Source organism: Staurois parvus, unplaced genomic scaffold (assembly GCF_062004578.1).
Source record: "Staurois parvus isolate SC_StPar_1 unplaced genomic scaffold, SC_StPar_1.0 ptg002433l, whole genome shotgun sequence".
Taxonomy (NCBI): Eukaryota; Metazoa; Chordata; class Amphibia; order Anura; family Ranidae; genus Staurois; species Staurois parvus.
This window is the reverse complement of record NW_028320229.1, coordinates 1-63,517: the sequence shown is the minus strand read 5'-3', so window position 1 is coordinate 63,517 and position 63,517 is coordinate 1. Positions and strand designations below refer to the sequence as shown.

Here is a 63,517-nt window from a genome sequence, read left to right as displayed (position 1 = left end):
AAGAGAGATAAAAAGGGGTCATTTGGGGGGGGGGGGGGGTAGGTGCTATCCTGGCATTTCAGGGACTCCGAAACTGTGATAGGTAGTCTGGAAGTGTAATGATGAACTAAAGCCCTTTAAAAGCCTGAAGATGATTATTGGATTTTGGGGTCCTGTACTTGGCTAGACTGCCAAAACGTCTCTCACATGTGGTATCCCCATACTCAGGAGAAGTAGCAGAATGTATTTTGGGGAGTAATTCCACATATATCCATGGCATGTGTGAGCAGTAAATCATTTAAGTGACAATTTTGTGTAAAAAAAAAAACAATTTTTTTTTGTCATTTTCCAAAAACTTGTGGTAAAAAAATAAATTCTTCTATTGATTCAACATTCCTCTCAGCAAATAGTTTGGGGTGTCTACTTTCCAAAAAGGGGTCATTTTGGGGGGTGGGGGTGTTTTATGTCCAGCATTAGAAGTTTATGCCACACATCACTCACTCTTCTAACCACCTGAAGACCAAGCCTTTTCTGACACTTTTTGTTCACATTATTATTATTATTATTACTACGAGTTTATATAGCGCCAAAGGGTTTGCTCAGCGCTGTACAATAGGGGGGACAATACATGGCACATGAAAAAAATCAGTATTTTTTGCTAGGAAATTAATTTAAACCCCCAAACATTATATATATTTTTAAAGCAGACACCCTAGTGAATAAAATGGTGGGTACTACAATTTCTTATGGCACATAGTACTCGTGCAGCGATTTTTCAAATGCAAATTTAAAAAAAAAATACACTTTTTTTTACTTTTAATGCACAAAAACACAATATAGTGGCCAATTATTTCATAAAATATAAAAGATAATGGTATGCCGAGTAAATAGACACCAAACATGACATGCTTTAAAACTGTGCATGCCCCGTGCAATGGCGACAAACTGCAAACATTTTTAATATCCATAGGCAATGCTTTAAAAGCCTTTAAAAGCTACCATTTTAGATTTACAGAGGAGATCTACTGTTAGAATTACTGCCCTTAATCTGACGTTCACGGCAATACCTCACATGCATGGTGCAACCGCTGTTTACATACCGACACAGGGTCAAGGCTTGTGCACACAGGTGTGCGCGCATGGGAGGGGAAATGTTTTTTTTTTTACTTATTTTGATTCTTTTTTTATTATTTTTACATTTGTACCTTTCATTTTTTTTTGATCACTTATAATGCTATAACAGGGAATACAAATATCCACTATAACTTCAATGGGCATTGTCATATATTCTTTTTTGAGAAATCTAGGGTCTATCAGGCTCTAGATTTCTCCTCTGCCCTTACATTATCTATTCAAACCAAAATCGGTGTGATCAGATGCTTTCCCAATTTACAAATGGTGCTGTTTATATCCTGCAAAACTGAAGTGATAAAATGCTTGTAGCTTCCGAATTCTTAGGCTATAGAGATGATTGGCACTACTCTGGTCTCCAATCAGCTCTATGGTCAGCTGGCAGAAACACCGGCTGCATTCTCAGGTTCCCCCGATGGCACGAGACTGCCCGAGAAGGCCGTGGAAGGCAGCGGGGGAGGGGGGCATAATCTTCCGCTGCTTGTAAAAGCAATCCTGCAGCTAATTAGCCACTAGGATTGCTTTTACATGAAAGCCGGTCGCCGGCTGAAGAAAACAATACCAGGATGATGCCTGCAGCCGTAGGCATCATCCTGGTATAACCATTCAAAGTCCAGTGATGTACCAGTACGTCGCTGGTCCTTGTTGGGTATATATACTATGTTCTTTTTTTTTTGTATGCAGCCTGTGGACTGAATGACAAAAATGAGAAGAAATCTCTGCCAGAAAAAGTGTGTGGTACGCCCATCATTAGAATATACCGCCCTGCATCCACGCACGTCTAATGGTGGGCTCACATTAGGTCTCACTTTGCCACAAGCGCCAGTTCCAAGATTGAACAAATGTCTAAATAGTGGCACGCTTGAATAAAAATTGTCCACATATAAGTCATACCCCTTATGGAAAAAGGATGACACCAAGTCCCACACTATCTTGCCACTGCTCCCCATGTAGTCTGGGCATCCAGGGGGATCCACGTGACTATCTTTTCCCTCGTAAATCCGAAACTTATAAGTATAGCTTGTTGCTCTCTCACAGGTCTTCTACATCTTGACCCCATATCTGGCACACTTGCAGGGGAGAAATTGTTTGAATGCAAGGCGGCCAGAAAAATTAATGAGGGACTCATCAACGCAGATGTTTTGCTGGGGAGTATAGACATCTGCAAATTTTTGGTTAAAGTGATTTGCGAGGGGCTGAATTTTGTGGAGCCGGTCAAATTCAGGGTCACCCCAAGGATGACAGTGTATTGTCGTTGAAATGCATAAAACACATTATACTCTTATATCTATGCCTGGCCATGGCAGCAGAGAACACGGGCATATGATGAATCGGGTCTGCGGACCAATACAACCACAATTCATTTTTTTCAGTAATGCCCATGTTGAGGGTTAGGCCCCAAAAATATTTAATTCGAAAACCGTAATAAGTTTCCATGCGACTGGTCTGGCAAGGTTTGAATTTGGGTTGGCGGCTATAAATTGTTGAGCATATAAATTGCTTTGATCCACAATCAACGCATACAGATATTCCGTGAAAAACAGCTCCAAAAATCAAGGAGGTATGTGAAAGACCAAGATGTACTAGACCGCTGGTACTCGACAGTTCACCAAAGGCACTAGTACTGGCACTCTGCTGCATATGAGAGTCATCAAAATTTACCGGCAAGTGCTAAGAGAGATCAGGCCTGATTCTGCGAACACTGCAGTTTTGTATGCAATGTATCAAGTGACAGGGACCTACTGACACTGTACTTTCTGGGCAAGGGGGGTAAGCGTAGGGGCTAAACTCAGGTGCTGGCAGGTGCTGATCCCACTAACGCTGCGTTTTTGGGAACACTATACTAATGTGAAAGCTGGTATAGTGCTGATGTGATCAAAGATATTGACCCGTTCAGACACTATACTAGCAATGGAGGTTTATTGTACATGAGCGTGCTCCTGGCAATCAAGGGGTTAAATGTGATGACTGGTGTACTGACGGCAATCTGATTGGAGGGGTGTGACAACCATGGGAGCGCAAATCATATATATATATATATATATATATATATATATATATATGATTTTGCGTACCAATGCCACCCTGTAGCAGTATTTCTGCTATAGGGTGGTCAGGAAGCGGTTACAGATGTTTGTGTTAACTGCGCAGTCATGCAACACTACACCCAAATTAAATTTACGACCTTTTTTTCCCACAAATTGAGCTTTCTTTAGGTGGTATTTGATCACCTGTGCGTTTTTTATTTTTTGTGCTATAAAAAAAAAGGCTGACAATTTTGAGAAAAAAAACAATATTTTGGACTTTTTGCTATAAAACATGTCCAGTAAAAAAATGTAAAAATCTAATTTTATCATAAATTTCAGCCAAAATGCATTCTGCAACATGTCTTTGCTAAAAAAAACCCCAATGCGTGTAAATTAATTGGTTTACGAGAAAGTTATAGCGTTTACAAATGGCGGGAAAGATACTGGGATGTTTAATTTTTTTTTATACTAATAACGGCGGCAATCAGCTACTTATGGCAGGACTGCGGGACTGCAGCGGACATTCTAACACTGGGGGGGGAACTGACTTGGGGTCACTGACATCCCCAGTGACACCAATACAGTGATCAGCTCTCTCAGTGATTGCCACTAATCACTGGGACACGGCAGGTAATGACAGGTCGTGACCTGGCGACTGACACCCGCGGCCCTGATTGGCGGTGCAGATAGGGCTGTGGCGCGCCTCGCATGTGCCCCCTACCTGTTTTGCAAAAGCACGTTTTAAAACGTGGTTTTGCGCAGCCGTGCCACCCTGCCACCATATTTCTACAGTGGCTGGTCGGCAAGATGTTAAGCTTTCATTTCATTCCATGTCTCCAAAAATTCCAAACAGTATCATTTTACTTCTACTTTCAGCGCCACTAAAACCAATCAAACATTTCAAATGGAAGATGCTGTTTCATCAGCTCAATCTTTTTAAGGGCATTCAGGCATTTTTTTCAAGTGTTTTTTTCAGGCTTCAGAGCATTTTTTTAGCAGATATGCAAAATTTTATAATTAATATTTCAGGCGTTTTCATTTAGGATGTTGCCAATAGAGGTCCTCATTTTAAGATAGGTACTCATTTTAAGCCTCAGTTCTTCTATGAACTGCATTCCTGCCAATTCACATGTCCAATTCACTGAATTCAATGTGGCGTGAATTCAGCCCATTCAAAATGAAATTAGTGCATGCGCTAATTATGGAACCAAACCGCAACCAGACAGCATTTTGCACCTAGTGTTTACCTATACTAACTATTTGAACTAACTGTTTCTCCTTATTGAGAACTGGTCTATTCTTTGTAACAAAGGATGAGCTGTAAGACTTCATTCACACATTTGAGGTTCTACAAGGTTTAAACAGGCTACTTAGTGCAGACTTGCAGATATGATAAATTAAAAAGGTTACTGCAACTTTTTTACAATTCCCTAAGTTACTGCAAATTCCTGCAAATTCGCTGCATCTGGTATCTAAATGGCATGGAAAAGCCATAATTAAGAGTTAGTAAGAGAATTTTGAGGGCGAAAGGTTGCAGGTGCACATTTTTTTTGCCAACGCTATAAGTTCACATCTACACGTGTTTTCCTGCATCTGCAACCTTTTGCCGCAAAAATTCTTTTAAAATTCATTAAAATGCAGTGAATACCAAGAATGTGCAAGAATACCAAATGCAGTGAATTTGCAAGAATGTGTAAAAACTTCCCTACCACCGAATTGTAAAAAAAGTTGCAGGTTAGTTTTCTTTTGGAGGTGGAGGTCAATGGAGAAGGTTAAATTATTTCCTAGGTAAGGAAGTGTAATTGCAATCAAACCTTTGTCTTTCCAATTTTCGTAGTGGCTGCATAACTGTTGTTCCAGAAGAATGGGTTTACTTTAAGTAAGCTGACGGCCGTACGGCCCTTCCTTTCTTCAATCTTTCCTTCCTCCCTCCCCTCCCATCCTTTCTTTCTTCTTTCCTTGTTTCCTCCTTCCTTCCCTCCCTTCCATTCTTCCTCCCCTCCCTTTCTATCTTTTTCCCTTCCTCCCTTCCTTCCCCTTCCTTTCCTATCTTTTCTTCCTTCCTTCCTTTCTTCATTTCCTCCCTCCTTCCCTTTCCTTCCCCACGTTCCTTTCTCCTTCCTTCCTTTCATGCTTCCCTTCCTCCCCTCTTTTCCTTCCTTCCTTTCTTTTTTTCTTCCTTCCTTCTCGTCCTTCCTTCAAATTTTCCGTCCTTCTTTCTTTCTTTCCTTCATAACTTTTTTCCTTCATCTCTGCCCTTCCTACCTACTTCCTTTAATCCTTCCCCTTCCTTTCTTTCTTTTTTCCGTTCTTCAATCTTTTCCTTCCCCCTTTCCTATTTTTTTAATTCCCTCCCTCCACCTCTTTCCGTACTCCTTTCCTTGCCTTCCTTCTTTCCATCCCTCATGGCTTTGCTTTTTTTTTTATATTTAATATTTTATTTTCCTTCAAACACTTCCTTCATTCCTCCCTCCTTTTTTTGTTCTTTCCTTCCCCCCTCTTTCCTTCTCTTCCTAGCCTACCTTTCTTCCTTACTGTCCTATCCTCCATCTTTCCTTTTCTTTCTTCCTTCTTTTCCTCCCTCCCCTTCCGTCCTTTCTTTCTTTCCTTCCTTCCTCCCCTACCTTCCTTTCTTACAGTTCCATCCATCTTCCTTCCCTCCCTTTCCTCTCTCTACCCACGTTCCTTCCTTTCTTTCCTTTCTTCCATCCCAACCTCCACTCCATTCCTTCCTTCCTTCCTTTTTTCCTCCATTCCTTTTTTTCCTTCATTCCTTCCATTCTTTCTTCCGTCCTTTCAATATTCCCTTCCTTCCATCCCCTTCCTTTTTTTTCTTCTCTTCCTACTATTCCTTTCTTCCTCCTTCCCTCTTTTGCTTTCCATTGTGTTTTTTTTCTTCCCATGTTCTTTCCTTTGTTCCTTTCATCCCCTCTCTGTCCTTCCTTTCTTTTTTTCTTCCTTTCCTCACTCCCCATCCTTCTTTCATTCTTTTCTTCCTTATTTCTTTCCTTCCTTCATAACTTCCTTCCTTTCTTCCTTCTTTCCCTCCCCTTCCTCCTTCCTTCATTTCCTCCCCTGCTTTCCTTCATTTCTTCCCTCCCCTTCCTTTCTTCCTTCCTTCCCTATCCTTTTTTTCCATCCTTCATTCCTTATTTTTTTCTCCTTCCTTTTTTCTTTCCTTTCCTTTTTTCCTCAAGTAGCTAAGGAAGGAAGAAAGGAAAGAAAGCAGGAAGAAATGAATGAAGGAAGGATGGGAATGAAGGATGGAAAGGAGAAAGAAAGGAAAGTGGGAAGAGAAAGGAAGGAACAAATGAAGGGGAGGGAAGGGAAGGAAAGGACGGAAGGACGAAAGGAAAAGAAATGAAGAGTAAAGAAGGAAGATGGGTTCCTACAGGGAAGAAAGGAAGTAAAAGAAGGAAATGAAGGAAGGGGAGGGAGGAAGAAAGGAAAGGATGGAAGGGGAGGGATGGGAGGAAGGAAGGAAAGAAAGATGAAGGAAAGTAAAGAAAAGAAAGAAAGCAAGGGGAAGAAGGAAGGAAAGGAAGGATCGAAGGAAGAAAGGATGAGAAGGTAGAAAGTAAAGAAAGGAAAGAAAATGGGAAGAGAAAGGAAGGAACAAAAGGAAAGGACGGAAGGGAAGGAAAAGGACGGAAGGAAATAATAGGAAGGATGAAAGGAAAAGAAGAGTAAAGAAGGGGGATCGATGGAACTGTAGGAAGGGAAGAAAGGAAGGAAGTAAAAGAAGGAAAGGAAGAAAGGGGAGGAAAGAAGGAAGGATGGAAATATGGAAGGAAGGAAAGAAAGGATGGAAGGGGAGGGAGGAAAAGAAGGAAGAAAAGGGTGGAAAGGTAGGGAAAGGTAGGAAAATGGAAGAAAGTAAAGGAAAGATGGAAAATAGGAAAGTAAGGAATGGAGGCTAATAAGGGAAGGATGGAGGGAGAAAGGAAGGAACAAAGAATTGAGGGAGGAATGAAGGAAGGGAGTGAAGGAAAAAAAATATCAAATAAATAATAGAAAGCAAAGCCATGAAGATAGGAGGGATGGAAAGAAGGAAGGTAGGCAAGGCAAAAAAATTAGAAAGGAAGAGGAAGAACAGAAAAAAAGAAGGAAAGCAAGGGGAAGAAGGGAAGGATGGAAGGAGGGAGGAAGGGAAGAGAGGAAGGAAATAAATAAGGATGGAAAGAATGAAGGAAGGATTGGGAAAGGAGGAAAGAAGGAAAAATAAAAGAAAGAAAAAAAAAGAAGAAAATGAAAGAAAGGCTAGAGAATAGATGGAAGGGAAGCATGCAAGGAAGCAAGGAGAAAAGAACGTGGGAAGAAAATAAAAGGAAATGAATAGAGGGAAGGAGGGAGGAAATTAAGAAAGGAAGAAAAGATAGGAAAGGAAGGAAGGGGATGGAAGGAAGGAAGGGAAGAAAGGATGGATGGATGGAAGGAAAGGAAGGAAGAAAAAAAGATAGAAAGGGAGTGGAGGAATGGAAGAAAGGAAGGAATGAAGAGAGGAAGGAAGGAAGGATGGGAAGAAAAGAACGGAATGTAGAAGTAAAGGATAGGAAAGGAGGAAAGGAGAAGAAAAGAGTAAAGAAGGAAGAAGTATGGAATAGAGGAGATATGGATCATAACAATTGGCAAGCATGCATTGCACGCATGCATGCTTGCCAATTGTTTGAAGAAAAGATTTACAAACATTTACCAAATTCCAAATATGCTTTTGGTGTAGTGAATGATTTTTAGCAAAGGAGAGCAGCCTAAGCATACTTCACTTCTTACTACTCCTTTTTCCCTCCCCTCTTTTCGCTTTCCTTTCCTTTTTTCTTCCTTCTTAACCTTTCCTTTCCTTTTTTAACTGCCTTCTTTATTTTTTCAATCCCTCCCCTTCCTTCCTTTCCTTTTCCTTCCTTACTATCCTTTACTACTTCTTTGCCTCCCTTCTTTCCCATTCTCTCTTCTTTAATACCTCTCTTTCCTTACATTTTTCTAACTCTTTTCTTTCTTCTTTTCATACCTTCCCTCTCTCCTTCTTCCCTCCTCTTCCCTCCCTTCTCTTCCTTCCTGTTTTTAATTCCTTCATTCTTTTCTTCTTTCCTTCCTCCATTCCTTCCTTCACTTCTTCCCCCTCTTTTCCTCCTTCCTTCCTCCCTCATTCCTTCCTTCCCTTCCTCCCCTCCTTTCCTTCAATTCTTTCCTATCACGCTGAGCAGGAAGGGGTTAAAATCTAGGGCGCACAAGGGGTTAAATGTGTGCCTAGCAAGTGTTTATGTGTATACTGTGTGCTGCTTTTACTGCTGATTGAGTTGTTTTCACTCACTGCTTACCAGCTAATGAACAAACAATGAGATTTCCTGTCACTGAACACAGCTCTGTGTTTACATTCACAAAGCTGTGTTCATTGAAGCTCAGAGCCAATCACCGGGAGTCGGCGATCAACCATTGGCCAGGACTCTGATGGGCATGTAATGTGCCTAATCACAACACACCTGGGCTGGGGGTGTGCACTCCCTATCTGAGCATACAGATCACTTAGTGGGTATGTGATCCAGTTGCAGGGAGCCCACTTTGCCGCTGTACATCCTTGTGATGTAGCCGGCAAGCGGTTAAATACATACTTTACATTTGTGAATGCATGCAAAATTTGTTCATTACCTTTCAATTTTTTTTTACAATTGCTGACATGTTTGCTATGCTACTCCAGTGTTTCTAAAACTTTTTCCAGTAAAAGCACCCTTCAAAATTCTGCACAATCTTGAGGCACCCAATTCTAAAATGTGAAAAACTAAAACTAATAGTTTTCCATTATGCAGCAACATACACACACATAAGACACCCAACATTTGAGATGATTTAGTCTTTTAAAGCAAACATGGCTTTGCACACTGGTACTGACTAGTATTTCAATGTCTCTCTTCTTCCATAGTTTCCCTCCTCACTCAGCTAATGTGACCCCAGTGTGGACAGAGAGGGTCAGGAGAGGGGCAAACAAGGATGCTGTGCAGGCACTCATGGTCCACCTTATCAACTGATGCTGTCATTGGCTGTTAGAATGTCAGTGCCTAGAATGGTGCAACAATCTAAGCCTGTGGCTGTGTAACTAAAAGGCAGGCTTCACCTGCTGGCCTGTATACAAATGTTAGGCATTTTGCCAATGCACCCTGGTTTTGCCAGGGCACCCTCAATGAAAACTTATTCAACAATGTAATTTTGTTTGTCTTTATATGTTTGTGGCAGGGCAAGGCCTTGCCACTGTGTAAAATGGCAGTCCAGGTGAGGTTTTTCAGAGAACAGGCACAATAATAGCATAGGCATGTACTGAGCTTATGGTAGTGTCCTAGTCAGAGTTCAGGGCTTCATTTCCCAGAAATATGTGTTGCAAAGGAGCAGAAAGGAAAGTGACAATTTGACACTTGACTTGACATTTGAGTTACAGCATCTGTGCACCAGCACTGGGAACTTGTGTTTGATGGTCAGGAAGATCTTGACATGATTCCTAAGCAGCAGAGCTGCAAAAGAGTTTCTGAAGTGGACTGCTCTCACTGTTTGCACTCCCATTGAGGTATGTCACAGCCTGTTTTCTATGTACAGTTGTGTTCAAAATAATAGCAGTCAGACATCAATAACCTGATCAATCACTGTTTTCGGTAGAAATGATGTTTCTACATGGCAAATAATTTACTAGCAGGTGTAGTAGAGTAATAGAAATCCAACAGACCCAACAGTCATAACATGCATGCTGCTGATTCTGTGGAATTGAATCACTAATTGAAAGGGGCATATGTTCAAAATAATAGCAGTGTGGAGTTCTATTAGTGAGGTCATTCATTCTTTGAAAAACAGGTGGCAATTATTACCCTTTTTTAAAGAAGGAAGGCAGCAAATGTTGTACATGCTGGTTACAGTGCATTTCTCTCTGAAATTCTGAGGAAAATGGGTTGTTCCAGACATTGTTCAGAAGAACAGCGTACCTTGATTAAAAAGTTGATTGGAGAGGGGAAAACATATAAAGAAGTGCAGAAAATGATAGGCTGCTCAGCTAAAATGATCGCAAATGCTTTAAAATGGCAACCAAAACCTGAAAGACGTGGAAGAAAGCGAAAAACTATCATTCGAATGGATAGAAGAATAGCTAAAATGGCAAGGACTCAGCCAACAATCAGCTCCAGGAAGATCAAAGGAGGTCTAAAGTTACCTGTGAGTACTGTTACGATTAGAAGACGCCTATGTGAAGCCAAGCTATCTGCAAGAAGCCCCCGCAAAGTCCCACTGTTGACAAAAAGACGTGCTGAAGAGGTTACAATTTGCCAAAGAGCACATTGACTGGCCTAAAGAGAAATGGCGCAACATTTTGTGGACTAATGAAAGTAAGATTGTTCTTTTTGGGTCTAGTGGCAGGAGATAGTTCATGTCAGTATAGATATCCAGCATGTTTTCCCCCATTGTGATCAGATGTGTTTTCAAAGTGTTCCTTTAATTTTTTTGAGCAGTGTATGTTCGATCTATTATTATTATTACTACGAGTTTATATAGCGCCAAAGGGTTTGCTCAGCGCTGTACAATAGAGGGGGGGACAATACATGGCACAGTACAACAATAACAAACAACGTACGAGGGGTAAGAGGGCCCTACTCTTTCGAGCTTACAGATCTAGATTGGCTTTCATGTATGCAATGATGCATACTATATTCTAGACCTGTGCTTTCATACTAACTCCCAGATCATGATCCTTTTCTTAACAGTTAAAACTTCCTTCATATACAGCAAGTAAAGCTGGAGCAGTATTTGATTGGCTGACCAAACACTTTTGATCATAACATGAAAAGGCTTTACTTGCATCTTATTGAAAGCAACAAGTTAGGCCAGCTACAGTGTTTAAGATCCTCCTTACCTATGACAGTAAACAATTGGCCGTTTGGCCAAGTAACGTTTTTCTCATTACAGTTAGCCTGGAATTAGCATACAAATAATCTGCCAACTCTATCAATATTGATGACTTCCCTTTTCATGCTTGCACTTACAATATACAACTACATATTCTCCTACCTGGGTCGGTTCTAACCAGAGCTGATCCAAAAATACTTCTAATAATAATTAGATAAAAATGATAATGATAATATTAATACCTGAATAAATAGATCCAAAAAGGGAATCCTTAAAGTGAAATGTGGACATACAGGGCACTTTATCCAAAGACTGGTAAAAAATGATTGCATAATAGATTTTTACCTCAAAGTAAATGCAGAATCAATATGAAGTGAAGCCAAAACCTAAGATCCTGCAATGATTGGATTGATTTTTTTAATCAATGAATCAATCAATGAAGATTAAGAAAAAATTAATAATAGCGCCTATGGTCAAAATTATATAACTTACTTATAGTGTACCAGCTGCAAAAAAATCACCATATATAAAGTGTAACAATTAATGCAATAAATAATTTGCGCTAGTAAATGTATATAAATATATAAAAAATATAAAAATCATCAAATCATAAGTCCAAAAAAATATATATGCCAATACCACAAAAAAAGTGCAAAAAAAACTTTTAAAGTGCAAAAAACTTTTGTGCAAAAAAATGTCTAAATATGAAAAATTTCACCAAAAAAACCTTGATAATATGATGGCAGATCATCCATAGATATATTTTCAGAAACGAAACTCTGCAACACACTGTTTCTTTCTGTTTCTCTCGAGTGTCTGGCATTTCCCCCCATGGATACGATTGAAGGTGGTCTCTTTCTTCTGGAGAAGTGGATTTCCGATTAATTGCAAAGTTTCTTTCATCCTGTTATTTGATCTATGAGGTTTGGTGTGTTGCAGAGTTTCGTTTCTGAAAATATATCTATGGATGATCTGCCATCATATTATCAAGGTTTTTTTGGTGAAATTTTTCATATTTAGACATTTTTTTGCACAAAAGTTTTTTGCACTTTAAAAGTTTTTTTGCACTTTTTTTGTGGTATTGGCATATATATTTTTTTGGACTTATGATTTGATGATTTTTATATTTTTTATATATTTATATACATTTACTAGCGCAAATTATTTATTGCATTAATCAATGAAGATTCTAGCATTTCTTGTGAAGGATTGTACTGGATAATGTCCTTCTTTTCAAACTGGTATAGTAAGATTTTGGGTAGGATTTTTTGTGAGAGGTCCCTTCAAGAATACCATGGAATTCTCTTGTGGTGTTTTTGTTTTAAAGAAGCTACCCCAAACCACTCATATACCTATGATTAAGACCATTAGGGCAAAAGGCATCAGAGTGGGGTGGTTCCTAGGCAGAGATATGCTGCATGAGGGTCTATAAAGTTTTATTGTCATCGATGCACATCTTCAGTTTTTTGCAGTATTGTGCAACTCTGTGATGAAAGTAGTGAACAGTTTCCTGCATCTTTACAATTGACTAGAAAGCGTTTCCTCCACAATAGTGAGTCCATAGTAAGGTCACAGAAGATAGATAGGGCAGCCTAAAATCTTCAGCCATCTAAGCTGGTCATTGGTGACATCACAGAGCAGTAATAGGTTTTCTTTATAGTGAGAAGACTGTACTTGCATGACACAAAAAGGTATTACACAAACATAATAAAAAGACTACTATTTATTTGAGGGAGAAATAATTCTGCTTTATTGGAAAATTCAACAAAATAGCATAATAACAAACTTTGTAATATTAATTGTAATATAAGTAATGTATATTATCCAGTAAGTTCTTTCCAATAAACATTTAAGTTTGTAAAGAAAAATGCATAAATATGCATTAGGAATTTTCCCCTGTGAATTTCTGGCCCTTTATCCTTGGATCAAACTGAAAAAACACAAAACACAAAAACATAAATATAGTTATTACATAAATATAAATAAACATAAAAATAGATACAGTGTGTGAATATATATATATATATATATATATATGCTAGGTGCCAGCTCTATCGTTCTGTCATTGATACTTACAGATGGGACTACAATTAATCCTTGTTGATTTCTTGTTTACAGTTAATGATCAAATGTCTTATTGTGTATTGAGTAATTAGTACTACATTAGTTTCTACTACATCTTTGGGGACCAAAGAGTTCAAGCAGGGGGAGGATGTAGCCAGGTGTAGGCTATATAACGATATATTATGCCAGCTAAGGACACTTGCAAATGGGACTACAATTAATCCTTTTTCCCCCTAGTGCCCAGTACTGGGACTGCTACATCACTTCCTGTTAGCAAAGTGGCTACAGTTCTTGTACAGCTGAGAATCCTGCCTGTAGTCCTATAGCAAGTACATGCTGTGTTCCTGAGTGCCAATAGGACTACAAAAACCAGAGGGACACTGGGAAAGCATATATATTCTACAGCAAGGGACTGCCACGCTCTCTTGGCCTGGGATTCCTAGCTGAGAATAGGGGTACTGCCGTTCTCTTCCTTCTCTTCCTGGCTACCACTGTTGGTGGGGGGAGGGGGGTTCTGCATACCAGTTCAGCATAGCTGTAATGTCAATCGCCACACTGGAATCACATCAGATTCTGTGCATTGGGACAGTCACTATCTTCAGCCAGTCAACTCTGCTTGCTGTCATGTGGTATCTCCACACTTCTTTGTGAACAACCAAAAAGCCTCCTGTGCAAGAACCCTGTTCCTAAGAGGCCATGCTATCCATAGGATTGGTGAACAGGGAGATGCCCTACAGTTCTGACAACACTGCATGCAGACACCTTTCCACCTCAGTACCAGGTGAATTTTGCTTTGAGCATTTAGCACACTCAAGCTGTTAAGAAATTACCATTTCTTTTATATATATATATATATATATATATATATATATATATATATATATATATACTCTCACTATAGAAGATATACTGTATACAGTATACACACACACAAGCAAAATGAACACATGAAATGTCCATGTAAAAAGGGGTAATGTTTATTTCAAGTCAAGTGGAACAAACGTTCGAAAAGCAACTAAGCTGTCAGATATTGGGTGTACTGTATTTGTAACTTGCTGAATCAGATAAGTATAGTTAATGAAGAAAAAACAAAGGCAGAATAACATGCTATTTGAGGCTAGAGAAGAAAAGTAAGAGCAACAGGCAACAAAAGTAGGTACAAAAGAATATAGTATATGCAATGTTGTACAGCAGTTTTACTGTTCTTTTTTTCATATAGTAAAGTGTATACAAAAGCAAAATCTTGACTTGGTTTTGGTCAGAGTAAGGAATCGTTAAGACCCTTGTCAGATTTTTTTTATTTTCTTCATCACATCGATGACATTTCCTTTTATTTCCTGCTCCAGAAACACAGCAAGTCAAGAAGATCTTTCCAGAGTGAAACAGTTCCCTTAAACAGTTGTAATCAAAAAATAATTCTCCCTTCAGTTGTAATAAAAAAATAATTCCCCTCTTGTAAAAGTTTTCTTGTATTCTTGTCAATGTGACAACAGAGTAATTTGAATTTCTCATCACCTTCTGTACCTGAAGCAATGATGACCAGGACCATTACTGAAAGTGAATTTCCCTAGTGAAGGCATAGACTGCAATAAAATGCAGATATAGGGGTTTATTTACTAAAGCTGGAGTGTTCAAAATCAGGCTCACTTCTGCATAGAAACCAGCTTCCAGGTTTTATTGCCAAAGCTTAATTGAACAAGCTGAGGTTAGAAGCTGGTTGATTTCTGTGCAGAAAATAGGTTGTACAGTAACATTCAATACCACAATATAAGGAAAAGTTATTGTAATAAACAGGGGCGGATTCACAACTCATGGGGCCCCCAGGCAATAGGGGATCATGGGGCCCCTGTGTCCTTGCCCAAACTCAAAAAAGCCTATGAAAAAGGTACCAGGGGCATCTCATGGGGCCCCCTACTGACCCCGGGCCCTCGGGCAGTGCCCGAGTTTCCAAATGGTCAGTCCGCCCCTGGTAATAAAGTAAATTGCAATGGCTAAAAGGGAAAATGGTGCACAGTATTATAATGTTAATGCAATAACATTTTTGTTATTGGTATAACATCATCACAGTAGATGATGGTAAAAAAATAATTAGTTAAGTACAAATAAAAGCTTCCATCATTGTCTGCTCCTGTAATGTGTACATTTTCGTATAGTTGGGATATCTTGGTAAGTTGGGAGTCATTACTTTGGTAATTTTTTTTTTTTTTTTTTTATGAATGTTAGTTTTAAATTGAAGGCAAAATTATGAGGGTTTTTTTTATCCTGCTTAAGAAGAAGAGTAAGTTTTTTTTGTAATTAATTATTTTTCTTTTACCTACTCAGAGAAACTAGGTGCTTTGGTTTGGTTCATTTGTCTTGGCATTAAAGTCCATTAGTGATACTAAATGTATAATTTCTGTTCCAATTTTAAATATATGAAATTAATAATATGAAACTTTCACAAAATATAACATCTCTGGATAGCTGGGAAGATAACTAAAGCACCTGATAAGTTATTTTTTAAAATTTACACACAAAAATAACATTTAACACATGATGAATCACCTTACCAAATACATTTCAGTTCCCATCCTTTGGTCTAATTTACTGAAATGTTGATTTCTGGTCCTTTTTCTTGGTACTTTAGCTCTGACTAGAAAGAAACAGAAGAGGTATTTTGCCAAAACCGACATAGACATATAACTAAAAACTGACACATAAAAAAAATCAATTGTATGTTAGTAGAGTTTCAAGAGACCTAAAACCTAAAATAAAAAAATAAACTATACATACTGTATATATTCTTGAAATGTCTATATCTTCTTGATTTTTACAAAGTATGTTTGTGTGGGTATGCGGGACCCACTTTGTATATACTATTTGGGATGTTGGCACCATGGGTAATGTCTTTACATTGGTGTCTTTCACACCTATGGTCATTTCTATATCTTCTTGGTTTTGAATGTAATTTACTACTTTCAGTTGTTTTACATGAAATCAATTCTTTTAGTTTGCATATAGTATATCAGAAAACTGTTGTCTCCATTGTTCTACCTGCTGGTTGCCTTGTACGGTAGAAAATATCAAGATTTCTATAGAAATGGTAGATGACGCTGAAAATTTGGTAGAATCACTATGGCATCCTGCTATTATTGTCTCCAGTGTTTTGCTTTTTAACTAAACTGACGTGCTTTGTAAGCTTGATTTTGAATTAAGATTTTTCACAATTAATTATATTAGATAGAGTGTAGATGCAGAATGTAGTGAGGGGGGGGAGAGTAGATGATTAGTATTTTATTTGCATGGGTACCTGTAGATATAGCTTCACTTTCTGTGTTGTGTTCTATTCCTTTATTCCATTGATTTACTGAGTTGTTTATCACGTTTGTACACTAGTAAAGATGTGATTGATGATGAGTAGGATACACATTATAAAAGGCTGCTCTCCCAGCAGTTCCTTGCCAGTGTGTTTGAGTTTGGTGAGAGTGAGGGGCATCTGGCAGTGCTTTTGGCTACAGAGCACAGTGCTGCCACAAACAGTACTACATGCAGATGTATACGAACACTGATAAAGTTTGTGGGGCTAGGGAGAGTGGAGTGCAAGCCCACCTGTATTCACTAAGATTTGACCCAACAGTCTTTTTCAGGACTACCATTTGTGTATGTGTGCCAGGAACAAGTTCTTTTGCTGATTCCCCCCCCCCTTTTTTTGCACACACTTTATTTTTTATTAAATGTATTAAAAAAATGGAGGGGGGGATTTTGCTTTTAGTTTTTTAGACTTGGCGTTTGGGGGTTTTCTTAGTTATTTTTATTTTCTTTTTGTCCTTTGAGCTCTTTTTATTGTGTTTCTGTTTAATTGTGTTTGCCTTTTTTTTCTCTCCTTATTCTCCTTCTTTCTTTTTTTTTATTATTGGCTTCATTCTTCACCCTCCCCTTTATACTAATTCCTTACTGCCCTCCTTAAAATCTACAGTACCCCACCTCTACTTCCCACCACTTATTTCCCTTCCATATAAAAAACATACTATACTGTAACTTGTGAAAGGTGCTATGGAACTGTCAATTTGATAAGTACTTCCTTCACCAGGAAACTGTAATTCTTCCAGTGTATAGATTCTTTCAGTGTCTCTGCTAGATCTTATCCAGAAAGGAGGGGTTGGAGTGGCTGACCAAGTCTTCATCATCCTTGCACAAAGCAGACCTTTTTGAAAATTAGTTTATATTGGACCAGTGATAACTACCTAATCCCTGCTGTAGGGGCTACAGATTAAATTTTTTTTGGAATCTGGATCAAAAATATTGTTTAAATTCCTTAGCCTCTCCTTTCACCACTGCAAGCTTGAAATAAATACCACCTCCTGCCACCATTGCAATCTCCTGCCTCCCTTGAGCACACCCCACCATCAACATCTCCTTACACCATTGTTTGCCTGATAAAGTAACCACCTACTGCTACTGCTTCACTGAAGGTACGTTTGTGGCTGGCAGAAAACCTGAGACAAAGTAGAGTAGATAAAAGTAAAGTGAATAAATCCAGAAGTAATCCAGGTGTACTGCAAGTCCTTAGGGAAATTAGCTCAGTTATAGCCAAGCCACTATTTCTCATTTTTAAATCCCCCTTAAAACAAATCCTCCATCCAATACTTTCTACCTATCCAGGGAGTTTATCATAGCAAGTAACTGTGGATATTAACATAGTGCAAGTACCAGTATGTATCAAATTTTATATCCAACAAATACCAAAAATATAATATAAGGACCTCCAGTAAATGAGTGTAATACTATAAAACAAAAGGGTTTTATTCAATATTGAGAAAAGTAAAATCATGCACTTTGGTCCTAAAAATACACATGGAAAATATACATCTGGGGATGCTTGTAGATCACAGACTTAGCCATTACATGCAATGCAAAGCTGCAGTTAAAAAATCTAGCAAAATACTCTAATGTATTCAAAAACACATACAATCAAGAGATAAATCAATTCTTAGAAATGTGCATAGCAGAAAAATCTGTTTAGGATTCGTTTAAGTTAATTTTACTTCGTCATATTCATCATGATTACTTTTCAGAATTTGTTTCTTATATTCAGATTCGTTTCATATATTCATTATTTTTAACATCGATTTGAAATTCACATTTTGGAAGATGGCTATATTCTATTTATACTCAATTCTATTTGAAATGCAAATTTTTTAATTAGAATTTTAGAAGATGGCTATATGCTTTGTTTTGTTCTATTCTATTCAATTCGAATTTCAGAAGATGGCTATATTCTATTTTATTCTATTCTTTTCAAATCTATTCTATTTTATCCTATTTTTTCTATTCTAGTCTTTTCCTATTTTATTTTGTTCTATTCTATTTTTTTTCTTTTCTACTCTATTCTGTTTTATTATTTTCTATTCTATTGTATTCTATCATTTTACATTTTGTTCTGTTTTATTCTATTCTTTTCTATTCAATTCTAATTTATTCTATTATTTTCTATTATATTCCTCTACCGACCGAAGGCACCAGATGAAGGCACATGACTATGGTTATTTCATTCATTGTATTTTTCACTATGGTAGTGAAAAATAAGTTGTGATATAATTGTTTATTTTTGATATGCTGGCAAGGTACATCAGCACGGCACTATATGTATATATAGTGGGGCGGCATCTGGGTTTCTCTATGGGGCCGGGAAGCTGAAAGCTCTTATGGACCAGACATAGACTTATTGCCTTTATGGATAACTGCCAGATCATGGATTTTAGGAACTGCTTGTGACCTCTGTGGAATTATTGCCTAAAATAACTCCTTAAACCAGAGTTCCACTCAAAAGTGGAAGCTCCACTTAATTTGCTTCCTCCCCCCTCCACTACCATATTTGGCAAGTTTTGGGGAAGAGGGGGGAGCGGGTACCTGGTTTTGACAGGTACCTGCTGTAACGGAACTGACCTAGACTGCGCTTGAGTACTACCATTAGAATACCCCTTCCCAGTCCAAACACCGACAACAGACACCACAGTCGACCATACAAGACCAGACAACTTTATTTGAACATAGATACAAGATATATACACTCAGGGGACAATCCTGCATAATGAAACAGGGTGAGGCAATCTACATTTAGTAACAAGAGACACACAGGTATTCAAAGCAGACAGTCCAATCAGGAGGGAGGGCTGCTGGAGACACCCTTCCACTAAGCTAATATACATAAACACATACATCCCATAATAGTTTTCTCCCAAGCCAGACAAACAATAGAACAATGGGATGCAGCCACATAACATTAAACAATCAACAACCCACACTGCACCTATCTCCTAAACATGTCTACACAGTCTGAGACAAAGCCCACTCAATATTAGGACAGATCACCCTGTACCCCTAACAGGCACAGGGTGATTTACACATAAGAGGGATATGGGGAGCTGAGACAGGGGTCTCCCCACCTCTCCAAAGTGAGCTGGGTTCCATGGGCCCCCCACCCAAAGTGACTCTCATCACACCCACTTCCGTCTCAGTTCGCCATAGTGAAGTGAGCCAGAAGTTCGGTCCTTTCCTCCCTCTGCAGTCTCCTGGGAACTTGCTGGACCAATTGGGAAGCGCTCTATGATTTGCGCATGTGCAGTGGGCACCAGGCAGTGAAGCCGCAAGCTATAAGCCTGATGCCCACAGTTGAGATGCTGGTGCCGTGGAAGGGACCACGCAGGTGAGAACATCGCTGGACAGGTAAGTGTGTTTTTATTAAAAGTCAGTATTTGTAGCTGCTGATTTACATAAAAATGGCTGGAACTCCTTTTTAATTAATTAATTGCATTAAAGGATTGCTTTATGAATCGGCCATCTGCCTAAGGTACAGTCACTTTATGGACCACAGAAAACTCTATACGTGAAGTTGCTTTTGAGGAACTGTTCCTGTAGGCTGGTGTACTATTTCAGTAAAGCCTTTTTTGCTCCATTTAATGCCTGGTCTGAAGTATCTCTTGCTAAAGGCAGGAAACGGATGCCTGGCAGGGGTGATGGTTACTCTGGTAGTGAAGGGGAGTTGCGCTTGACCCCTTCACTAGCAACCGGTTCCCCACATACTGGAACCAACAGAGTGCCTAGGGACCTAGTCTGGAAGTCAAGGTAGAAAGCAAGCATGTAGTTAGTAAAAATGTGTTTCCGGTATCCGGTAACAGTTGTCAGACATGTCACTGGGAGTGGGGTACAGGAATTGATGAGTTGATGGTACAGTACTGAGACAGTAATGGCAGAGTTCCCATTTAATATGGACCAATGTGGTAGCTCCCAGCTAATGCAGAGTTCCCCTTAAATTTGTAAGGTTTTAGTTTGCAGAGTTTAGCTAAGCTCTAACTTCTACCCCCATATTTCCTGTAACAAGGGCCTGTCCTAATGTCCTAATTTAGAGCAGAAACCGCAAATATCCTGTATATTGCTTTTTAGTTACAAGAAATGTCAAGAGGAAAATATATGCTTTGTGACGTAATCACTAGTATATACGCTTGTAAGAAGGGTATACAATTCACTTAGCAGATGAGGGCACGAGCCATCTGTTGAGTCAAAACAGCACTGTTTTTAATAAATCATTTGTATTCCTCAAGTCCATGTCTGGAGTTTCCCATGGTTTGCCAAAATTGCTACTACATTTTTGGTGCATTGGTCAAGAAACCAGGTGTAACTGCCGAGAAAGCTGGTTTTCCCACCCTGACCCACAGGGCTCGGTCCAGAACTGGCCCCTGGGATCTCTGTGTTGTTTCAGGCACCACTGGACATTTGTCTGGGAAATCGCACAATATTTTAGTAGCCTGCTCCGAGGATCGACCTGCTGGAGTCCAAAGAACCTGGACTGGGGAACCAACTGCTAAAATAGTGAAGCTTCACACATCGGGAACAGGTGAGATCTTTGCCTTTTGAGTTATAACAGTCAGTCAGGACCTCTCAACGGTATTTGAGAGAAGGGGAGCTTGATCACCTCCCGAAGTGCCCTTGAATTGGATGATTGTGCATCCTTGGGCCATACCTCCAGGTAGTCAGTAATTTTGGGTTGGAAAGTCTGGTGTGTATATGAGTGAATGAGACATTGCTCAGCAGAGAAGCCAGAGTTGACCCTGTGTAGGTGCAGTTCTTGGTACCAGTGCTGATTATCGTTCTGTACCGAGTCACCCATAAGGGGAAGCATTTGTCTTTTAACCCTGTTGTGTCGAAGGTCCTTGACCCCTTACCAGACCTTCAATCCAATTCCTTACCTCTCTGTGTCTGTCTTGGTGTCTCTGAGGAAACAATATGGGTGGCAATCAGTCAGTCCAATTAAATCAGAAACTCTATAACTCCCCAAAGAAAAGTAAAACTTTCACCCTTGAAAGTGCAAATGTCATAAACCTTTTCTATAATCTTCATAAACCTCACATCCTACCCCACAATCTCAATACTAACATAATGTCCATACTAAAGTCCCAAATTCAAAATTGCAAAAATCCAAAGAAATTATAGTCCACACTCTCCAATCTTCCAACTGTGAAAATGTCCAATTCTTCACTTCAATCCAAAGTACCTCAAAAAAATATAAACTAAATATAGTGCATTATCTTTTACATTATAATATGAGTGATATCATGCAACAACACTAGTGATATAAATATAATATAATAAATAAGCATCAACACGTGAAGTGAAAATCCACACACAACTCCACTAGTGATCTTGTGAAACAACCACTTCAATACGTGAAATGCCACAAATACACAATTAGTGATCAGTGAAAAATTGTGCAGAACCTGATAAGTGCCACCACTCTGCGTTAAGGATAATATACAATTACCCTCTTTCAGCTTTCACAAGTGTTGTAAAATCCCCATACACCAGATCCTTTAATGGGAGTATGCAGATAGCTTTTCCTCTAATGGGAGTACACAGTGGGATCCCCCGTTCCTCATGCAGCAATGGGCATTGGGATCCCCGTTCCTCACAGGGCAGAGAAGAGCAAACTCAGTGGAATGATGTATATAAAACACAGATTTATTTGCCGCTTACATTTTAAAAATACCGTCCATCCTAAGTTCAGTCTGTCCTATGCTGAGACCATATCCAAAATGGCCACGTTGCTCCTTCCGGTTTTGCGTCTGACGTCACGACTCTAACGCGTTTCGTCACTTCCGACTTTTTCACAAGGGATGTGAGGTTTATGATGATTATAGAAAAGGTTTATGAAATCAGTCAGTCCAGACCCCCTTGGAGTGCATTATCAGTTTCAGGCTGAGAAAAGATCAGTGTACATATTGCAAACTATAGTGGAAGCTACAGGAAATAAAATTAAAAGACCATTTCTAACATAAAGACTTTGCAATCTGGGTGGACATGAGCAGGGATTCGGAAGTATCTGGACAAATTCCTACAGTATGGGATCTGGAGAGTGTCTCCAAGCTACAAATGAACTGTTGCAGCTACTGTGGAAGGCAGGCTATAGCAACCAAGAAAAAGGCTCAGTTATGCCAAGAGACTGTAAAATACCTGGGATTCAGAGTATCAAAAGGCCAGAGACAGTTGAGAAAGGGCAGGAAAGAGGCTGTTTTCTAAATCCCTATACCAAGAACCAGGCGACAAGTGCGCGAGATCTTGGGAGCAGCTGAATTCTGCCGGATCTGGATACCAGACTTTGCCACAAAAACCAAGCCCCTCTATGAATTTACAAAGGGGGGAGAGAAGGAACCGTTCCTATGGAAGGAACAACAAGTCCAAGGATTTCAGGACATTAAGACTTCCTTAATGCAAGCCCTTGCCCTCGGCTTACCGGACTGTAAGTCTGTATGTCAATGAGAAACAGGCTATGAAGTGGGAGTGCTAACACAATACCTGGGGGTTGTGGCATCGCCTGGTGGTGTACCTTTCTAAACAACTGGACACGGTAGCTCAAGGTTTGCCACCTTGCCTGCGGGCTATCTCAGCAACAGCCCTCTTGGTGGCAGAAGCTGACAAGCTCTCACTGGGTCAAGAGATCTATGTCTGAGTTCCACACCACATTCAGGCAGTGATAGATTATAAGGGAAATCACTGGTCCACCAATGCAGGATGGTCAAATACTAGGCCATGCTATGTGAGAATCATCAAATCCATTTAGAGACTGTTAACACCCTGACCCACGCCACCCTGCTCCCCACCTCAAAAGAACCTCTAATACATGACTGCCTCCAGGTAATGGATGAAGTATAAGCAAGTCGACCAGACTTGAGAGACAGCCCCTTGGGAAAGCCAGATGTTGAATATTACACTGATGGCAGCAATTTCATAAAAAATTAATTCTGCTATGCTGGCTATGCAGTGGTTTGCACAGGAGACAGTGATAGAGGAAGCAGCCCTACCACAGTGAACTTCTGCACAAAAAGCAGAACTGATTGCACTGACCCGAGCATTACAGCTAGCTGCATGCCTAAGACTGAATGTTTATGTGGACTTTCCAGACTCTTCATGCTCATGGAGCCCTGTATAAGGAAAGAGGACTTATCACATCAGGGGAAAGAGCATCAAGTATGGGACAGAAATATTAGAACTTTTGGAAGCAGCGTGGGCCCCCTCTGAGGTTGCAGTGATACACTGTAGGGGTCATCAAAAGGGAGACTCCCAGGTGGCCAAAGGCAACAGAAAAGCATATCAAACAGCTAGAGAGACAGCACTCCAGTCGTCCCCAAAAACAGATTATGGCCCCTCTGTTCCCAGTGCCACTGTCTGAATGGGAACAAAGTCTAAACAAAGTCAGAACAAGAATGGAAAGAGACTGAACCTGGAAAGTATAAGGGAGACCGGTGGTGTCAACTGCAGGATGGAAGAATTGTCATTCCAGCTGCTGTAGCAACTGAATTAGTGACAGAATTCCATAAGGGAACACACATGGGCAAAACAGCCATTGAAAAGGCTCTAGAGAGACATTTTTACATTCCCCGTCTACCCACGCTAGCACAAGCAACAGCCAGTAGATGCATGGAATGTGCCAGAAACAACCCAAGACAAGGGCCTGTACCAACTCCTGGAGTACAAGCAGTAGCGGCCTCACCAATGGAAGAATTAATGGTCGACTTCAGCGTTATGCCCCCCTCAGGAGGATATAAATATCTGCTGGTGGCCGTCTGCACCTATTCGGGCTGGGTGGAAGCCTGGCTTACACAAACTGAAGCTACCAGAGAAGTGGTCAAATGCCTACTACAGGACGTTATCCCCAGATCCGGAATTCCCTCCTCCATAGGCTCAGACAATGGTCCCACCTTTGTTCATAAGTGCCTTCAGGAATTAGCGACCGCACTCAAGATCACTTGGAAACTGCATACCGCATACAGGCCTCAGTTCTGGAAAAGTGGAGAGAATGAATCGCACCCTAAAGTTTCAACTGGCAAAACTCTGTCAGGAAACCCAAATGAAGTGGACCTTGAGGCTGCCCATTGCCTTGCTGAGAATCCGGAGTACTCCAACAAAGAGGACAGATTTGTCCCCTATGTAGGCCCCCAACCATCATTAGAGATATCAAGGGAGACTTACACCAGATAGGAAGGGTGGTGAACCATGAACTGTTACAGAAATTGGGGGAGAATATGCAGGCTATAGGGAAGTGGGCTCAAGAGAAACTCCCCATAAGCCTGTCCAACCCCGTCCCCGTGACCTCTTTAGGGCCCAGATGGAGAGGTCCTTACACTGTTCTGCAATCTACTCCCACAGCCAATAAGGTGGCCAAGGCGACCCCCTGGATACACCACTCCAGGGCAAAGCGAGCTGCTGAGCCCACAGATTTCGGGCTGAGTAAAGCAGACTCTCAAGACCCCTTAAAGCTAAAGCTGATCAGAGAAATCAGAAGGAAGAACTCCAGCCACATACCTGGAAGCTCCTGAGTCTATGCACGGCAGAAGAAAAGGATACATCTGGTCAGAAGGAAGAACTCCAGCTCTGCTTCAGTCACACCCAGTAGCTAACTGGTCAACGTATAGTGGAAGATGGGAATATACACCGATATGATGCCTGATCATATCGTTTTGATAAAATTTTGTTTTGATAAAATTGCTGGTAGCCATAATAACCCTAACTAGAAGGATAGGGAGGGAGGGCAGATCATGTGACCCATGTATCGAGACTACTAGAGTAGGGTCTGTAACCACTAGAATGTTACTATGGCATTCTCATTATCAATGTGAGGGCACAGTAACTGACACATGTGTACATAATGAAAGAACTTATTCAATGTGCACTGTAGGGAACCAGGTACTTATTCAATGTGCACTATAAGGAACCAGGGACACTGTAGGGAAGAGGTGCACTGTAGGGAACCAGGAACTTATTCAATGTGCACCTATGGACCCACTAAAACTTGGTTGACCATATGAAGCTACAGCTCCACAGGCAAGCTGATAAACTGTACCCTAATAGCTAATCCCAATGCTGTAGTGAGCCTGATTTTTTATGTAAGCTCTGCTATTAACCTAAACTATTCCCCCAGGAAAGGTTGTGGGGGGGGGGGGGGAGGGGTTAGAATGGGGAAGGGAGTACCTGGCAAATGATAAGTATATTTGCTCAGGGAAGCTAGGAAGGCTGTAACCCATGTAATGGCCATGTGGAAATATCAACCATTAGCTGTCCAGGACTAGCAGGCTTGCCCTTAGCCCATTATGATTTGGGTAGTCAATGGTCCATTGGTGATGCTTAATCTCATTCAAACTTTCGCTACGATAACAAATGTGGTAGCACCCAGCTAGTGCAGAGTTCCCCTTAAATGTGTAAGGTTTTAGTTTGCAGAGTCTGAGAAGAAACCGTGAATATCCTGTATATTGCTTTTCACAGCTACAAGTGTACAAATGTCAAGAGGAAAATATATGCTTTGTGACGTAATCGCTAGTATATACGCTTGTAAGAAGGGCAAACAATTCACTTAGCAGATAAGAGCAGATGGACCGCCTGCTGGGTCAAAACAGAGCTGTTTTTAATAAATTAGTTGTTTCCTTTAGAAGTCCGAAGTCCGGAGTTTTATCTGGTTTTGTGGAAATTGCTACTACAGTACAGGCTCTGCGGTACCAGTTCCTAAATACTGGACATCTGAGGGGTGGTGTTCTCTAACAAGAAGTTGAGTCTAGAGTGCTTAGTGTTAACAGTGTAACAAGCTTGGCCACGGATTACAGAGTTAGCTGTGCAAGTGCTGCTTGCTCCACTGTCCCTTAAGACCTGCCCACAGGTGTACTGTAAACTGTGGAGCTTGAGTTCAATGTCAACTGCTGTGCTTTGGTGGTTTAAATTGCACCTCAGTAATCTGTGGGGCTTTTCTGCAAACAAACTGGAGTTATAGTAATGATGCCAACAGATTCCTGCTCTTGCTGACTCCAAAATAAATAAATAAAATAAAGCATCCTAACAAAATATAACCCAATCTAAACAGGCATACTTTGTTATTTAACTATACTGTAAATGTAATATAGGGTAGAGTTTGATCCTATGTAAACCATGCAATAAATTAATCTGCCTTTATTCTTGAAGAATATCTATTAGGACAAGTGACATAGTTCAGGTTTCTTTTTACCCATTTTACCTCCTATTAAAACCTTCTTCACACAGACAAGACAGGTGCACTTCGTACTTTGAAATGTATTTTCATTCTCCAAGTAGAGAAAACATTTAAGAGCTGAAGTGTGAGCTAAAGCCACAAGTTAGTACATGAAAAAGTTTTTAATCTTACATCTTCACTGTCAGTTGAATCTATTTCTTCTGACTTTTGCCCTTCTTCACGAACAGACTTTTGTGGCAAGATGTCATCCAACCAGCTTAGATCGTGTAATGAAAAAATACATTCCATTGCCTTCCGTATACCTACAAGTGCCAGCAGCTGAAAGAAAGCAAAAGATAATGAGTTTAGATAACTGTAAATTATGTCTTGGCAAAAAAGAAAACAGATCTACAATACATGTACATTTCCCCATGGTTTGTCTCTTAAAAACACTGCAAACACAGAAAAATAGAGATTATTCCTGACATAAATCTAAGATGCTTCTAACTTCCTGTTTGACCTGACAACTTTTTCAATGGTATGTTTATTTATTTTGTCAGTATTTTTTAGTGATTTAGTTACCAGGGGTACTATGTTCCCCTTACTCATTCATAGAGCTAGATATCTGGGAGCCTTCTTATATTAAAGAGAGCTTCCAGATTCCAATAAGTCCCCCTGAAAAACTCCACTACCATTTGTCTGGTCAAGGATATGGAAATAAGGTCCTTATCCCCATCAACATGAATTAGAGTATATAAGATAAAAAATGTCACATAATAAATAAGTGCATATAAAATATATATACCAAGTGTATCAATTAGTGAAAAAATGTCAAATCAACTGTTTAACCAAGTGATCTCATGCAAGAATCCAAACAAATTATATGTGAACACAAAAATACACTCAAACTGTGATGGTGATGATGATTGAAAAAAAATTAGTGCTAATTGATTACAACCTTCAAAATTAATTATAATAACCTAAGACCCGTGAAAAGAATATATGTCTTTCTGTACAAATCCATTCAGTGTAAATAATATATATATAAAATCACACGTGCATATAGTGTAGTGAAACCACAATATAAAGACAACTTAATCAGTGCTCTTAAAGTCCAGTATATGCTGATGGTAACATTTAGATGACACACACTCGTGCTGGTATTTGTGTGCAAGTGGATATGACAATCCGACCACCGTCTGGATAAGCCTCTCACCTTATGACTTCGACCCTTGAGGGTCAAAGCGCTTTAATGAATCCTTCTCACGGATCCTCCAAGCCTGCTATCACTCCAAATGGTCGCTCCTTGTCGAACTCAAGGGTCAGCACTTCACTAATGGCTCCTCTCCAGGTAAGATCAAGTGCAGCACCAATCTCTCATATGAGACGTAAAATAGATCCACCCATAGTGTAGTAAGTTTATTTGTAAAGTAGGGACAATAACAAAGATAATCAACTCACATAGCAGCAGTATCCAGTTCAAACCCCATGCTTTCGGATGAGGGAACGAATGTATGGGTGTACAACAGGGTGTACAGGTGTACCAAGATGGCCGCTACGCCGGAAGTGCGTCACTACGTCAGGCCAACGCGTTGTGTCACAATACCATGTGACTTCCTCAGGGCTGGCGTTCATAGTGACGACCTTCCCTCATATACCCGGCACAATTAAAGGAAACTCCCTGAAGGCGGATCACCACCTCATCGCCAGTCCGCCCATGTCTCCCGCGGCCATGACTGAATAGACCATGCTGTTCTATCCCAATATTAACTCAATCAATAACCGGGGACAGATAATACAGCTTCAGCCATATAACTACCCTACACTGTGCTTGCAACAATATAAATAAACATTAATAATATTAAATATATACCTATATATCAACTGCTAAATACAATGAATTGATAATTTATAATTTATAAACATAATTGTAATCCATGGAACCCCATAGGCGAAAAAACAGTACATATCCATAAAATCTATAATTATAAAACTTATTTATTTCAATCTGAATAAAACCATATATTTTAATTAAATAAAAATAATTCAAAAATAATATATATAAATAAATATGAAAACTAAAAATAAAAACTAAAAATAATAATAAATAAATATAAAGATGTATAATATTAAAAATTAATTAAAATGACGGGAACCTATTCCACTCCACCCCTTATCCAGCAATTTTAATTGTAGGTTAATCTCAAGGGTAAAAACTAAATATACATAGATACCCCTATCCAAAAGCATGAGTTTACAAAAAATATATAACAATATAAAATATAAAATGTAATCAGTAAATATTAATGATAAAAATCAATCATAAAACACCTGACGTGTAACCAGATATCCTAATCACACCAATTCCACACCCCTACTGGACCAAAAGACCTCTCTGGGTCAGGCTTCGGGAGCATGTACAAAACATTAAAAAAGGGTTCCCGAAACACAGCGTGTCAAAGCATTTTGCCAAATATCACAATAAAGACCCCAGTGACTTGAAATTTTTGAAATTTTGGGGCATTACTAAATACAAGGAGCATTGGAGGGGTAGTCATAAGGTGCGCTCCTTAAGTAAATTAGAATCGAAATGGATTTACAATATGCAAACATATTTCCCTAAAGGATTGAATGTTGAATTTGATCTAAATTGTTTCATTTCAGATTTGCACCTTATGACTACCCCTCCAATGCTCCTTGTATTTAGTAATGCCCCAAAATTTCAAAAATTTCAAGTCACTGGGGTCTTTATTGTGATATTTGGCAAAATGCTTTGACACGCTGTGTTTCGGGAACCCTTTTTTAATGTTTTGTACATGCTCCCGAAGCCTGACCCAGAGAGGTCTTTTGGTTCTTCCTATATATTGCAAACCGCAACTGCATTGCAGTGCGTACACAGCCCCCTCTGTCCTACATGAGATGAATTCATCAATTTTAAATTCCTTCTCACTCACAAATGAGGTAAAACAATGCCTTTTTTGATTCTTTCCTTTTGTCGATTTACAAGCATACCATGCCTTACACGGAAAGAACCCATTTGAATCTAAAAATGTAACTTTATTATTTTTAATAGGCGGGTCAAGAACACTTTTAACAATGTTATCCCTTAATGATGGTGCTTTTCTTTTTTTTTTTTTTTAATTTAAAGATTTATTAATTTTTCAATTTAAATACATATCAACTTCTCATTATATATATAAAAATACAATACAATATCCAACATTCTAATTTAATTTCTCTTTCTAAAATTATTTCTCAATCCCTCCCACCCCCCCCCCAATTCCCCTCCCCTTCCCTATCTTTTCTCTGCCGCTTCTTAAAATAGCAAGTAGATTATAGTTCTCTTTATTCATTCCTATACATCATGTATAATCTGGCTTTTTCCCATTTTTCCCATTTCCCATAGTAAGCCTCCATCTTATTTTTTTGAATATGGAAGAGTTTTTCCATCTTTCTTATCTGCTCCACTCTTTCTATCCAGTCCTCCTCTCTCGGCGTCTCCACTTTCCGCCAAAACTTGGGTATAATGCCCTTTGCAGCGTTTAGGTAGTACCATAACCCTGATTTTTTATATTTATTCACTGTTATATTGGTATTATGCAAGATACATACTTCTGGGTCCAATCCTATATCTATTTCGATTATCTTTCCTATCAAGTGGGTAATTGACTTCCAGAAAACCTGGATTTTTGGGCAGCTCCACCATATATGGTATACCGTACCTATTTCTCCACATCCCCTCCAACACACCGGTGAATTCTCTCCACACATCCTATTTTCTACATTTGGTGTGATGTGCCATCTTGTCAAACACTTATAGTTCATTTCTACTTCTCTCATAGAAACATTTTCGTGGATTAATCTATATATTCTACTCTGTTTTTCCTCATCTATCACAACACCCATGTCGATTTCCCATTTTACTATATATGTTGGCTTTGTGTTTGTATCTAATTCAGTGAGTATCCTATACATTTTAGCAATCCCGTGCTTCCCCCCACCTCGTGTCCCCAATATCTTTTCAAACAAATTCCAATTATTTCTTGTCCTTATGGGTTTTGGGAGGCTTCCTACAAAACATCTCAGTTGATGATACCTCCATTCGTCTAGTTTAGTGAAAATCTCACCCTTTTTTTTTTTCTAATTCCTTAAATGAACCTAATTTACCCTCCACCAAAATATCTCTTAATTGTACCTCATCTTTTTTAAACCACCTGCCTCCTATTTCTTCTCTACCTGGGTGAAAAAACTCTGTGTTACTCAGTGGCATCAATGTTGAGTTAAAACCCATTTCATATTTTTGTGTACGTTATCCCAAATCCTTAAAACGTTCAAAGTGTATGTATTTACATTATCATTTAAACCCCTATACTGTGTTGGCACCCATATCGCCCTACCCAAATTTGTCCCACTGAGTTTATTTTCAATTCTCACCCAACTTTTCTTATAGTTGTACACCCAGTCTATAGTCCTTGCCAGTATTACTGCTTTATAATATCTTTTAAGGTCTGGGAGCCCTAATCCACCTCTCTCTTTCTTCCTACTCAACAGCTCATATGATACTCTTGGTTTTTTATTCCGCCATATGTATCTTAATATCAATTTCTTAATTACTTTGAAAAAGGTTTCTGGGAGTTTGATTGGTATCATTTGATATCTATATAGGACCTTTGGTACTCTTACCATTTTTACCAGATTTATACGCCCTGTCCATGTCGGGCTTCCTCCTTCCAATATTTTTAATTCCTCTCTGATCTCATTTATCAATGAAATATAGTTTAATTTGTATAAATGTTTATATGATGCTGTAAGTTTTACTCCTAAGTATGTTATATCTCTGTCCTTCCATTTAAAGGGAAATTCCTTTTGTATCTTCTCTTTTTCAGCTCTTAAAATATTTATATTTAAAATCTCCGTTTTTGTTGGGTTGATCTTTAAATTTGACAATTCTCCATACTCTTTTAATAGCTTTATTAAGTATGGAAGTGTTATCCTGGGGTTTCCCACATAGAACAGCAAGTCGTCTGCAAAAGCAGCAACTTTATGTTCCGTGTCATCTATCTGAATTCCCTTTACATCTCTATTTAGTCTTATCGTTGACAGCAATGGTTCTAGTGATATGACATACAGCAATGGGGATAATGAGCATCCCTGTCTTGTTCCATTTGACATCTCAATGGGTATCGACCTCTCCCCATTTACCACAATAACCGCAGAGGGGTATCTGTACAACTTCCCTATCCACTCTCTCATTCTAGGCCCAATACCCAGAGCTTCTAAAGTATCCATCATAAATCTCCAGTCTACTCTATCAAATGCTTTCTCTGCATCGATCGAGAGTAGCACTACCGGTTCTTTTCCCTTTTTACTTTTCTGGACAAGCATCAGGGATCTCAGCCCGTTGTCCTTGCCCTCCCTCCCTGGGACAAAGCCCACCTGATCCTCATGTATCCATTCAGGCATTAATTCCTTCAGTCTATTTGCTAGGACCTTCGAGTATAACTTTGTATCAATATTCAATAATGAAATAGGTCTATAGCTCGAACACTGAGAAGCATCTTTTCCTTCTTTTTGAATAAGCACCACGTGAGCCTGCAACGACTCTCTCCTCATCTCCATCTCTCCACCTAAAGCATTCATATAGTTTCTAAGTTTTGGTACTAATATTTCACTATATTTTTTAGAATATCTCGCCGTATAACCATCTGGTCCTGGACTTTTCCCCGATACTGTATTTTTTAAAGCTATTTTTATTTCTTCCTGTGTGATTTCTGCATCTAGGGAGTTCAATTGTTCTTCCTTTAATTTTAATAACCCAGCCATCTCCAGATATTTCTTTTTTTGATTCTTCTCACTTTCTGAATTTTTTAAACCTTCTGGGGGGCTAATATTATATAATTTCCTATAGTATTCCCTGAATACTTTGATGATTTCTCTATTTGAGTGGACCAAATCACCCTTCGCATTTTTTATTTTTTCTATATAATTCCTATTTTTCTTTTTCCTCAGAGCTCTCATCAGATATTTTCCAGGTCTTTCCCCCCATCTATATCTCTCACTTAGGACCCTGTTATATACTCTTCTCCTCTCCTCTTCCATTACATCTTCTAACTCTTCTTTCTTTTTTTTTATCCTTAACTCTATTTCTTTTGTTATTCTGTTCTTATGTATTTGCTCTAACTTACTTAATTCTTCTATTAGTCCACTAATTTTTTCTCTTCTTTCTTTTTTCTTTTTTGCTCCAATCGCTATCAATACGCCTCTTATGTATGCTTTATGAGATTCCCACTCTGTGGCCCTTGATACCTCCCCTGTTTCGTTCTCCTTGAAGAAACGTTCAATCTCCTCACCTATTTTCTGAGCAATATCCTTGTCTAATAAGAGTGTCTCGTTCAATTTCCATCCGAGCCCTCCTATTGTTCTCCTACCCCATTCCATTTTCATAGTAACTGGGGCATGGTCTGATAAGGATTTCGTCTCTATTTTTACTTGAGTCAAATATTCATTTGATGTTCTATAAGTATATGATCTAATCTTGAATACCTCTTATGCATGTTTGAAAAAAAGGTGTAGTCCCTATCTTGCATATGTGTAATTCTCCAGGCATCTATCAGTTGGCATGTGTGAAATTCTTTTTTCAATAGTTTCAGGGCCCTACATCCCTCCCTCTGTGTGTGGGACGTAGCATCTTTTTGTGGGTCCATACAAAAATTAAAATCTCCCGCGAGAATTAGGGGTCCCTTTTTAAAATCCATGAGCTTCCTCAATACTTTTTTCAGATACTCCTCCGGTCTTATATTAGGACAATAGATATTAGCCAATGTACATTCGGTCTCCTGTAGCTTGCCCTTTAAAAATAAAAATCTTCCCTCTGGGTCTGTTTTCCTATCTTCCAACTCAAACCTGATATTCTTTGCCAGCCCAATTGCTACACCTTTTGCTCTTTTAACCGGTGAATCTGCATAATACCATGGTATGGTATTATGGATGGTATCTAGATTTTAACTTAACATTTGATTCTATCTCAAAGTGTGTCTCCTGCAGAAATTTCACTGAAGCTGCCCTATGATGTAGTTCTTTAAATAGTCTAAATCTTTTCCCCGGACAGTTCAGCCCATTTACATTATATGTTATAAACTGTATCTCATCCATCTTACTTGGGTCTCCCTTTTTTTCCCTCCATCTGTATATTTTCTCTCTTCCTCTCTCTTTCTTGCTTTTATATCTTCTTTTATCCTGCAGAGAATTATCCTCCCACTCCCCTCCCCCCTCCCTCCCATTTTCCCAACCCTCGCCCCTCCCCCCCCCTCTTTTTAGGCCTATTATTTGCCTACCAATCATTTGTGGTAATACTATCCACTTTTGATTTAATCTATAGGGCAAAAACTCCACCCATGGACAGCTTTTCACCCTCCCCTACCTCCCCTTTAACCCCTAATTCCTACCAAAATATCTCAATAACAGTGGTTTGAGGACGGTAGGGACAAGACGGAGAAAGACAGGAGGTAGAGAGAGAGAGATAAAAAAAAAAAAGAAAAAAAAAAAAAAAAGAAAAAAAAAAGGGGGCTATCTCTCTCCCTCTCCTCCTCTCCCTCCCCCCCTCCCCCCGCCAACAAATTGCCAGTCCTCTTTTCTTTTTGTTCTAATTTCCCAGTGTTCTTCTTCCCAACCAGGAATCTCCATTCTTTGTAGTTTGAGTCTATCGCAAAAATTTTTCAAATCTTCTGGGAACCTAAGATATGCTGTAATTTCATTTCTCCATCCTATTAGGCACTCAGGGGTCCCCCATCTATATTGCACCTTCTGTTCTTTCAATCTTTCCAATAGAGGTCTAAGGGTTCTCCTTCTCCATAGAGTCTCTGGTGACAAGTCCGCATATATCTGTAAGTCCTTTCCTTCGTACATAATTACTGATTTTCCCTTAATCCTCTTCCAAATTTTATCTTTATCTAGGAACTCACAAAATTTAACAAGTATATCTCTTGGTCTTTCCTTTCCCAAATTTCCTTGGAGTTTTCCTTGTCTAAAAATTCCTTCTATTTTAGTCTTTTCCATATCAGTACTGTCCATTATGGAATTTAGTATTTTACAGACCACCTCTTGCAAATTTTCTCCTTTTGAATTCTCTGGGACCCCACGTATCCTAATATTTCTCCTCCTGTTCCTATTTTCTTGTGTCTCAGCCTTATAGAGCAGTTTTTCTTGGGCTTTCCCCATATTAATTATTTCTTTTTCCAATTCAGAGATAATTTGGGACTGATTTTTAACTTTTTCCTCCGTTTCTTCCACTCTCACCAAAAGGTGTCCCAGATCATTTCGAATATTTACAATTTCTTGTTTTATTGTTTTCTCCAGTTCTTTGAACATTTCTGCCATTTCTTTTTTGTTTGGTATTTGTAGCTCTGTCTCCATCTCTATATTAGCTGATATTTGTTGGCTGCTAATGTCAAGGCCTAGTGATAGTCTAGGGCTACTTTCCAGGCTTAGGTCTACTTCACCTTTTCCACATTTACCCTGAGACCTTTCTGGAGTTATATTTCCCTGGGAGGTGTATTTTTTGATAGTACCGGTCTGAGTCCCTTTAAGCCCACTTCCTTTTGCGCTTTTATTTTTCATTCTTCTATGGCTCTTATTCTTCTTTATAGGCTCAGGGGTTAAGGAGAGATAGCTATTAATATACACGTCACACCTTATCCACTCATTTGATTTTCAAGCTTTTCTTTCATCTTTCCTCTTCTCCTTTCCACTCCTTTACATTCCCCACTCAAGGGGGTCCCCTCTCTTCTCTCACACACTGCCTCTCCCAACAGCCCACAAGAAGCACGATATTTATCAAGACTCGGTCAGAGTCACTCACCCTCCCCGTGTCTCTCTTCTTCTCGGGACCCGGCCAGCAGCTCTCTTCATCTGTCCTTCAGCTGGGCAGTGTGTTCATTTTAGGGGGCTCCCCAGGGTATCCTCCACCTTCCTCTCTCCAATCCCCCGTGCCTCTCCTCCTTCACAAGCAGGGCTCCGAGCAGTGGGCCAGCCAGCAGGGCCCCAAACAATGGACCGACAAGTATGACTCCCAGTAGTTTACCAACAGTCAGGGTCTCAGCTAGTAAGCCAGCAGACAGAGCTCCGGGTAGGTACCGGCTATTAGGGTTCCGAGCACTGGGTTAACATGCAGAGCTCCGAGCAGTGAGCTAACCAGCAGGGCACCAGACTATCAGCTGGCAAACAGAGGTCCGAGTGTTGGATCGGCAACCGTGCTCCAGGTAGTAAGTCCGTAAGCAGGGCAGCTCCTCTCTCTCCGTACCAAACACCGGCCGGCTTCCTGGTTTCCCAGCGATGCTTAGTGGCTGGCCACGTGGCTACACCGCTCCTCCTTGTCTCCCCGCAGCCAGACACACCTTCACCTCGAGCACCGCAGCCGACTCCCGTCTCTCGGGTCAGCTCTCCCGCAGAGCTCCTTCATCTATCTAAGGGGCTAAGGGGGACCACTGTGCTGCAGCTTCCACATTACAGGTAGGGGTTTGGGGAGGTCGGGTGAAGGAGCTTGTCCGAGAGCTCCTACATCGGGCTCTCCTCAGCCGCCATGGTTAGGCTCCGCTGACATCGTCGCACTGTTAATAAATCACTTGTATGATGGTGCTTTTCTATATCTAAAAACTGGGAACTCTGATATCACCTGTCAATGGCCAATGTTTTGTAAAAACAGTCTCCACTTTCCTGAAATGGATATTAAAATCTGGATATACGGCCAATTGGTCTGTTTGGTCATCTTTTTTCTCTCTATCCTTGAGAAGTAGGTCCCTTTTTGTATTTCCTACTTCCTGGATCACCTTATTTATTTCCTGTTGTGAGTAGCCTTTAGCTCCAAATCTTTGACCTAAATTTTTTGCTTGACTAAAAAAATCACCCTGTGTTCCTTCTAAGTCTGATCAGTTGACCTTTTGGTACATTAAGTAGCCAAGGTGGAAAATGGCAGCTATCTTGTGGAATATATCCATTCCTATCAACACTCTTAAAAAATGTCTTTGTGGTAATCTTCCCTTGTATTATTCTAATATCTAAGTCTAGAAAACTAATCTGTTCCTGACTATGTTCCCAAGATAAAATGATATTATTATTATTCATATTTAAATAATTTAAAAAGCATACTAGATCTTCTTCTTTGCCCTTCCATAATACTATTATATCATCTATATATCTTTTGAACAACAATAATTCATTGGGGGGTCTCAAATATACTGCCTCCTCCTCCCAATGGGCCATAAATAAGTTGGCCACAACGTGCTCCCATGGCTACACCCTTCACTTGATTATAAAAGGAATTATTGTACCAAAAATAATTATGCGTCAAGCAAAACTCTAAACAGTCTAAAATATACTTTCTCTATCCTCTTCTAAGATTCCCATATTTATTCAGACCCCATTCAGTTGCTTCCATGCCTTCTGTATGACCAATAATCGTATATAGGGATGAGACATCTGCCGTAGCCAAGATGACATTATTACAATCAACTTCCAATTTATCAAACAATTGTATTAGGTGCTTAGTTAAGGAAACTAGGTCCTTTTTGAGAGATACTAACGGTTGTAAAAACACATCCACATATTGTCCCAACCGTGCTAATAATGATCCAATACCATTCACTATAGGACATCCTGGAGGTTGATTTTTATTTTTATGTATTTTAGGAATGGTGTAAATGATCGGGATTCTACAAATTTCCGGAACTAGATATCTGGCTTCTTTTTTATTTAGATATTCTTTATCAAGCCCTCTAATTCTCTAATTCCTTTTTATATTTCACAGTAGGGTCTTTCTTAATAGTTTGATAGGTACTAGTATCACTTAGTTGGGTCCCCAATTCTTCTAGATAATATTCTTTTGACATAACCACAATTCCTCCTCCTTTAATCGGCGGGCCTAACTACTATATCATTTCTCTGCGTCAACATCTTAATTCCTTTTTGTATAGCCACATTAGGCCGTATGCTAGGGAGTTTCAGAGCCTCTAAATCTTGACCGACCGTTTTTTTGAAAGCCTCAACTTAACTATTGCCAGTAATCTGGGGATTGAATAAAGATTTATTCCTCAATGAAGTATAACAAACATTACTACCTGGTGCACTACTAACCACATTTCTGGCTCCAGGTAAACCCATAAAGTATTTTTTAATATTTACCTTTCTAATAAATTTCTGTAAATCTACAAATGTATCAAATTTATTTGCTGGCTTAGGTGGAGCGAACTTCAATCCCTTGTCCAACACAAGGATTTCTTCTTTTGTGAGTTCAGTGCCACTGATATTAAAAACACCTTCTCCTACTACTCTTTTTCTCTTGGACCTTCCGTCCGGCTCTACATCCTCTTGTCTTCCTGGACTTCTGTTGGTCCATCCTTCTCTCCTGGGACTTTTTTTTTCACATACTCCTTCCCTAAAAAATTCTTCTGTTGATATTCATATTCTAATGGTTCAAACCTATTATATAATGGAACAGGGCTCCTACCTTCAAATCTAGGTCCTTGCCACCCTTCATATTCCTGTCTGGGACTTCTAGGGTAAAAAGGTCTGTTCTCTTGTCTAGGACTTCGAGGATAAAATGGTCTATTCTCCTGCCTGGGCTGAAAAGATGGTTTATAAGGTTGATGGTAATAATTATTATTAGGTTTAGGGTAATATGGTCTATATGGAGGACGATAAGATTTTCCATACATATTATTCTTCCCCTGTGGCTTTTTGTGGAACGAACCTCCATTTCTAGGTCTCCTTCCATTATATGGTGTATGATATCCCTTTTCCCCTTGTGGGTAATTCACTTGAGGTTTTCCTTTACCTTGGCCTCTATGCTGCACTGGATGTTCATTATCATGCCCCTTAATGGATTCTATACGTACTTCTTTAACAGGAGTGGTATTAGCTGAATTAAATTCAGATTCTTCACCTGAAGATTGCCATTTAAAAACCTGATCCTTATAAAAATCATTCACATCTCTTTGATATTTTTTCATTTTTTTATTCTTCACTTCTGAATCTATTTTTTCTAAATCCTTACCCAATCTTTTAGCAAGATTGCTCATCTCTAACGATTCCTTAAAGGGTTCCATTTTTTCTCTTATATCTAAAATCTCTGTTTACGTTTCAATAAAAATTTAATTAATTCCAAACCCTTTTCTTGAAAAAAATTAAACCATTCATCTTTGGATTCCTGGTCTATTAATCCATCACTAATGGGCACATCCCTTCTTAATCTTCTTGGAACAAGTTTATCCTTAAGATATTTTTCATGGGTAGTCATGCCCCACCATAGTTTAACTTTCTTCTCCATCACATGTCCCAATCTCCTATACAGGGTATTTAACCACTTGCCTACCAGGCACTTATACCCCCTTCCTTACCAGGCCAATTTTCAGCTTTCAGCGCTGCCGCACTTTGATTTACAATTGCGCGGTCATGCAACATTGTACCCATATGAAATTTTGATCATTTTTTTCTCACAAATAGAGCTTTCTTTTGGTGGTATTTAATCGCCACTGGGCGCTTTACTTTTTGTGCTATAAATTAAAAAAAGTGCAAAAAATTTGAAAAAAAAAAAAAAAGTTTATTTGTTTCTTTTATAAAATTTTTCAAACAGGTATTTTTTCTCCTTCACTGATTTGCGTTGATGAGGCGGCACTGATGGGCACTGATAGGCGGCACTGATGGGCACTGATAGGCAGTACTAATGAGGTGGCACGGATAGGCGGCACTGATAGACAGCACTAATTAGGGGTCACGGATAGGCGGCACTGATATGCAGCACTGATAGGCGGCACTGATAGGTGACACTGATGATGGGTACTGATAGACTGCACTGACTGGCATCACTTCTGGGCACTGACTGGCGGCACTGACTGGCACAACCCCTGGGCACTGACTGGTGGCACTGACTGGCAGCACTGCTGGGCTGCACTGGTGGGTGGCACTGGTGGGCAGCACTGGTGGGTGGGCACAGGTGGGTGGCACTGGTGGGCACAGGTGGGTGGCACTGGTGGGCACAGGTGGGTGGCACTGGTGGGCACAGGTGGGTGGCACTTCTGGGCACAGGTAGGTGGCACTGCAGAGTGGCACAGGTGGGTGCACTGCTGGGCACAGGTGGGGGCACTGCTGGGCACAGGTGGGGGCACTGCTGGGAACGGGTGGGCGGGGCTAGTGGGCGCACTGCTGGGCGGAACTCGGCAGTACTTTCCTCACGATCTGACAGCGTGAGGAAAGTGCAGCCGAGAACCGGCACTTGCATTTCCCTGTGATCAGCGTGTCATTGGACACCGCTGATCACGTGGTAAAAGGCCGGTGGGATCGGCCTTTCACCACATCACGTGATCAGCTGTGTCCGTAGGACACAGCGATCACGGAGATCGCCGGGTGCGCGCAGGAGAGCGCGTTCTGGGAGGACGTCATATGACGTCCACTCAGAACTGGCCGGCCGCGGTGAAGCCGTCATTCGGCTATGTGCGGTCGGCAAGAGGTTAAGTCACCTGTAGGTTCATGGGGAGTTTGTGTACGCACTGCAATGCAGTTGCGGTTTGCAATATATAGGAAGAACCAAAAGACCTCTCTGGGTCAGGCTTCGGGAACATGTACAGAACATTAAAAAATAGTTCCCGAAACACAGTGTGTCAAAGCATTTTGCCAAATATCACAATAAAGACCCCAGTGACTTGAAATTTTGGGGCATTACTAAATACAAGAAGCATTGGAGGGGTAGTCATAAGGTGCGCTCCTTAAGTAAATTAGAATCGAAATGGATTTACAATATGCAAACGTATTTCCCTAAAAGATTGAATATTGAATTCAATCTAAATAGTTTCATTTCAGATTATTGATCCAGTAGGGGTGTGGAATTGGTGTGATTAGGATATCTGGTTACACGTCAGGTGTTTTATGATTGATGTTTATAATTAATATTTACTGATTACATTTTATATTTTATATTGTTATATATTTTTTGTAAACTCATGCTTTTGAATAGGGGTATCTATGTATACAGTTGCAAGAAAAAGTATGTGAACCCCTTGGGATTACGTGGAGTTTTGCATGAATTGGGCATAAAATGTGCTCTGAACGTCATCTAAGTCACAACAATAGAAGAACACAGTCTGCTGAACATAATACTACACAAACATTAGATGTTGCCATGGTTTAATTGCACATAACATGTAAACATTCACAGTGCAGGGAGGAAAAAGTATGTGAGGCCCTAGCTTAATGACTTCTCCCAGAGCTAATTGGAGCCAGGAGTGAGCCAACCTTGACTCCAATCAGTGTGATGATATTGGATGTGTTGCTGACAGCTGTCCTGCCCTTAAAAAACACACACCTGTTTTGGGTTTACTGGTTTCAAGAAGCACTGTCTGATGTGAACCATGCCTCGCAGAAAAGAGCTCTCAGAAGACCTACGATCAAGAATTGTTGACTTGCATGAAGCTGGAAAGGGTTACAAAAGTATCTCCAAAAGCCTTGATGTTCATGTGTCCACGGGAAGACAGACTGTCTACAAATGGAGAAAGTTTAGCACTGTTGCTACTCTCCCTAGGCGTGGTCGTCCTGTAAAAATGACTGCAAGAGCACAGCGCAGAATGCTGCATGAGGTAACGAAGAATCCCAGAGTGTCAGCTAAAGACCTACAGAAATCTCTGGCACATGCTAACATTTTTGTTGACACATCTACAATAAGGAAAACATTAAACAAGAATGGAGTACATGGGAGGACACCACGGAGGAAGCCATTGCTGTCCAAAAAGAATATTGCAGCACGTTTGAAGTTTGCAAAAGAGCACCTGGATGTTCCACAGCACTACTGGCAAAATATACTGTGGACAGATGAAACCAAGATTGAGTTGTTTGGGAAGAACACACAACACTATGTGTGGAGAAAAAAAGGCACAGAACACCAACATCAAAACCTCATCCCCACTGTGAAACATGGCGGAGGGAGCATCATGGTTTGGGGCTGCTTTGCTGCCTCAGGGCCTGGACGGATTGTTGTCATTGATGGGAAAATGAATTCCAGAGTTTATCAAGACATTTTGCAGGAAAACGTACGACCATCTGTCTGCCAACTGAAGCTCCGCAGAGGATGGGTGATGCAACAGGACAATGACCCAAAGCATACAAGTAATTCAACAAAACAATGGCTGGTAACAGCACAGAATACGCCTTCTGGAGTGGCCCAGTCAGAGTCCTGACCTCAACCCGATTGAAATGCTGTGGCATGACCTTAAGAGAGCGATTCACACCAGACATCCCAAAAATATTGCTACACTGAAACAGTTTTGTGAAGAGGAGTGGTCCAAAATGACTCCAGATCGTTGTGCAGGTCTGATCTGCAACTACAGGAAACGTTTGGTTGAGGTTATTGCTGCCAAAGGAGGGTCAACCAGTTATTAAGTCCAAAGGTTCACATACTTTTTCCTCCCTGCACTGTGAATGTTTACATGTTATGTGCAATTAAACCATGGCAACATCTAATGTTTGTGTAGTATTATGTTCAGCAGACTGTGTTCTTCTATTGTTGTGACTTAGATGACGTTCAGAGCACATTTTATGCCCAATTCATGCAAAACTCCACGTAATCCCAAGGGGTTCACATACTTTTTCTTGCAACTGTATTTAGTGTTTACCCTTGAGATTGACCTACAATTAAAATTGCTGGATAAGGGGTGGAGTGGAATAGGTTCCCGTCATTTTAATTAATTTTTAATATTATACATCTTTATATTTATTTATTATTATTTTTATTTTTTATTTTTATTTTTTATTTTTAGTTTTCATATTTATTTATATTTTTTATTAAATATTTTTTATTAATTATTTTTGAATTATTTTTATTTAATTAAAATATATGGTTTTATTCAGACTGAAATAAATAAGTTTTATAAATATAGATTTTATGGATATGTACTGTTTTTTCGCCTATGGGGTTCCATGGATTACAATTATGTTTATAAATTATAAATTCATTGTATTTAGCAGTTGATATATAGGTATATATTTATTATGATTAATGTTTATTTTTATTGTTGCAAGCACAGTGTAGGGTAGTTATATGGCTGGAGCTGTATTATCTGTCCCCGGGTTATTGATTGAGTTAATATTGGGATAGAACAGCATAGATGTCTCCTGTGGTCTATTCAGTCATGGTCGCGGGAGACATGGGCGGACTGGCGATGAGGTGGTGATCCGCCTTCAGGGAGTTTCCTTTAATTGTGCCGGGTATATGAGGGAAGGTCGTCACTATGAACGCCAGCCCTGAGGAAGTCACATGGTATTGTGACACAACGCGTCGGCCTGACGTAGTGACGCACTTTCGGTGTAGCGGCCATCTTGGTACACCTGTACACCCTGTTGTACACCCATACATTCGTTCCCTCATGCGAAAGCATGGGGTTTGAACTGGATACTGCTGCTATGTGAGTTGATGATCTTTGTTATTGTCCCTACTTTACAAATAAACTTACTACACTATGGGAGGATCTATTTTACGTCTCATATGAGAGATTGGTGCTACACTTGATCTTACCTGGAGAGGAGCCATTAGTGGAGTGCTGACCCCTGAGGTATTTGAGTGACAAGGAGCGACCATTTGGAGTGATAGCAGGCTTGGAGAATTTGGCTCCTCCAAGCCTGCTATCACTCCAAATGGTCGCTCCTTGTCGCACTCAATGGAGAAGGATCCATTAAAGCGCTTTGGCCCGCAAGGGTCGAAGTGATAAGAGATTGGTGCTACACTTGATCTTACCTGGAGAGGAGCCATTAGTGGATTGCTGACCCCTGAGGTATTTGAGTGCGACAAGGAGCGACCATTTGGAGTGGATAGCAGGCTTGGAGGATCTGTGAGAAGGATCCATTAAAAGTGCTTTGACCCGCAAGGGTCGAAGTGATAAGGTGATAGACTTATCCAGACGGTGGTCGGATTGTCATATCCACTTGCACACAAATACCAGCACAAGTGTGTGTTATCTAAATGTTACCATCAGCATATATTGTACTTTAAGAGCATTGATTAAGTTGTCTTTATATTGTGGTTTCACTACACTATATGCACGTGTGATTTTATATGTATATTATTTACACTGAATGGATTTGTACAGAAAGACATATATGCTTTTCACAGGTCTTAGGTTATTATAATTAATTTTGAAGGTTGTAATCAATTAGCACTAATTGTTTTCAATCATCATCACCATCACAGTTTGAGTGTATTTTTGTGTTCATATATAATTTGTTTGGAATCTTGCATGAGATCACTTGGTTAAACAGTTGATTTGACATTTTTTCACTAATTGATACACTTGGTATATATATTTTATATGCACTTATTTATTATGTGAGTAGCGCTACATTTTTTATCTTATATGTGTATGGTAATCATTGGTTTATCAAGGATTGGTAATCATTGGTTCATACACATTACCATATGTGTATGGTAATCATTGGATTTAATGTTAGCTGCTTCTCTTCTCTTTGTATAGAGTTGAACACTTATGAGTGCAGGAGGTTCCCACCATTATTGTTATATGAATTAGAGTATGATGTCGATCTGTGGTGGTGGGGAAACTCCACAATGTATTTGTTTTTTTACTTCTGTATTGTTTTAGAATTAAACTAAAAGAACAAAGAGCACGGTGTGGCAATACAAGGAGTGGCCGCATTCCTAAGTTGTCATGAAAGATATAGTTATGCAGACATGTAGAAAAGAGCCAGAGAACCCAGATGCAGGAGTGTGTAAAGCAACATTGTAAGATCACATGCTCCATAATGAAGTAATTGGAGAGCATAGAATAGTCAATAAGGTGGTGTCAGCTTAGGATCAGCCGACGGTCAGTATAAAAAAAGATGAGTAGGGAGAAAGGCAGACAGGAGAAAAAAGGAGATGAGAAAGCAAGAAGGTAGGGTACATGGAAAAATGTAGGGGGGGGGGAGACTGCGGTGTGTAGGAGACCCCAGCCACCCTGCAGGCTCATTGCTATTAAGTTATATCACAAGATTAGGATGATGCTATGACCTGGGTCCCAGGTCTTGAGAAATTTGGAGTGAGTATTAAAGAGTATACTGGTGAGTTGTTCATTTATAAGAAATCCGTCAAACCTTGTTTTGACCTCAGAGAAAAAACAAATTGCTTCTCTCACGCTCTAGAGATTGTCAATTTGGATTGTCAATAGTACTAAGGACACAATAATTCGAAGAGTGGGGAGACAGAAAAAATAACCCCAAAACAGAGGTGATAAGTATAAAGGCCTGAATCCAGACCTAATTAGGTGCAATATGAACTGTGACAAAGACAACATGAGTAATAATCAGCAAGTGAACATGATTAATACATAAAAATGTAAAAGCCTGAACCCAGACCAAACTAAGTGCAATATAGATTGTGATGAAATACATTGTGAACAATAGTCAACAAGTGAACATAAATAATGTATTCAACATAATAGGACTGACACGTTCTAAATAAAAGGGCACAAAAAGCGCCGCGCAAAGAAAACTGTGACAAAATCAAAAAGCAAAAAAAAAATGTGCAAAATTAATCATACAAGGTGCATGAAACTAAAAATGCACCTTATAATCAGGATTTTTGCCAGTGAAAAATGCACAGTGGAAATAAATGTGCGTCAATAAGCACAAAAAATAATTAAAGCAACGTGACATATAACAAATAATGAGTGACCATCAAAATAAACATAAGTGATCGGCATAAAATCGGCATAAAGTCCATGTAAATAGACCGCCAACTCAAAACGAACAAAGCAATTGGGTGAAATGAATGATAGATCTGTCACCGGCAAAATTGCCTCCTCACCTCCACGCCAAAACCCCAAGGGGCCACACAGCTTTCAGGCCTTACACTCCCAGGGCCCTTAAAAGATATCCAAGATGATAGAATCGCACCGATCACAGGAATATGACCTTCCTCACCGTATAACTGTAATGATTTCAGTAGTGTTGAAACTGGTAATCCTTTTTATGTATTGATATGGGTTTATACTTCCAGGGTGAACCAAAATGGCATCAACCATCATCACGCTCCACTAATGGACCAACTATATTGCACTTAGTTTGGTCTGGGTTCAGGCCTTTTCATTTTTATGTATTTTTTATGTTCACTTGCTGATTATTACTCACATTGTCTTTATCACAGTTCATATTGCACCTAATTAGGTCTTATCACCTCTGTTTTGGAGTTATTTTTTCTGTGTCCCCACTCTTCGAATTATTGTGTCCTTTGTACTATTGATACTAGCACAATTTAAATTGTTGTTTAGTGAGGTCCAACAGTTTAAAATGTAATAAAGCAAACCCAGGATCCCTAGGCAGGTGGGTCTCAAACAATCTGTGTAAAAGTGTGAACACTTTTGTCCAAAAAGCGTCCCAGCATGGGACAGCTCCACCGAATATGGAAGACATCCTCAGGTACTTGGCAACCTCAAAAACAAAGAGAAGCCGCCTTCCCAGCGTAAAAGGCTATCAATGGAGTAATTTGGGCAGCCTGATAATATTTTAGAAAATTAGGCACGCCTAGTCTGCCATAGCGCCTGTGGATGAACATAGTTCTGTGGGATACGTGGGGTTTGTGATTGTGCCAGATAAATGACATAGCATGGTTTTGGAAGGATTTGAGCATAAACTAGAAAAGCTACAATTTCTGGGGAAATTGTGTGAAGTCTTCTTGCCTCCACCAACTGGAGTGGGCGGAGTAACTGGGTGGAGTGGCTTGCCATCTTCAAACGATTGTAGTTTAAAAATGATAAATCCTACACCAAAGAGCTTTATATTGTGAGAATCACAAGACCCAGACCTACATTTTGATGCATAGTATGTCTCTGAAATATTAAAAATGAAGGCACAGTCGCAGTTTAGAAATTGCCCTTCAAATTAGAGGTGGCTAGAGTGGAGTTTCAATGAATGTCAATGGGCAGCATGAGTTGCAAACAAATGGTCATATTGTGAAAACTATCAGGACTATAGCTTAGCCGTGGACATTGTTAGTGGCAGCAGGGATAGCTGAACGTTTTGATATAGGATTTGTGTAGGTGGGCTTGAAAATGAGGGAGTGATGGCAGTTTAGAAATCATGTCCTGATTTTTCAGCTCCCACTCTAGCTTTTGTCAGCTCCCACTCTAGTTTTGAACATTCCGCCATTCATTCCTATGGGACCAATTTCACCACAAAAACGCCAATATTTCGTGAACCATTCGGCGAAACGTTCCACAAAGTAATAGCACACCAATCGGGAACAATCCGCACGTTTCGGTATTACTGTCTATGTAGTGTAAAAACTGTGGGAGGAGTTAAGGTGGTAAATTTGGCTATAATAATAAGAATATATACAGTCATGGCCGAAATTGTTGGCACCCTTGATATTTTTCCTGAAAATCAAGTATTTCACACAAAAAAGGTATTGCATTAACACATGTTTTGCTATACACATGTTTATTCCCTTTGTATGTATTGGAACAAATATAAAACAGAGGCAGAAAAGCAAATATGACATAATGTCACACAAAACCCCAAAAATGGGCTGGACAAAAGTATTGGCACCCTTAACTTAATATTTGGTTGCACACCCTTTGGAAAACATAACTGAAATCAGTCGCTTCCTATAACCATCAATAAGCTTCTGACACCTCTCACCCGGAATTTTGGACCACTCTTCCTTTGCAAACAGCTCCAGGTCTCTCTTATTGGAAGGACACCTTTTCCCAACAGCAATTTTAAGATCTCTCCACAGGTGTTCAATGGGATTTAGATCTGGGCTCATTGCTGGCCACTTCAGAACTCTCCAGCGCTTCTTTGCCATCCATTTCTGAGTGCTTTTTCACGTATGTTTGGGGTCATTGTCCTGCTGGAAGACCCAGGATCTTGGACGCAAACCCAGCTTTCTGACACTGGGCCCTACAGTGCGACCCAAAATCCTTTGGTAATCCTCAGATTTCATGATGCCTTGCACACAGTCAAGGCACCCAGTGCCAGAGGCAGCAAAACAACCCCAAAACATCATTGAACCTCCACCATATTTTACCGTAGGTACTGTGTTTTGTTCTTTGTAGGCCTCATTCCGTTTTCGGTAAACAGTAGAATGATGTGCTTTACCGAAAAGCTCTATCTTGGTCTCATCTGTCCACAAGACGTTTTCCCAGAAGGCTTTTGGCTTACTCAAGTACATTTTGGCAAACTGTAGTCTTGCTTTTTTATGTCTCTGTGTCAGCAGTGGGGTCCTCCTGGGTCTCCTGCCATAGCGTTTCATTTCATTTAAATGTCGACGGATAGTTCGCGCTGACACTGATGCTCCCTGAGCCTGCAGGACAGCTTGAATGTCTTTGGAACATGTTTGGGGCTGCTTATCCACCATCCGGACTATTCTGCGTTGCAATCTTTCATCAATTTTCCTCATCCGTCCACGACCAGGGAGATTAGCTACAGTGCCATGGGTTGCAAACTTCTTGATAATGTTGCGCACTGTGGACAAAGGCAAATCTAGTTCTCTGGAGATGGACTTGTAACCTTGAGATTGTTGATATTTTGCCACAATTTTGGTTCTCAGGTCCTCAGACAGTTCTCGTCTCCTCTTTCTGTTGTCCATGCTTAGTGTGGCACAGACAGACACACAATGCAAAGGTTAAGTGAACGTCTCTCCTTTTTATCTGCTTTCAGGTGTGATTTCTATATTGCCCACACCTGTTACTTGCCCCAGGTGAGTTTACAGGAGCATCACATGCTTGTAACATTCTTATTTATCCGCAGTTGTGAAAGGGTGCCAATACTTTTGTCCAGCCCATTTTTGGAGGTTTGTGTGACATTATGTCGAATTTGCTTTCTTTCCTCCCTTTTTTTGTTTTGTCCCAATACACACAAAGGGAATAAACATGTGTATAGCAAAACATGTGTTAATGCAATACGTTTCGTGAGAAATACATGATTTCCTGGAGAAATATCAAGGGTGCCAACAATTTCGGCCATGACTGTATGTGAGATAACAGTAAGTGGTCTTGCCATGCAAGAACACTTAATGAGGGGATGGGAATAGGGAGAGTTTTGAAAACGTACAAGAGTTTTGGCAAGGACACAAAAGAGTCTGTATTTTGAAGGATACTGAATGAAAAAAAAATTCTTAAAACATTTTAATCAGTTGCAAAAAACTAAAAAGTGTGGGGTAGCCATATAGTTCATACCTGACCTATATTATAGATAGAAGTCTGATATTAATTTTTTGGAGGCACGCTGAAACAAACACGGTGACCTGTACTCGTACATCTTTCCACGTATGACACTTCCCAGGCCAGCTGCTGAAAGCCAACAAACTGGCTGGTAATGCTGTCTGATGTCATTGACCACATTCTGTATGGTCATTACCATATTTGCTCAGTGACATCAGATAGGATTCCCCAGATATGTTTACAAACAGAAGACTGCAGTGCAGGAACCTTCGTTTAGGGGCAATATACATATAATTTTTAGATGTCAATCTTTCTGGAGTACATCCTACAGGCTTCCTGCTTCAGGTGCACGTTAACACATTTCCTTTAAATCAATTCCTTTCTTGGGGGATGTTTTATGTTTAATGTTTCCCACATTAAAAGACCCACTCCTCACTGAACATTTTTCTTTTTTTTTTCATTTGCATTGGAACCAGTACCCAGCTACCTACGTGCTTTTTTACCACAATCTTGCAAAAATGCTTGACAAAGACAAGAAAAATTTACAAGATTTGGCTCCCGTAGTGGGGATTGCTATTTTTTTTTCAATTGCTCAATGATCATCCAGCAAACTGAACCTTCGCCCATCACTATGTACCATGTACAAGTTCAACAATCAGTCCAAATGAATGTAGTATATCTTTTACCATCAGAGGAAAAATTATTGCAGCATCTGTTGATTTTAATATCCATAAAATGATCAAACAACATATCTGAATTAGGGTGAATAGATGAACTTTCCGGAGAGGAACATGGCGAAGGTAAATTAGGTCTGGCTGATGCTTAGGTGTAACAAACAGTAACTTCAATCGTTCCATGAACTGTAAAGATAAAAAGATAGAAGAAAGAAGTAGCAAAAATGCAATAAAATAATTTTAGATAAGATTTCTGCAGATAGCAGCAACAACATACCCAGTTTGGATTGGAACAGTAAGGCCTAAACTACACTTTGAATTTAATTAGTTGCAGAAAAGAATGACCTCATCATCATCATTTCAATGCACTGCGAATGAACCAAATGTCAATACTAAATGGGATCAAGAATATAGTTTAGCCCAAAATGGTTGTTTATACTATTAGAAAAAAAATAGACATGGCTAGTAAATACACCAATACTGTACACAATGAAAAGTAGCAATGAGGGATAACTATTGTTTTTAATTAACAGCAGTTGACAAAACATATTAAATTTTTTGTATCAAGTAGTGTTTTGAAAGATCTTACATGTTACTTTTTTACAAACAGCCCATTACAAACATACTCCCCACTCCTCCAATTTTACCCCAAAACTGTGAAAGGGGACAATACACATACACATCAAAAAGATGTTAAAGGAGAAATTCACCCAAAAGGGGAAGTTCCACTTTTTTCATGATTCCACCCTTCTCTGTCACATTTGGATGGCATTTTGTTACCTAGTTTTGTCAGGTTTCCACTCTCACTTCTACTCGGATCATCTATTCGATCTGATCAAAAGTTCCCTCTGCCCATAGCCTTCTGGGACACATCACAGGATTATAAACAAAGCACAGCATGGCTTGCGCATGCACAGTGAGCAGCTGGCAGTGAAGCCGAAAGAGTCATAGCCAGCTGCAGACAGTCAACATGCCGACGTTGGAAACTGAAGACCAGTGAAGAAATCAGCCCAGGTGAGGACAACGCTGGATCCTTGGGCAGGTGAGTTTCTGTTTACTAAAAGTCAGCAGCTACAGTTTTTGTAGCTGCAGTCTTTTAATGTTCACCCACCTTATTGATGCTCCTCTTTAAGCAGTAGCTTAAATACAGAGATGTGGCAATACAACAGTCATGTCAGAAATGCAGCAATATTAATTGCAATTCTCCAGAAATATCATAATATCATAGAACAAATAGAAGGATCCTTATATTATACAGGTGAAAGACATGGAGGATCCCCTGGACCTGAATCGTACCCAGGACTCAGCTGTGAGTAATCCTACCTCCAATAGGGCCTCCCCAGCTTCCACAGAGTCCCACATGGAGTGGACTATGGCTGATTTACTTCTTGCTTAGCATGGAGAGCAACCTCAAAGCCCTGCCCCTCCTGATCTTGCAGAGGGGTTTGTATCCCCTAGTCCCGTCGATGTGCAATCTTTGTTTGACAAGTTCTCTGACCTCTTGGACAAGGTCCAAGAATTGACCAGAATGGTTTCCCAAATTACTACTGATATCAAAGTATCCTGGGATCCTGCATTTGAGACCATTGAATGGGATCCATCATAGGATGGATCTCACCATGACCTCAACTACCTCAAAATACTGCACATATTGAAGATTTTTAGGAGGAAAGAAGAGGAAAAAGAAAGAAAGAAGGAAGAGGAAAAAGAAAGAAAGGAGGAAGAGGAAAAAGAAAGAAGGAAGAGGAAAAAGAAAGAAAGAAGGAAGAGGAAAAGAAAGAAAGAAAGAAAGAAGGAAGAGGAAAAAGAGAGAAAGAAGGAAGGGGAAAAAGAGAGAAGGAAGGAAGGGGAGAAAGAAAGAAGGAAGGAAGGGGAGAAAGAAAGAGAAAAAGAAGGAAGGGGAGAAAAAAGGAAGGAAGGGGAGAAAAAAGGAAGGAAAGGGAGAAAAAAGGAAGGAAGGGGAGTAAGAAAGAAAGAAAGAAAGAAAGAAAGAAAGAAAGAAAGAAAGAAAGAAAGAAAGGGGAGAAAGAAAGACTGGAGACTTAACAAAGATAAAAGTTTAACTCCCCTACATTAGAAAGGGGAGACAGGATGGGGCTAACATGCTTGAGTCATACCCTAAAATAGGAATCATCAGTTGGGGAAACCTACGTCAGATTCCAAGGCATTATAGAGGCCAGGGGGCTTTTAAGGGGGGGATGGCAGAAATGGGAATTGGATAATAGTATATGAGAATACCCATTCTGTCAGTCTACAGGTAAAGAGAAGGAGGATGGAGAAGAAAAGTTACAAAAAGAGATGAGTTTCGCATTTGAGCCCTATCATGCTTCACAGTTTACGAACCTGGGATTCTGTAAAATATTTGGGTAATTTGATTTCATAATTTCTACCTCTTTTGCCAATTACGCATAATTCTTTATTTCCGCCAGGCCTAGAACATCCTCCTTCTTTCTCTTGGTGGACCTCCCATGGCTTTGGTATTGTACATGATTTTCTGAGCGCTCATACGTTTCCATCATGGGAGTCTCTTCGAGAATCAAGGGGGGTCCTGCCACGGGAATATTATCGGTATTTGCAATTGTGCCACTGGGTCCTATCCCTCCGTCGTACCTCTACATACCCTTACCACAAAACGCCCTTTGAGCACAATTGTCATCATTCCACAGGGTCCCCTGGTCTCATTTCTGTAATTTATGCCTCCCTTAACAGTAGGTCCTTCTCACCACCCCTGTCTTATGTCTCTCAATGGGAGCGAGAACTGGGTGTCTTGATTGCGGCAGAGGATTGGTGTAGGGTCTGGGGGATGGTGGCGAAATGTTCATTCAATACAGTCATTCTTGAGGCAGCCTACGGTCCCGGCTTGAGTCCCGGCTCGGACTGCTCACTTTAATACGACTGGCGGAGATAGGTGTTTCCGGAACTTTGGTCTACGCGGGGACATCTTGCACATCTGGTGGTCGTACCCACGACCAGAGGCTTCTGGTCTAGGGTTTTTGGTTTGCTACAAATGCTATTTCATATTACGGTCCGTAGGGTTGTGGCCCTCCTGCGTTATCCAATTTTGGGACTGTCAAGGTCTTAGCAGAAATTGGTATCCTACCTATTTATTTTGGCCAAACGTGCTATAGCTCAAGCTTGGAGAACCCCTTTGGTTGTCTTCCAGGGGGTGAAGACCCGGATGAATGCTATGTTGATCAATGAACAGATGTCTAGCATTCTTCATGATTCTCATCCGAGATTCCTTAAGGTTTGGGAACCTTGGATATGTTACTCCTTGCCATCCCTGCCTCTTACTAGTTATGGCCTCTTATAGTCACTGCCTGTGCTAGCCCTGGATCCGTGATTCTTCTAGTTTCCCTTTCCTCCATGTTTTCTGTCTGATTCTTTTTTTTTTGTTTTTTAGTTTTATTTTCTTTTTCATTTCTTCTAACTTTTTTTTCTTTCCTCTTCTTTTTCCGGTAATATGTTGGATTACTGCTGCTAATATTTGGTTCGGCTTTTTGCTGTCCCGCCTTCGTTATTTGACTAATGCAAGTCAGCTGGATGTATCTGTTTATGTGTTATTGTTCTGCTCTGCTTCTGCATGGGCGTATCTTGAGCTTGTTGTATTCTTAAAACAAAACTTTCTTAATAAAAAAAATTGAAACAGAAAAAGAGATGAGTTTAATTAATATTATGACCTACAATGTAAAGGGTTTAAACTCACCTACTAAAAGACATAAGGTTTTGAGGGAAGTGCATTAATATTATATAGATGTGGTTCTCCTGCAAGAGATACATCTGACCTATGATACTAATGTTAAGATATACTCAACAAAATATCCTCATTGGTATTATGCTGATCCACCAATAAAGAGGGCTAAAGGAGTTGCAATTGGATTTTTTAAAAATATAGGTTTTAAGGTGGAGGAGAAACTAGTAGATCCAGAGGGCCGGTATCTGTGACTAAGAGGAGAAATGCAGGGGCAGAAATATACATTAGTCAATATATATTGCCCAAATAAAAACCCAGAAAAGTTTTTGCAGAACGTACTAGGTAAAATAACGGATTTCCAGAAAGGTAGACTAATTGTAGCGGGTGACTTTAATCTATGCCTAGATCCGTGGATGGATTCATCCTCTGGTACGCTGAAGGAGGGAGGAAGGAAATTAAGAGCTCTAAAAAAGAGGTTATTTCAAAATCAATTAATAGATGGAGATGGAGAGTGAAACAACCTAGAGAGAGGATTACACCTTCTACTCGTCTGTGCATTGATTATATTCACGGTTAGATTATATCCTGAGCACAGACAATTAGAATCGTTAATGAAATCCGATATAAAGGTGAGGTCTTTATCAGACCAAGCCCCTGTTATAGCGAGTCTGTGGATGGGAGGAGATCTAAATAGTAGGGCAAGGTGGAGATTAAATGAATTACTTATACGGGATCCGATAGTGGAGGGAAGGTTAAAAGAAGAAATGAAGGAATTTTTTGCCCTGAATTAAACAAAAGAAATATCGGTGGCCACTATCTGGGAGACACATAAAGCATATATGAAGGGAATTCTGATAGCTTTGGGGATAAAAAAAAAAAGGAAGAACGAAAGAGAAAAAAAAAGGAGGTAACGGAAGAGTTATATAAATTAGAACAGAATCACAAAAGGAAACAGGAAGAAGATGCATATCAGAGGATCATCCTTAAAAGAGAGGAATTAAAAGATTTAATGGAGCAGGAGACTAGGAGAATCTTCAACAGCGTCTCAAAAGATAGATGTAGATGGGGGAATAGGCCAGGGAAATACCTGATGAAAAAGTTGGAGAAGAAATCTAAAAATTATATAGAAAAGAATTAAGAACAAGAATGGGGAACTGGTATATTCCACGACAGATATAGCTAATATGTTCCAAAAGTTCTATAGTAAGCTTTATGAGGTGAACCCTAAGGATCAGAAAGGAAAGGAGGAAGAGAAGAATAGGAAAAAGTTAGAATTCCTTAAAGAAGCACAACTACTAAGATTAGCAGAAGATAAATTGTTAGCCCTGGAGAATATCATATCACAAGAGGAAATTAGAGAGGCCCTTTCGAGTATGGTGGGAGGAAAGAGTCCAGGACCCGATGGTTATACAGTAGGATATTATAAAAAATTTAAGGAAATACTGGTACCAAAACTCTGTAAATATATGAATGCATTAGGAGAGGGGACAGAAATGAGAAAGGAATCACTTCATGCACATATAACAGTTGTCCATAGCCTCCCTGGTGGTATTCCCGAGCGTAGCTCGGGGTAAAGTTTCAGTACCACAAGCGGTAATTCCGAGCTAAACTCGGGCTTACCATGCGGCGCTGCTCCACAATCCCTCGATCACTTACCTTGTCCTGCGCTCCCGCGATGTCCCTCCTGCAGTGTCCCCGGCAATGTAATCCGGCGGATGCCGGCATCTGTCATCTGGGTTCCGTCCCCTGCAAGCGCCCGGACGTACGGGGAACAGAACGGCGGGAAGTTTGAAAATTACAAAAAGTGACATTCACTAAAATCACATAGTAAAACATTACTGTATCAAACCATTCACATACATTTTGTCCCTAATGCTTTGTCCTGTGCCCTGCCTGCATTTTTACTGTTCTTTCTGCCTGGAAACTGAGAGACGTCCATGGTGTCCAAAAAGCATCCCTTTAGGTCAAAAGCGGTTTTAGACCAGCTAGAGAACAGCGATAGTAAATCAGAACCACTTGCAGAATTGAGTGATAATGATTCATGGGGAAATTCATCATTAGACACTGAAAACGATTTTGCGACTTTGCTCAGTGATGTGCAAACTTGGTGCTATATTTCAAATTTCAGTGTTTTTGGTTTGATTATATTATTGAATTAAATTTATTATTATATTATTATTTTTTATGATTATTTAAATTATAATTTATGATTTCGGGTTTCAAGTTTTATCCGACCCGGGATGTTTACTAGACTCTTGTTTGGACAGATTTAAGTGAGTTATTCCTAAAAATTACAGGCCTACAAAAAAAAAAAAATACATATTTCCATGCAAAAAAATTTTACCGCTTTGAGCACAGAATTATGGACATAATCAGACCGCTAGGGAGGTTAAAGAAGGAAAGGACAGTGCACAATGTGCTAGTTATAGACCATTATAGTCATTGTTAAATATTGATACAAAGCTATGTGAGAAAGTACTTGCCACTAGGTTGAAAGAACTGATGCCAGAGTGGATACATCTAGATCAGGTGGGATTTGTTCCAGGAAGAGAAGGAAGAGATAATGGTTACAGAAAGTAAAGAAAGGGAAACAGCCGGCAATTATATTGTCAATAGACGCAGAAAAAGCTTTTGATAGAGTACACTGGGGATTTATGATTAATATGCTGGAAGCGTTCAGAATAGGGAGTAAAATGGTAAGATGGATAAAGGGACTTTATAATAAACCCACTGCATCTATTAAAGTGAATGGGTCCTTGTCGAGATCCTTTGAAATGCATAATGGTACTAGACAAAGATGCCCATTGTCGTCATTGTTGTTTGTTATATCTCTGGAACCATTGTTGGCTAAGGTAAGAAAGAATATAGATATTAGGGGAATTGAGGTGGGAGAAGTAGAACATAAGGTGGGAGAAGTAAAAAACATAAGGTAGCAGCGCATGCAGATGACATGTTGTTTTACATTGTGAATCCTAGAATGACACTGCCAAATCTAATGGGATTATGAAGGAGATTTGAAAATAAATCTATTAAAATCTGAGATTTTGAACATCAATACATCAAAAGTAGAAGCAAAGTACCTACAAAAAGAATACCCCTTTATATGGAGAGAGAAAGAATTACGTTATTTAGGAATAAAATTAACTCCTTCAATAAGGAAGGAAGGAAGGAAGATGAGAAAGAAAGAAAGAAAAGGAAGGAAGGAAGGAAGGAAGGAAGGAAGGAAGGAAGGAAGGAAGATGAGAAAGAAAGAAAGAAAGAAAGAAAAGGAAGGAAGGAAGGAAGGAAGGAAGATGAGAAAGAAAAGGAAGGAAGGAAGGAAGGAAGGAAAGAAAAAGGAAAGAAAGAAGGGGAGAAAGAAAGGAAAGAAGGAAGGGGAGAAAAGGAAAGAAGGAAGGGGAGAAAAAAAGGAAAGAAGGAAGGGGAGAAACCTTCCTTCTTTCCTTTTTTTCTCCCCTTCCTTCTGACAAAAGGAAGGAAGATGAGAAAAAGGAAGGACGGAGGAAGGAAGGAAGGAAGGAAGGAAGGAAGGAAGGGGAGAAACAAAGGAAAGAAGGGCAGAGGAGAAAGAAAGGAAAGAAGGAAGGAAGGAGAGAAAGAAAGAAAGAAAGAAGGAATGAAGAGGTGAAAAAGGAAGGGGGGAGGAAGGAAAGAAGGAAGGAAGAAGGGCAGAGGAGAAAGAAAGAAAGGAAGGAAAGAAGGAAGGAAGAAAGGAAGGAAGAGGAGAAAAGGAGGAAGAGGAGAAATGAAGGAAGAGGAGAAATGAAGGAAGAGGAGAAAGGAAGGAAGGAAGGAAGGAAGGAAGGAAGGAAGGCAAGAAAAAAGGAAGGAAGGAAGGAGTGATAGAGAGAAAAAGGAAAGAAGGAAGTGGAGAAAATGGAAAGAAGAAAGGAGAGAAAGAAAGGAAAGATGGAAGGGGAAAAAGAAAGAAAAAAGGAAGGAAGAGGAGGAAAAGGAAGGAAGGAAAAAAGGAAGGAAGGAAAAAAGGAAGGAAGGAAGGAAGGATGGAAGATGAGAAACAAAGGAAAGAAGGAAGAGGAGAAAGAAAGGAAAGCAGGAAGGAAGAGGTGAAAAAGGAAGGAAGGAGGAAGGAAAGGAAAGAAGGAAGAAAGACGGCAGAGGAAAAAGAAAGAAAGGAAGGAAGAGGAGAAAAAAAACAAAAGAAGGAAGGAAGGAAGTAAGGAAGGAAGAAAAAAGGAGAAAAAGGAAAGAAGGAAGGGGAGAAAAAAGAAGGAAGGAAGGGGAGAAAGAAGGAAGGAAGGGGAAAAAGAAGGAAGGAAGGGGAGAAAGAAGGAAGGAAGGGGAGAAAGAAGGAAGGAAGGGGAGAAAAACGAAAGAAGGAAGGGGATAAAGAATGACAAGAAGGAAGGGGATAAAGAATGACAAGAAGGAAGGGGATAAAGAATGACAAGAAGGAAGGGGATAAAGAAAGACAAGAAGGAAGGGGATAAAGAAAGACAAGAAGGGAGGGGATAAAGAAAGACAAGAAGGGAGGGGATAAATAAAGACAAGAAGGGAGGGGATAAAGAAAGACAAGAAGGGAGGGGATAAAGAAAGACAAGAAGGGAGGTGATAAAGAAAGACAAGAAGGGAGGGGATAAAGAAAGACAGAAGGAAAGAAGAGGAGAAAGGAAGGGGAGGAAGGAAGGAAAGAAGGAAGGGGAGGAAGGAAGGAAAGAAGGAAGGGGAGAAAAAAGGAAAGAAGGAAGGGGAGAAAAAAGGAAAGAAGGAAGGGGAGAAAATGGAAAGAAAGAAGGGAATAAAGAAAGGAAAGAAGGAAGGGAAGAAAGAAAGACAAAAGGAAGGAAGAGGAGAAAAAGGAAGGAAGGAAGAGGAAAAAGAAAAAAAGAAAAAGAAGGAAGGAAGGAAGGAAGGAAAAAAGGAAGGAAGGAAAAAAGGAAGGAAGGAAAAAAGGAAGGAAGGAAAAAAGGAAGGAAGGAATAAAGGACGGAAGATGAGAAAAAAAAGAAAGAAGGAAGAGGAGAAAGAAAGGAAAGAAGGAAGGAGAGAAAGAAAGACAAGAAGGAAGGGGAGAAAGAAAGACAAGAAGGAAGGGGAGAAAGAAAGACAAGAAGGAAGGGGAGAAAGAAAGACAAGAAGGAAGGGGAGAAAGAAAGACAAGAAGGGAGGGGATAAAGAAAGACAAGAAGGGAGGGGATAAAGAAAGACAAGAAGGGAGGGGATAAAGAAAGACAAGAAGGGAGGGGATAAAGAAAGACAAGAAGGGAGGGGATAAAGAAAGACAGAAGGAAAGAAGAGGAGAAAGGAAGGAAGGAAGGAAGGGGAGAAAAAAGGAAGGAAGGAAGGAAGGGGAGAAAAAAGGAAGGAAGGAAGGAAGGGGAGAAAAAAGGAAGGAAGGAAGGAAGGGGAGAAAAAAGGAAGGAAGGAAGGAAGGGGAGAAAAAAGGAAGGAAGGAAGGAAGGGGAGAAAAAAGGAAGGAAGGAAGGAAGGAAGGGGAGAAAAAAGGAAGGAAGGAAGGAAGGAAGGGGAGAAAAAAGGAAAGAAGGAAGGAAGGAAGGGGAGAAAAAAGGAAAGAAGGAAGGGGAGAAAAAAGGAAAGAAGGAAGGGGAGAAAAAAGGAAAGAAGGAAGGGGAGAAAAAAGGAAAGAAGGAAGGGGAGAAAAAAGGAAAGAAGGAAGGGGAGAAAAAAGGAAAGAAGGAAGGGGAGAAAGAAAGGAAAGAAGGAAGGGGAGAGAGAATGAAGAAGGAAGGAAGGAAGAGGAGAAAGAAAGGAAAGATGGAAGGCAAGAAGAAAGGAAGGAAGGAGAGAAAAAGGAAAGAAGGAAGGGGAGAAAATGGAAAGAAAGAAGGGAATAAAGAAAGACAAAAGGAAGGGAAGAAAGAAAGACAAAAGGAAGGGGAGAAAGAAAGACAAGAAGGAAGGGGAGAAAGAAAGACAAGAAGGATGGGGATAAAGAAAGACAGAAGGAAGGAAGAGGAGAAAGGAAGGAAGGAGGGAAGGAAGGAAGGAAGGGGAGAAAGGAAGGAAGGAAGGGGAGAAAGGAAGGAAGGAAGGAAGGAAGGAAGGAAGGAAGGAAGGAAAAAAGGGGCGAAAAACTAAAGAAGGAAGGGGAGAAAGAATGACAAGAAGGAAGGGGATAAAGAATGACAAGAAGGAAGGGGATAAAGAAAGACAAGAAGGAAGGAAGGAAGGAAGGAAGGAAGGAAGGAAGGAAGAAAGGAAGGAAGGAAGGAAGGAAGGAAGAAAGCAAGAAAGGAAGGAAGGAAGAAAGCAAGAAAGGAAGAAAGGAAGGAAAGGAAGGAGAGAAAAAGGAAAGAAGGAAGGGGAGAAATAAAGGAAAGAAGGAAGGGGAGAAAAAGGAAAGGAAGGGGAGCAAAAGGAAAGAAGGAAAGGGAGAAAGAAAGGAAAGAAGGAAGGGAAGGGAGAAAGGAAGAGGCGAAATAAAGGAAAGAAGGAAGAGGAGAAAGAAAGGAAAGAAGGAAGGAAGGAAGGAAGGAAGGAAGAGGCGAAATAAAGGAAAGAAGGAAGAGGAGAAAGAAAGGAAAGAAGGAAGGAAGAGGTGAAAAAGGAAGGTAGGAGCAAGGAAAGAAGGAAGGAAGGAGGGCAGAGGAGAAATAAAGGAAGGAAGGAAGGAAGGAAGAGGAGAAAAAAAAGGAAGGAAGGAAAAAAGGAAGGAAGAAAAAAAGGAAGGACGGAAGATGAGAAACAAAGGAAAGAAGGCAGAGGAGAAAGAAACGAAAGAAGGAAGGAAGAAGGGCAGAGGAAAAAAAAAGAAAGAAAGAAAGGAAGGAAGGAAGAGGAGATAAAAACAAAAGAAGGAAGGAAGGAAGGAAGGAAGGAAGGAAGGAAAAAGGAGAAAAAGGAAAGAAGGAAGGGGAGAAAAAAAGAAGGAAGGAAGGAAGGGGAGAAAGAAAGAAAAGGAAGGAAAGAAGAGGAGAAAGGAAGGAAGGATGGAAGGAAGGAAGGAAGGTAGGTAGGAAGGAAGGAAAGATGGAAGGCAAAAAAAAAGGAAGGAAGGGAGGAAGGAAGGAAGGATAGAGAGAAAAAGGAAAGAAGGAAGGGGAGAAAATGGAAAGAAGAAAGGAGAGAAAGAAAGGAAAGATGGAAGGGGAAAAAGAAAGACAAAAAAGGAAGGAAGGAAGGAAGGAAGGAAGGAAGGAAGGAAGGAAGGAAGGAAAAAAGGAAGGAAGAAAGGAAGGACGGAAGATGAGAAACAAAGGAAAGAAGGAAGAGGGGAAAGAAAGGAAAGAAGGAAGAGGTGAAAAAGGAAGGAAGGAGGAAGGAAAGAAGGAAGGAAGAAGGGCAGAGGAAAAAGAAAGACAGGAAGGAAGGAAGAGGAGAAAAAAACAAAAGAAGGAAGGAAGGAAGGAAGGAAGGAAGGACTGTAGATGAGAAAGAAAGGAAAGAAGGAAGAGGAGAAAGAAAGTAAAGAAGGAAGGAAGGAGAGAAAGAAAGACAGCAGGAAGGAAGAGGTGAAAAAGGAAGGAAGGAGGAAGCAAAGAAGGATGGAAGAAGGGCAGAGGAGAAATAGAGAAAGAAAGGAAGGAAGGGGAGAAATAGAGAAAGGAAGGAAGGAAGGAAGGAAGGAAGAGGAGAAAGAAAAAGAGGAAGAAAGGAAGAGGAGAAAAAAAAAAGAGGAAGGAAGGAAGGAAGAAAGGAAGGAAGGAAGGAAGAAAGGAAGGAAGGAAGGGGAGAAAGAAAGGAAAGTAGGAAAGGGAGAAAAAGGAAAAAAGGAAAGGGAGAAAGAAAGGAAAGAAGGAAGGGGAGAAACAAAGACAGAAGGAAGGAAGAGGAGAAAGAAAGGAAGGAAGAGGAGAAAGAAAGGAAGGAAGGAAGGAAGGAAGGAAGGAAGGAAGGAAGGAAGGAAGGAAGGGGAGAAAAACGAAAGAAGGAAGGGGATAAAGAAAGGAAAAAAGGAAGGGGATAAAGAAAGACTAGAAGGAAGGGGATAAAGAAAGACTAGAAGGAAGGGGATAAAGAAAGACAAGAAGGAAGGAAGAGGAGGAAGGAAGGAAGGAAGAAAGGAAGGAAGGAAGAAAGGAAGGGGAGAAAGGAAGGAAGGAAGGGGAGAAAGGAAGGAAGTAAGGAGAGAAGGAAGGAGAGAAAAAGGAAAGAAAGAAGGGGAGAAAGAAAGGAAGGAAGTAAGGAAGAAGGGCAGAGGAAAAAAAAAGAAAGGAAGGAAGGAAGGAAGGAAGAAGAGAAAAACAAAAGAAGGAAGGAAGGAAGGAAGGAAGAAAAAAGGAAAAAAAGGAAAGAAAGAAGGGGAGAAAAAGAAGGAAGGAAGGGGAGAAAGAAAAAAAAGGAAGGAAAGAGGAGAAAGGAAGGAAGGAAGGATAGAGAGAAAATGGAAATAAGGAAGGGGAGAAAATGGAAATAAGGAAGGGGAGAAAATGGAAAGAAGGAAGGAGAGAAAGAAAGACAAAAGGAAGGAAGAGGAGAAAAAGGAAGGAAGGAAGGAAGGAAGGAAGGAAGGAAGGAAGGAAGGACGGACGGAAGATGAGAAACAAAGGAAAGAAGGAAGAGGAGAAAGAAAGGAAAGACGGAAGGAAGAGGTGAAAAAGGAAGGAAGGAGGAAGGAAAGAAGGAAGGAAGGAAGAAGGGCAGAGGAAAAAGAAAGAAAGGAAGGAAGGAAGGAAGAGGAGAAAAAAACAAAAGAAGGAAGGAAGGAAGGAAGGACGGACTGAAGATGAGAAAGAAAGGAAAGAAGGAAGAGGAGAAAGAAAGGAAAGAAGGAAGGAGAGAAAGAAAGACAGCAGGAAGGAAGAGGTGAAAAAAAGAAGGAAGGAGGAAGCAAAGAAGGATGGAAGAAGGGCAGAGGAAAAAGAAAGGAAGGAAGGAAGAGGAGAAATAGAGAAAGAAAAGGAAGGAAGGAAGGAAGGAAGGAAGAGGAGAAAGAAAGGAAGGATGGAAGGAAGGAAAGAGAAAAAAGAAAGAAGGAAGGGGAGAAAGAAAGGAAAGAAGGAAGGAAGAGGTGAAAAAGGAAGGAAGGAGGAAGGAAAGAAGGAAGGAAGGAAGGAAGGAAGGAAGGAAGGAAGGAAGAAGGGCAGAGGAAAAAGAAAGAAAGGAAGGAAGGAAGGAAGGAAGAGGAGAAAAAAAACAAAAGAAGGAAGGAAGGAAGGAAGGAAGGAAGGACTGAAGATGAGAAAGAAAGGAAAGAAGGAAGAGGAGAAAGAAAGGAAAGAAGGAAGGAGAGAAAGAAAGACAGCAGGAAGGAAGAGGTGAAAAAAAGAAGGAAGGAGGAAGCAAAGAAGGATGGAAGAAGGGCAGAGGAAAAAGAAAGGAAGGAAGGAAGAGGAGAAATAGAGAAAGAAAGGAAGGAAGGAAGGAAGGAAGAGGAGAAAGAAAGGAAGGATGGAAGGAAGGAAAGAGAAAAAAGAAAGAAGGAAGGGGAGAAAGAAAGGAAAGAAGGAAGGAGAGAAAGAAAGACAAAAGGAAAGAAGAGGAAAAGAAAAAAGGAAGGAAGGAAGAGGAAAAGAAAAAAGGAAGGAAGGAAGAGGACAAAGAAAAAAGGAAGGAAGGAAGAGGACAAAGGAAGGAAGGAAGGAAAGAAGGAAGGAAGGAAAGAAGGAAGGAAGAGGAGAAAAAAAAAGAGGAAGGAAGGAAGAAAGGAAGGAAGGACGGACGGACGGAAGGGAGGGGAGAAAGAAAGGAAAGAAGGAAAGGGAGAAAAAGGAAAGAAGGAAAGGGAGAAAAAGGAAAGAAGGAAAGGGAGAAAAAGGAAGGAAGGAAGGAAGGAAGAGGAGGAAGGAAGGGGAGGAAGGAAGGAAGAGGAGGAAGGAAGGGGAGAAAGGAAGGAAGAGGAGGAAGGAAGGGGAGAAAGGAAGGAAGAGGAGGAAGGAAGGGGAGAAAGGAAGGAAGAGGAGGAAGGAAGGGGAGAAAGAAAGGAAAGAAGGAAGGGGAGAAAAAGGAAAGAAGGAAGGGGAGAAAAAAAAAGAAAAAAGGAAGGGTTCTCCCCTTCCTTCTTTCCTTTTTTTATCCCCTTCCTTCTGACAAAAGGAAGGAAGATGAGAAAAAGGAAGGACGGAGGAAGGAAGGAAGGAAGGAAGGAAAAGGAGAAACAAAGGAAAGAAGGAAGAGGAGAAAGAAAGGAAAGAAGGAAGGAAGGAGAGAAAGAAAGAAAGAAGGAATGAAGAGGTGAAAAAGGAAGGAGGGAGCAAGGAAAGAAGGAAGGAAGAAGGGCAGAGGAGAAAGAAGGGAAGGAAGGAAGGAAGAAAGGAAGGAAGAAAGGAAGGAAGAGGAGAAAGGAAGGAAGGAAGGAAGGAAGGATGGAAGGCAAGAAGAAAGGAAGGAAGGACTGATAGAGAGAAAAAGGAAAGAAGGGGAGAAAATGGACAGAAGAAAGGAGAGAAAGAAAGGAAAGATGGAAGGGGAAAAAGAAAGAAAAAAGGAAGGAAGAGGAGAAAAAGGAAGTAAGGAAGGAAGGAAGGAAGGAAAAAAGGAAG

At 40.1% G+C, this 63,517-nt stretch overlaps 1 protein-coding gene across 1 annotated transcript; it reads right to left on the bottom strand.

The window, feature by feature from the left end:
- Nucleotides 1-12,731: 12,731 nt before the first annotated feature.
- On the bottom strand, nt 12,732-49,606 carry LOC149430881 (anion exchange protein 4-like; the record flags this gene model as incomplete). The annotated part of the gene is made up of 4 exons (XM_089665960.1): nt 12,732-12,939; nt 15,623-15,705; nt 26,752-26,898; nt 49,433-49,606. Coding segments are annotated over 3 exons (375 nt in total), but the record flags the coding sequence as incomplete, so codon positions are not given.
- Between the last annotated feature and the right edge of the window lie 13,911 nt (nt 49,607-63,517).